The sequence below is a fragment of the Manis javanica genome, chromosome 5 (genome assembly GCF_040802235.1).
Source record: "Manis javanica isolate MJ-LG chromosome 5, MJ_LKY, whole genome shotgun sequence".
Taxonomy (NCBI): domain Eukaryota; kingdom Metazoa; phylum Chordata; class Mammalia; order Pholidota; family Manidae; genus Manis; species Manis javanica.
This window is the reverse complement of record NC_133160.1, coordinates 128,630,984-128,703,072: the sequence shown is the minus strand read 5'-3', so window position 1 is coordinate 128,703,072 and position 72,089 is coordinate 128,630,984. Positions and strand designations below refer to the sequence as shown.

Sequence of the window (72,089 nt, the reverse complement as noted above, 5' to 3'; positions counted from 1 at the left end):
ACGGCAGTAAGTAGCAGGTTAGTGGCTGCCTCTTCAGCAGGACCACCTCGACTTGCCAGGAATCTCAGCATGTGCCGTCAGTCACAGTGCACATTGTGTCATAGGTTCATTGTCAAACAAAAATAAATGCCCATCTTCAGCTGTCCCTGGGGGCTGTTAAAGTGCTTCAAAGACTAAAGTCCTCACCTTGAAGTTAATTAAGTGAACAGAGACTGACTGTGTGTCTACTACAGGACAGTACTAAGTTCAGTTCTGGGGCTGTGGAGAGTGGGAAGACACAGTCTTGCCATCAGTCCCTTTTGGTTTGGAGGGGACCACATAAGTCAGCAGGGCCAGAAAGCCGGGCTCCACACCCCAGGATCTCACTCATGGAGATGGTTTCTAAGCTCCTTGCAGGGTCCTTGCACTTGGGGTATGACCCAGCATCTTAGGAAAGAGGACTGTAAATCCTGGTCTAGAGGAATTAGCACCTCTGTCAAGGAAGCTATCCTGGGACGTAGCAAACTACACCTCGCTGTAAACTTCTAACAGAGCAAGGAGAGAGAGCACAGCCCATATGTGGGCAAGGTAGGTGAAACTTTAATTTCAAAAGCATTAGCCACTGCTAATTTGTCAATGCTGCCTGGAAAATATTTCCATGGAACATTTCTGTCACACTCAAGTTTCATTGGAACATCTTCTAAGTAGAAGTCTATGTACTGATTTGGAATCTTGATATTTTGAGAAATGTGCACCTTGCTGTTCTGTCATAGCTCACATGTGAATCCATGAAGGGAGTGGAGAAAGAAGAGAATGTGAGGAAGAGGGAGGAGAAGGAGGAGCCACTGGAGGAGAAGGTGCCAGAAGGCAGAGTGGACAGGGCCAGCTAGGGTTCTGCTGGGAGATACTCGGGGTGCTGGCCCTGGCCCTGGCCCTGCTTCTGCCTTGACGGCCTCCTGTCCTACCATTCACAGCATGTAAGGGAGAAAATGTTGTCCCCAGTTCTTAGATAAGCAAACTGAGGTGCAGAGTGGCTAAGTGATTTTTCCAGAAGCACATAATAAGCAAGTAGCAGAGCTGGGACTTGGTCCCAGCAGCCTGGCTGCAGAATCTGGGCTCTTGACCGCGTACCACCCTGCCTCGAAGTAAAAACTGCTCTGTATTGTGGTGTGAAATGCTCTGCTCTGTAGAGCCTATTTCTTTTTTCTGTGTAGGCAGTGGATAATGATCTAGTCTACTTTTTCAATGTTTAGCTTCAAGTCAAACAAGTGCCTCGGATGGCCAGCTGCTCGGGAAGCAGGCAGGTGTTCTTGGATCCTAGGTGAGTGGGGCTTGCCTGTGACCAGGGCCATTGTCATCTAGGCTATCTGTTGGGTACAACTCCCTAATTTCAGGCCAGAATAGTCCAGGACAAAAAGGGCTCATGCTCAGATCCTGCCAGGAGTTTATGTCCAGGCAGGAAGTGGGATTCCGAAAGGAAGAGCTCAGAGCTTGTAGTGCTGCCGGTGCTGGACTGAGGAGCTGGGCTCTACAGATGCCACAGGCTGACCAGCATAGAATAGCCAGGAGCTCTTCCTCCTAGCCATCCGGACTTTATTGTACTCCCTGTCCCCAAAGTAAGTGTCACTCTTCTGTGGTATGATAAGGCACTGTAATTTAGGTGTCTGTCTCTATAGCCAGCCTGTGAATTCTAAAGTAGGTGACAGTATTTTATTCACTGTAACATTTCCAGATGGTGTCTGTCTAGTATTAGGGACTTCAAAATGTTTGTTATGTAAATTGATGGTTAAGGAATAGGTTCGTTGGGTAGTCCAAGAAGTGATTATGTAAAGCAAAGCACTTTGTGGATTACAAAGATAATCTTCATATTTTTCAGTAAATACTCTGCCCTGCTGTTCTCAGGAGTGAAGTATGCATTCTGCACATACACAGATGTACTCGTGTCCATTCCTGTGCTGTTTTGGAGTATGTGTACAGCATGCAGGGTACAAGGAGGCTGCAGCTGAATGTCACATCAGGCCGCTGTGGCTTTGGAGTGTTCTCCATTCAAGAGGCCTCTATGCTTACAAACGGTTTGCGTAATGCCTTGTTCCTTAAGACCCATAAATTAGCACTGTTTTAATTGATTCCCTAGAGACATAAAATAAAATGACACAAAGTGACATCAAATTAGGGAAATGTCACTAGGAAGATGTTTTTCTTCTTCCCCTCCCTGAATTTCCTGAGGTGTGACAGCCCTCACACACTCCCTGTGGCACGCCTTTGTTCGAAGCCCACCCAAGAAGAGACCAGGTACCAGTGCTCTGAGAGAGCCCCCTTCCTGGGTATGGCATCACAAGTTGCCAGGACAGGCTGTGCCGGGAAGGAGGAATAAGTTCACTAAGACTTCAACTAGGGGTAGTGATTTTGCTAACTATGGAAACAACTCTAATTGTAAATCAGTCTTGATCCCTTATTAAAGCAATTTCAGCCATTATATGCTGCTGTTACTCGAGTCACCCTAGCCCACTGGTTTCTGGCTATAAATCAGGCTACTTTGGGAATGGAAAGGAAGCTAATGTTTATGAGGCAGGCCTATTCTGTGCCAGATCTTGCTCTGGGGGTTACGCATGTGATCTGGCATCACAGTCATGATACATTGAAATGTATTCCTCTATTTCTGTAGATGAAAGCACAGAGATTCAGAGAGGTTAATTATGTGGCTGAAGAAAACACAGCCTGCAAGTAATGGAGCCAAAATTTAAATCCATGTCTTTAGAACCTCAAAGTATGTGTTCTTTCTACAAAATTGTGTAATCATAATAGCTTTTGTGATTTGATGATAGGAGAGCCAGAAAGGGGCCACAGCTCCTTAAATGGTTTCTCCCTTTCTTCCTACTGATGCATGACTTTCACAGAGAAATTCAATGACATACATGAATAATTCAGTGTATGTAAGCCTATGTGTTACTTCACAGCAATATTTGCATTAAAGGGAGCCTAATTGTGGAATAAAAATATTTGTCCTATATTTTTATGTTTTCTTCATTGTTCTGTCCACAGTGCCTATAATTGTGTTTGTCATATAATAGAGAGTCATTATATCTTTACTGAATAAATGAAAGCAATGTCAGTTATCATAGATAGTTTGGGAGAAATTTTTTGAGGTAGAGGACTGCAGAACTAGGTTGTATTATTCCCCAGAAACCCTGAAATCACATGTTTTAGGTGGCTCACTCTACTTATAGATAAAGCTGAATTTATGTCTTTAAACAATGCTGATAGAAACCCAGGGGTAAGCCCAAGACATAGATGGGTCATGTGAAAACTGAAGTAATGAAAGACAAAAGAGGAATAAGAGGGAGGAAAACATGCAGGAAAGGTATGGGAAAGGATGCAGCACTGCAAAGAGTGGGAGCCTGTCACAGTGTTTCTGGGCCTGTCCATACTCTGCAACGTGGATTATATTCCCTTCTAGTCTTCTTTTGGGTCAGTACAGGGGCTGAGGGTTAATGTGATGCAAGTCTGGAGTCTGTAGGGCTTCCAGGATGGTGTGCTTTTCAGGCCAGTGCTGTATATGACCAGCAGAGGGTAACAGAGGTCCAGCCTCCCAAGTGCCTTCCTTGGTGCAGTAATTCAGGAGAGAAGCCAGAAAGTGAGTGGAGAAAGCTTAGTGGTCATGGTGGGAGGGGAATGCCAGTGTTGAAGGTGGGGAAGGAGGAGAACTGTGGGAGAAAGGGGATACCCATGGTGATTTTGAAGGCCATAGGGGTAATGGGGATTTGTGGTTAAATTCCTTGTATTTCTTACAGAGATCAAGTGACTTGGACAGAGTATAGACAAAAATAACTCATTGATCTATATTCAGTAGACTGTGAGCTCCATGAGGGCAATAACTGCTACCCTAGTTCCCTGTTGTGACTTGTTGCATAGCAACTAGCCATCTACATATAGTAAGTGATTGATAAAAATCTTTTGATCACTTTCAATCTAGTTGTGTATGTGTGTGTGTTTGTGTGTTCTGGGCTTGTGAATTTTTCAGAAAACAGGGACTTCAGCCAGCATAAGATTTTTCAAAGCCAGTAAGTGGACTCTAAACAGTTAAGAGCCACTCTTCTGGCTAAAGCTTGTTCAATTGCTCATCAAAACCTGAATAAAATTTTCCAGGTTCCTCATCAAACAGTTACCTTCCACAGTAGTTAGGATAAACCAGTTGCTGTAACAAATAGACCTTCAAAAGGTATACTGGGTCAAATAAATGTCCTTGCCAATAGAAGTTTATCTCTCATTCATATAACAGTTTAAGTCAGTGACCGTGGTCAGCGGTGGTCACTGAAGGACCGAGACTTCTGTGTCTGCCATCTTCTGGCTTTTGATGTTACTGTAGGGGTCCACATCCCAGTCAGCCAGCAAGGGGAGACTGCCAGCACATGAAGGAAGCTTTAAGAATTGGATCTGAAAATGGTATATATGACCTCTTCCTTCAATCAGTTGAGCTCTGTCTCCCAAAAGCAGTGTTGGTAATGGAAACTGGGAAATGTAGTACAGTTGTACCCAGGCAGAAGAGACAAAGGATTCTGGTGAGCAGCCAGAATCTTCACCAGATATCCCCTGTTTATAACCAAGTACATTAGCAGGAGTACTCTTGGAGTACTAGTACTAGTGCAGAATTCTCAGGATTGATGATCTGATTCTCTCTTTCCTGAGATTCAAGACAATTTTTAAAACCTTGATCATTATGGATAGTGGTATCTCCTGCTTCAAATAACTCTCAGTATCTCAGATTATTTTTACAGGGTTGCTGTCTACTTTGACAAAGTAGATTTCTCCTGGGGACAAGACAAAGTCTCACACATTTCCTCATCCAGAATGGTCACAGGAGTCAGGAGATTGGAGGATATTTTAGGAGAGTATCTCAGATATATAGACTCCAGCCTTCCTAGTTCTCTTATTAGGAGGTAGTAAGCATAGCCAGTAGGAATGTACTTGAATCTGATTGGCATTGCAGTAAATGTTCAATTCAGGTTAGCTGATATCCTTACTGTCTCTCATTGTTTTGAGAAGAAAATGGCTTTTTATCCCCCTTTCTGACAGGGTAGGATTAGGCTGAGATGAAGCCAAATAGAAGCAAGATGTTTTTGTGGAATTTTTATGTGGGATTGGAGGGGCTTTGAGAAAGAATTAAAAAAATGGGTAGTAAAAAGTAGGAGAGACAAAATAAAAAAATGGAAGGAGAGAAAGGACAAAAGATAATGAAAGAGGCGGAAAAAGAAAGGATAAAGAATAGGTACTTTACAAGACATTCCAATGCCCTGGGATGCCATCCTAATAATTCAGGGTCCTATGGCCTTTATTTATGTGCACTATTTCTCCTTGCCTTTATTGATACTTGCTTATGTGTAGTCCTGATTTATTTATATTTTGAGCAGTCTTAAAATATTATTTTTATTTTTATAATTAACCTGAAGTCTAAAGCAAGAGTATTGATATATAAAAAAAGAGACTTGCCTTGGGAACTTAGTTAATTATTATGAGGGATTTTTTAGTATTAGATACTTTTAGCAAATAATTATAATACTAATATATACAGATCACTTGTTTGAAGATCACTCATTTATCTAATCAATCTCCATTCCTTCATGACAAGTAGTTAGAATATGCATTATTATTCCAGTAGGGAATGGGTAGCCAAGGAAAAACAATACAATGATGAAACTTAGCACTTGGCTGTCAGTGGGTATTTTCATTAATGCATGCATCTATCTGTATGTCTTTCTGTCTATTATCTCTCATTCATTCTCTTGATAAATGTTTATGGAGGCCCTAATGTGTGGAAGATACTAGGAGGGGACACAGAGAATAAAAGACAATTCTTTAAAAGGGACCTGACAGTGGAATTTCTGTCGTGTTCCATGGGCCAAGCTAGATGTACCCCATGCATTTAATTCTCATTCCCAGCCTACACTACGGGGCAAGACTGTCATGATTTCTCAGGGAAGCTCAGAGAACTTGTATAACATGCTTAAGGTCACAAAGGAAGTTAAATGGAAGAACTGGGATTTGAACTCATGTTTTATGTGGCCCAAGTCCATTTTTCTTCTACATTATATTGCTTTTTGATTGTAAGGAGCTAATTTTATACCTATAAAAACAGAATTTACCAACCAAGTCTATTGCTCATCTGTTTACACCTACATCTTAGTCAAATTGAGGAATCATTCTCTGATCTTTCCACACTTTCTTGCCTCTCTACCTCTGCTCATGCCTTTTATTTTAGCTTAACTCACCCTCCAGTCAGCTCCACTTATTAAAGCATTGCGCATTTGTTAAGGCCAATTTAAATGCTGTCTCTTTTGTAATGCTGAAATTTTCTCTCATTTTCTAACAAGAGTGATTTCTTCTTCCTTAAAGTTTATACTTCTCACTTAAGATAAATTGTCTAGTTGTTTTTGTACTTGTCTTAGTGTCTTTGATCTATAGCTTCTAACATGGGCCCTCAGTTATCCCCCACTCCTTGTATCCATACCTTTCTGTGGTGCCCTCCCCTTGAACCATGGGCTGGGTGTGGCGGAAGTGATGGGATGTTATAGACATATTTTGGCTTCTGTCTTAAACATTCTCTTTACTCTCTTCTGGATCTTTTGCTGTTGCTGTGGAAGAAGCAAGCTCCCATGTGGAGAAGTCCATGTGGCAAGGAATCAAGGACCATGTGAGTATAGAATTGGATTCCCTTCCACTGAGCTTTCAGATGAGACCAGCCCCAGCTAACAACTTGACTGCAACCTAAGATGAGTCTTGAGGCAGAGGCACTCAGTCAAGCTGCATACAGGGCCTGACCAAAGAAATGGTGGTAGCAGTATTTGTTGTATTATGCCACTGCATTTTAGGACAATTTATTATACATGAATAGAGAATATATATGGTCCTACTGTACTGTAAAAGGCTTGGAGATCAAGTCCCTTTCTTCATGTTTTGCCTGCACTGAGCAGAACATTTTCCATCAGTGGCAGGATGAAATGCCCCCTCTTATGTCTGTGTGTGGTGAGGAGGATTTGGAATCTAAAATGATCTCATTGGCATTGATATCATTCCTCCTGGATTGCAAAAACAGAGCTCAATCCAATTACTGTGGTGGCTTCTGTAGTGGAAGCTTGGCTCAGGAAAGAGCCAAAAACATCTAGTCCTGAAATAGTAGGATTCTTGCTTCACAAAGGGCAGCATCCCAAGTCCTGTTGATAGGAGTGATGTCTTTTCTTCATACATGATTAGATTTGATTGTCCTCAGGGAAGAAGCAGCACTGGCCTTGCACGTGCTTGTTTCTTAGATAAACCAGCGGGAAAGCAGTGGTAGCCTCCCTGAGGGGTGAACAAGCATCATCTGAGCCACAGTCTTGGCTCTTACTCATGGTGCCAGACCTCACCTTTCCTCCCTGCCCCATCCTGAGTTTGCAGCTGAGCACTTCCAAACACGCAGCTAAGGCCTGATAAGAGATATAGGTACTATCAAGAATTTTGCTCTTTCCAGATGGGTAATGGAGTTTCCTGAAGGAGGCATCAGGAACTCCAGGCTGGCTTGATGAAGGGAGGTATCACTTGAGACAAAAAAGAGATTGGGAGATAGTGAACCTCCATGTAGTTGTAGTCTTTTTACAGAAGTAAAAGAGACTATAAGCCCTCTTCTTAGAGGCACAGAGGGAAGATGAAGCTAAGATAAAGGAAAGATGGTCTGTTTCTCCCAGATTCCATTTTTGTAAGGATTCTGTGTATCTCCATTGAGTTGGGTAAACCTGAGCAGGTTAGGTGGAGGTACTCAAGAAGCTGTGACTGCTGTAATGCTTCCCAATAAGTTTATAGGAAGTCAGGAGGAGTAGGGCTGAAGGACAGATTGCATCTACTCTCTCCCGCCTCTCCTTCCATCCCTCCTCACTCCACTGTGCAATATCCTATAGGTAAATGCTCAAGTTCCTTATTTCACTGTACGCTTGAAGAACTTCTGGACTAAGTTCTTACTGTTAGTATAGAAGGGGCCTGTGAGCTGCCAGTGGTCCCAAATATTCCAACGCACAAGGACTAATGTAATTAAATTTCCCTATTCACTCTTTAGGTCAGTGATGCCAAAGTGGAGCCTTACCGCTTTTGGAATGTGCATCTCTAGAGTGAGTGTGTAGCATGAATAATTAAAAAAATTAAATGTTTTATAGGTTTTTGGCTTTGGGTCTGAGTGGACAGGGGCATGCCAAACAGAGGAAGTTAATTTATGTTCAAATGTTAGCCCTGAAAATGTGCTTATGAAAAGCCCTTATTTTGTTTTGCTTTGTGTGTTTGTTATCATAGTTGTAGCTAAAGTCATCATGTAGGAAAAAGAGTTGTTCTGTTTTCTTCAATATGTTCTCATTTGTTTCCTGCCAATTTTTGGCAGTTTGTGAACATATTTGGTGTGTGTGTGCGCATGTGTGCATGTGTGTGTTTTAATTAAATATGCCTTTGTTAGGCTAGCAAGTCTTTCATTATTGGAAAATATAGAAATACTAAAGTAATGTGCTATTTACTAACCATGAAAAGTAAATGATAAGTTGTTCTGTGGGGAAGAAAGCTCAATTTATAATCTAATGCCCTTTCGTGAAAGATCTTGTTGAATATTGCCTTAGAACTGATCATAGAAAGAAGAAATTCCAGAGAAATTAAAAAAGGAAAGAAAGAAAAAGAAAACAGTTACACAACAAACTTCTTTAACCTAATTAAACACAGATTGAAGGAACAATCTACAAGAATTATCTTCTTTATTCCAAGCCCACAGCAAAGGCTTATATCCCATTATGGTAATGAGCAAACCTTTGAACTTGGCGTTGTACACTGGCAGACAGAAGCTCTGAGGCTTAGGAAACAGTGTTTGCAATTGCTGTAGGGAGTTGCTAGGATAATACTCCAGCTTGTATTTCTGAGTAGGCTTGATCCTGCCTTTCCAGTCTGCATTTCCCCAAAGCAGAGTCTGGGAAGGCCTAAAACTGGATGAAAAGGTGGACTATTTGGAATAACACATCAAGTAAGATTTCCTTCTGTGCCTTAGTCCTTCCCTTTGTTGCTAAGTAGTAGTGAGGTATAGAGGGAGGTCATGTGCCTTGTCAATCATGACAGTGCTGTTTAAGTCTGGGCACATCCCTTTGAGTTCATTTTCAGCATATCCTAGTACTTGGGCTGAATCTACATGCAGTTCATCCAAACATTTGAAAGAAGTGACGGGGAAGCAGTGCAGCACCGTGGAAACCATGGGGCTTTGTACTCAAGTGAACCTGGATTTGCCCTCAGCCCTGTAACCTACCTTGAACAAGTTATTAAGCTTTTAGCCTCTACTTTCCTATCTGAAAAATGGGAGACCTAATAGAGAAGGTGGTATCACATCCCACAGGTCAGTGTCTGATGAACAGCAGATGCTCAGTAAATGGAAGCTTCTAAAGAAATGATCAATCCAACCAAACAGGATAATTTCAATGACTAATAGAATATGTTTAGTTTTAAAGCTGAACTAATTGGAAAGTTTGATTAAAAATCTGGCTATATGTGGATATGTGGTTTTAGTGGAAAAATATCAATCAAACCGGTGATTTACCATGATGAGCTATAATGTTCACCATGTATACTTGTTTTTTCTGGCAGGATTTCTTATTTATTAATTTATGGCATTAGCTACATCCTTAATCTTCGGAGTCCTTAATTGGCTTGAAAGATGCAATGTGTTTCTCTAATTTTCCAAACTTATAACCATGGAAGAATTTGGGTATAAGTAAGAATAAGTTAAAGCTGTTATTTACTTATTTAACTGTGGGATATTGTTAATGTAGTTGAGAAACATCACAGGGAACAAAATAAATCCTATATTGCTCAAGAGGCATGTCTCTTTTTTCTGAGAACTTAGCTGGTTTTCATTTCCTAGCCTACCCACCTTGCAGCTAGGTGAGGTTATGGACTAAATTTTAACCAATGGATTGTGAATGAAAGTCTCAGGCTCCACCCTCCTGGTTGGCTCATTAAAACCTCTGATGTGCTCCTATATACTCCTTTTTTCCTTCTGGCTCGCTGGAACGTGGTGGCTCCAGAGACATCAGACATCTTGGAAGCTACTAGTTAAAGACGGCAAATCCTCTGTTGCCTCTGTCAGCCTGAGCTCTGAATAACTAGAAGGTCAGCTTACTAATTTATTCATTGTCTGATACTATTAAGTGAGTAAAAAATAAATAAGTATTATATTTTTTTTTAGGAGACCCATTAAACATTTTGGGGACTATTTGTTCAAATAGCTAGCCTAGCCTAATTATCACACATATGCATTTCCATGGACTGGAATTTCTACTGGAATGCCTCTAAATTTTATCTATCCAAATATTATGCCTTTGTTAGTAACAGGATGCCTGCTGGGTTTCATGAAGAAATCAAAATGAGAACAGGCAGAAGGAGGCATATAGGAATATTTTGTAACCACATTTTCTCAGCCGATACTGTTCATAATGCTGAAATTTCTTTTCAAGGTCACCAAGGTCGCCTCTCTCTGTGCCTGGTACAGCACCGACCAGAATATGTGGGTGAGTGAAAACTGACATTGTGTTGCTTCTGCCTGCTTCTCAGGATGTGAAGAGCAGTTACCAAGGCTGCTGTAGAATTTCTGGCTGTCAGGAAAAGAACAATGCAGAGACAGGGAGAGAGAGAACAAGTGGGAGTTCAGTGGATAGTGACTACATGCTAAAGTAGTGATGACTGAATAAAAGTCCAAGTGTTAAAAAAGTGCTTTCCTGGTGCCTGTGCGCCGGGCACTGTTAGGAGGCAGCTGAGGCCTTGACTTAGATCAGGTATGGACTTTGGCAAATCGCTGAGTTCTTTGGGCTCCAGTTTCTAACCATGAAAGGGGATCTGGTAGATGATTTCTGAGATCTCTTAACTCTTTATATTTAATTCCAAAGCATAGAAGTGAGAATTTAACTTGCTGATAGCTTTACATTGGTGCTGTGGTATAGCAATTGCCAGAATCCCCCTTCTCCCTCTTCCTCCCCAGATACCTCATAGCTCAGTACATACATGCATAATGCCATTTTCCAGGGCTTGGTAGTGATGTTCAGTGACATCTTACGCAGTTACACATGGGCAGGGCCTCTGGGGCAGCTACATTCAGTTTTAATTGAAACAAAGCAAAGTAGCAGCTGTTTGGCATTAAAGGGAGTCTTAAGCCTCTGTTTCATTCCACCAAGGGAAGGAGCAAACAAAAGTCAAAAGCCTTTGAAGCCAGCTAGTCTGAAATATTTAAGGCCATCTGCATTCTCTTTATACATGCCATCACCTGGATTGTGCTCATTTTCCTTTAAAAGTAGAATCGACAGTGACTTAGGATAAGATAAAATGCTTTGACATTTAAAATACTGAATTCACAGTTCATTGTCAGTGCCCCTGACACAGTTAAGAGTTATTTATCTAAGCATGATTTTCCATTATAGCTAAAAATACCTTAACAAGATACTCAGGTTTTGCCTGGTGGGAGCAAAGGTGGATTTTGTTTTCCCATAGCAACATGCTTGGGCTCTGTAGTGAAGTCTGTACCTAAAGGCGCTCATGTCCAAATGCCCAAGCACTGCAAGCCCTCATACTGCAGAAGAGCAGGTATGCTGTGGTATTGTGCTGCATTTGGCCTCCTGACTTCTGCTTTTGGACTGTCAAAGGAGGGGTGTTTAGTTGCCTTATGCTGATGTACTCTTTACAGTTAGGTAATACAATTTAACATCCTCACATCTATCCTGAACTCTAAGGCTGAGTACCATTTGTGCTCTTTGTACTGCTGTGCCCTTACTCCTTTTGTTGCAATTTGCAGATGACAGATCCTTTACTGAGATCTTAATGCTTAAAACATTGCAGACTCTATATATACAGAGGCTGCACAAGTAAAGCAAATGAGTAAAGTTGGCTGGATAGCGACTGGTGACTTAGACAATGAATGATGAGGATTTGCTGTCACAAAGTAATTTGTACACATTCTACCAGGTTGTCTGATTATGTGAAATGTATCAAATCTGAACTAATGGTCATGACTTTAAAAATTAAAACTTTATGTTGCAGCAAATATGCAAATAGGCAAAACACTCTTGTAGTCTGGCCTGAAGTCCCATTAGTTTGCAACTTATGGATTAAAAAATTTCCAAAAACTTACTTCTGGGTACTAGGTATTAAAAACTAACCAATCTATCAGCAAAAGTTTTGGGGTACTTTTGTGTATGTGTATCAGATATTATTCAGGATGCTTAAGGGAACCTATGGAAATTAATGGCATGTTTTGGCCACAATAAGCTTTCAGTCTCGTTGGGAAATATGAAACCATGTGTGAAAACAGAACTAGTATTTTAAGTTACTGGGTAAATGTCAGGTGAGGCAGCCTATAAATTAAATAAGAATCCCTACACCCTACCCCTTCAGCCCAAATTAATGCCCTACCCATGAGTTGCATAGTATGCTCTGGAAACCCATATCTTTCTATAATTAAGTATAATTAATGATTAAGAATTTACTTGATCCTCTTAAAATTTAAAACCTTAAGGTTATAATGTACAATTTATATTTGTACCTCCTACTTTTGTCACAGAGACAACATATGATAGGTGTGAATTAAACGTTTGTTCAATGAATCAATAACAAATTAGAGCCTATAGGAGTAACTGATCATTTCAAAACACAGTAGAAATTCAATACTTACTTGTTCAATGAATGAATACATCCATTAAATGCTAAAGAAATGATGCCAGATAGTCAAGAAAGACTTTGTGGACAAAGTGGCATTTTTAGTTGGACTGTGATGTGAATAGAGTTTCGATACATGGAGAGCCCTATGCAGGGCATTGTGGGTGGGGAATAGTTTGAGGTTATGATGAAACTAAGTAGACTGATTTGGAATATGGAATTCCATTTTTGTATTGCAATTTTATTTGAATATGGTTTTGATGTGGCTTAAATATTGTATCTCAGTGTTCTGTGTCTAGACTTTTTAGGTTGTTCTCATCATGGTATTGAGCACATTTAGGAATAAGCCTGTAATCCTTCAGGGAAATGAGTTTGAAGAGGTGGGCTTATGCCCCATTTTAAGATAAGTCTTTCTTTCATCTACTTGTTTGATCTGAGATGAGTACTGAGCAAGAGGAACACTTCTGAATTACTTGTGTCACACACTGTAGTGTTGATAGGGAATAATTCTTGAAGCTCTTTAATGTGGGAAACCAATAGGTTTTGGGGATTACATTTTATTCTTTCAAGCATTTCCCCCATTTTCTCTGTACTCTAGTTGATTGGACATGGTCAAAGAGCCTGTGGTGGTGGGTGAGGGATCTTTCCTGGAAGATGATGCCTCTTCTGCATAACGTGCCCAATAAGGAATTGGATTATTAAGAGAGCAGGGGCTGAGCTTCCAAGCATTTTCTGGGTGCCTTGGTGACATGTAGGCCTTGCCCATAAAATTTCCTGTCCCTAAAATTTTCTCTGCCCCTTCTTTGATACCATAGCCTTATTCTAGAAGGTTTGTGAAATTCTTTTTAGAACGAAAGGATATTTACATGTCAAAGGCCAGATCATTTTTTGCTGTAGGCTTTTTCTTAAAAACTATGAGAAGAATATTTTACAAGATCCCCAAATAAGTTTAACAGCCAGTCTAAAGGCTTACTTTTTTTCTCTATAATTTTATATATTCATGTGTATTGAAAGTGATCAATCATTCTGCCAAACACCTTGTACTGAATGTGCTAATGAATTAGTGAATCAAATACTTTGAAAGTATGGACATGTATAACATTGATTTTCAGTATTTGGATCACGTCAATGATCTGTTTAAGGAAAACAACTTCATTAGGATGGATTTCCATATACCTTATTAATAGCTGACAGGCAAAACAATACTTCTTACATTCATTGTTGGTTTATTTCCTTTAACTCTGTGTCCCCTCTGCACACTGAGTCCTTAGTGACATTATTAATAATAACAGAATTGTAATATTCATTACCTGTTGGGCATTGGTGAAGCCTTGCTTTTGGCTTACATGGATTTTTCCTTCAGGTAATGCAAATGTTTCTCAGGTTATTTTAGGAAATAGATCATTGATACCAGTTGAATGCAGGTCGGAAACAAACGAACAACAGCAGCAGCCAACAGTTAGGGCAAGAGTTAAGTAGGGAAGAGGGATGAAGCAGTGTGCCCTGGTGTAGAAGATACTGAAAGGACAGAGGGAAGGGGATGGAGCTCTGATATGCTCCAGCTCTGACCCAGGTCAGTCACTTAACCTGAATCTCAGTTTCTTCATCTCCACTTCAGAGATAATGACTATCTCTTCAGGGATTGTGAACAGTTTAGTGGGTACAAATATCTTGAAAGCAACCAGCAGTTTATTTTAGCTCAAGGCACTTTAATTCTCTTTGTCTTCCTGCTTCTCTTCACTCTCTGATCACTTGCTTTCTCTCCTTTTTTTCACTGTCAATTTCTTGTTAAAAAAAATATGAATCCGACTTGTATATGTGGAAATAGATGTGTTTGTTGTGTCAAATGACATAAAGTTTTAAGAGAATGGTAATTTTTACTCAGCACACTGTCAAGCACAGGCAGTTTTGTCTAACACCCAAACTTATTTTCTGGGATAAGTAGAGAGAGAACCAGCATTTTTTTGGAGTATTTATGCTTTATCAGGAATGGGACTCATCTAACGTAATCACATGGTAACCCCAAAAGATACTAAGGAGTTGTAGATGAGGGTCTGAGGTAGAGAAGGGCTATGAATTTGTCTGAGATCACATAGATGGTGGCATTAGTTGTTATTCAGACTATGTTGGCTGATATCATGAAACCACACTGTTTACCTCTGTGGTATTCAACTGGCGAGAGGAGTACTTCTGGATCATCTGGGGGAGCATACTGATGGTTTGAAAAATTTCCCCCAGTAATTCCCATAGGCCCTCCTCTATGTAAGAACCTTCACCTGGGACTCCTGCGGGTCTCAGAGGCAAAGACTCTCACATCCTGCTAGTGCTTCTTCTGACCTGGTGTGTGACACTCACCAGCTCTTACTCAGTGATCTTCAGAGCAACCTGCAAATCTGAAACAATGCTATTTCTTTTTTATTTGTTTTTAAATCTTTTATGGATATTTTCTACACAATGTTTATCAAAATAAATGCATTAGGAATCAGAACTTTAATGTGGTCTCTTTAGGGTCTATTTTAGAACAGCATAAAATTAAAAATAGGAAACAATATTTACATGTTGTTTTAAGGTAAAAGAAGCCCCTTTCTTATAGGTTGGTAGTAGATAAAAAGTAATTTGGGTACTGGCGTGTTAACTATCTGAGGTGCCAAAGACATCCATCTGTTAGGAACATATGTAGGACGTTGATCAAGTCTGGAGTCTCTGACACTGAGCCCCCCACTGGGGACTGAAGATGGTGCTCCAGTGAGATCCAGCCTGATGGTGCACAGCCTCTGTGAGAAGGGATTGCCATCCATCTCTCCATTGGAAAAAAAAGCTTTCATTACAGCTGAAAATAGGGCATGGGGAAGTTGCCTTGATTTTCAGAACAAGAGATGCAACCTGAGTGTTACATACATCAGAAACTTTGAAAGATCATTTCATTTTGGACTTTGACAAACCAAAGTGACTGGTACTTTAAAACAATGGAAACAACTACCCCTCACACCAACCACTACTGAGAGTAGGTCTGAAAAGGAGGATGTTTGGAGGGAGCAGAGATATGGCTTTGGCCTTTCGTGTCCTCTATTTCCTTCTCCATTTTTATCCCTGGTCAATGTTATTTCTCTCTGACATCCTCTATTTTCTCATCTATAAAGAGAGTTACTTGGTGATAAGTATAAGAGAATATGCATTCTTTGTTGACTGATATTGAACATTGGGAAAAACACTTGGAATGTAAGGATCCCAACATCTTGGGGGTTCCTGCATCCACCTGAAACCATTTCTGTGTTCCTGAGCTTGTGCCAGGTGTCATACACCTGTGCAGAGCCTGCCAGTAATACAGTGACGGGGATCTGAACATTGCCTCTGGAGACAAGAATCCTCCATGTGGGATGAAGGTATCATTTTTTTTTTTTTTAGTTCATTCTCTCCCTTACCTGTATAAAAAGCAAAAACACTTTCCTTACTTATTTTGGATATGAATTGTGGTGATAGAGGTAGCAGTGCCAAAAGGGCAGGGATTAAAAAAATATGGGAAAGGGTTTTACTGTCTACAGCTTTGTCAGAATGTACTCTGTGGCTGAACTTAAGACACTGCATTACCCACACTCATGTTGCGAACAGGCATTTTGGGGACAGTCAGGTACTGTTAATCATCGGCAAGCCATACAGTCAGCCTGCGGTTCTAGGGAGGCTGAAGCTGCCAAAGACAGGGGCTGGGCAGCCTCTTGAGAGTAAGGACACAGGTGAGGTAGTTACTTGGTATTTTTGGATCAAACGAGTGGCAATAAATTAAGCACTTTCCTTTTCAACTAATTGCTCTGATATTACAGAGCTGTGTCATTGTTCCTTCCCATGCTCCACTCCTCCCAGACTTTCTGCATTGCTTTTTCCTGGCCCTCTTTTGGAGTGAGGATCATTTGGAAGATGTGCTTCCAGAGTGCATCGAGGCTTCTGTGTAGACTATCCCCTTGTCTTGCCAATGGGTTTCAACTGCCAGCAAGTTCACTGTAGATTCACTGTGACCAAAGAAATGACAGTAGAATGTTCTTGGGGTGAAAGGGTCTATTACCCGCTTGTTCTCCTGGCAATAGGTCGAGCACTAGCATCTCTGCCTCCACGCTGAGCACTGGGCCAAGCTCTCTATATAGGGACTCAGTCAATAATAGCTTATTGCATATGGGTGTGGAAGCAGTAGCCTAGCAACAGGCCAGTTACATCATCAAGTGGTTTAGGTTCAGTGAGGATCCTGGCCATAGGAACCCCAACTTCCCCACACCCCTCTAACTGCTCTCCCTACCTCCCCTTTCACTTAGGCAAGTCTTACTTGTCATTTCAATGTCATTTCAAATGTCATTTCTTCAGGGATGCCTTTTTTGACACCTCTACCCTACCTTGTAGTTTTCCTTCAGAGTACTTATAATTAGTAATGACAATTTATTGGTGAAATACAGTCTGCCTCACAGAAACTCATATTCCATGAGCACAGAGACTGCTCTTGTTTTATGCTCCTGACAACACAGCATGTACAGTGGCGTCGGCCACACTGTAGGCTCCAGACATTTCCACAGAGGGAGTCAATGAAGTGTTGCACTGTTCTTACTAACCAGTATTCACTGAATGCTTAATTCTTACTAACCAGTATTCACTGAAAGCCATGTATTGAGTTCTTGGCCATGTAGGGAATTTCAAAGAAGCAGGGACACATATCATGTTCCCAAAGAGCTTACAATTGGTTTGGAAAAGCTAGATGATCAGGAGGGCTATCTTGTGATTTTTAAAAGTATATTGACTTTCATACCATACTGCTTCAAAAATCCTATGTACTAGCAGAGTAATTTTAATGTTAAGTAATAGAAGTACAATGATTAAGAGCAGAATTTATATCGGATATGCAGATAGATTTCTATAGCCTTTTGTTTTACGTCCATTTTGTCATATCTGTTCCCTTATTTGGACTTAGTGAACACAACTGTGTGATCTTTCTTCTTGTCTTTACCATCACATCTTTGCATTTACTCTGGCCTTATCTGTACATCGTTGTGACAGGTGATTTGAAAAGGAGTTAACAATTTTGGGAAAAGAAAATCCATGTGATACTTAATGCTATAGACCAAGAGAAATTCATAAAGTTTAGGAACACAAATATTTAAAGGTACAGGGAAGTAGAATTGGATATTTATTAAAACCTTAAAAAAAAGAAATAATTTTCTTTGCTTTGAAGTGAGAGCAGAAATGATAAGGAATAGATCTATAGATTTTATCTGATAAAATCCTTGGTTCCCTAATCAGAAAAATGTTAAGAATGGCAAGCACAGAAAATGTATCCTAAAATGTTAATTGTTATTGTTTTGTTGTTGCATTGTAACAATTGAAAAGAACAGAGCCAAAGTAAAAATGAAAAGAACAACCTAGAGACTCTTTTTTTCAACAGAAAATGCCAAGAAATGAAGTTAAGTTTCATTTAAGAGTTGATATTCTTAATAAACAGGCATAATGTACAAAAGAAGAAATTCTAGAAAATATACATTTTCAGCCTCCTTAGATTCACTATTAAGTTTAACAAATAGGAAAAGTTAAAGTAAAACTGATAATGCTATGGTAAAATTGGAAGGAAGTCAGAAATATGTATGAATGATAAATCATGCTAAGAAATCATCATCTATAGCATTGAAAGCCCATATTCCCAGAAAATTTTGATGTAGCATTTTTTCATATTGGTGAAAAACTAGATACCATATAAAATCTAACAGTAGAGAAATGGTTAAATAAAGTATTCTTTATCTATGTGTCCAATATTACACAACTATGGAAAGGCAGAATACATAATTTTAAGCAACATAATTAAAAAAAAAGTTAGTTTTGGGAGGCAGTGTGACACTATTTGTTGTAATCTAAAATATTCCCTGACCCGTTACTGTCACTTCCAGCTAATCTGTTCTCTAAAGCCTGAGCCCCAAAATCTATGTATAACATACATGCTTCTTATTGAAGCATTGATTGATTTTAAAGCAAAAAGTGGAAACAACCTGCATATCTAACAATATTGTGTGCAGTTAAATTAATTTTTGATTTTAGTGTGTTGGAATATTATGTAGCTAATCAAAAGAATGTGTGTCAGCATGGAAAGATTTCCAAAATATGTTGTTAAGTTAAAAAAAAGTCAGGTTGCTAAATGATCTGTATAATATGAACTATTTTAGTAAAAAAAAAGACTCAAGCTGCATATTTATAGTTCAAATACATGACTATGTATAAATCCATAGAATACATTTGAGAATAATACCTACTGAGATGTTTAACAGTTCTAACCACTGGGAAGGGAGGTGATGAAAATGAGGGAGGAAAATTATGGGGACTTTGATTTATTACTTTCTTGGCACTTCTGTATTGTTAACTTTTTAAAAACAATGGGCTTATAATAATGTATTTCTTGCATAATGTTAAATATAATGTAAGAACAAAAGCTAAAACATAAAGAGGTAAAAGAGCAAAATACTCAAAAGCAATTCATGTTATTTTAGGTCATGAGATTATTTTTTTCCCTTTTTTTCCTATAACTACTCTAATATGGTTAGACTCCTTTTATATTTAAAATTCAGAAAGAAATATTTTGTTAGATACAACTTTTCCCCTGGGACAATGGCTTGCAACCTAGGTTTTATATCATGTGTAGGAAGAAAATGAGGAGAAATCCTTGGTTATCCCAGCTGGAATTGTACACAAATCCTCTAAATTAGAATAGTTTTAATTTACATAAAATGAAAGTTTACATAATTTCAAGCTCCCCAATCCTCCTGTCTTTTTTTGGTTGGCGGAGGGTTGGAGAAGGGCAGTTGTCATATAACAAATAATAGGGATTTTTAATTCTCAAAAGGTTAGGGATCACTGCTTCAAAAACTAAACATCTAAGATAGATGACATGTGACACAGACAGTTATAAAAAAAAAGATGTGCAGACAACTGTACAAGTATTGAAAAAATGAAATATTTACATTATGCATGAATAATATATCTTTGTGTATGTCTCATGGGTAAACTTGTCAAGTTTCTTCCTTCTGTCTGCTTTGGTGTTTATTTTCAAACCATTTCTACTCTGGAAAATCGTTTTGTATTGCTTTGGACTCTCTGGAGATGGCTGACTAGGACTTACACTATCCTCCTATCCAAATATATAGGGCTTCCTTTCCCTATAATTTTCACTTTCTGATTTGTTAGTTTAATTTAGGCTAGATGCTGACTGGATAAAGATGATTCTGTCTACCTTAATGTTTTTACTATTGTCTCTACCACATTCTGCATCTAATAATGGTTAAATAATTTACCACCACCACAGGAAATATTTTCTGAATATTTACACATAAACTGGTTTTAAAACCTTGCTTAGTAAAACCCAAATAGTAAAACCCAAATTCACTTCTAACCATATTATTTTCAAAATAACAAGGATAAGAGCTAAAACATGAATAAGTTAAAGTTCAAATACTCAAAAGCAGTAATGGCTATTTTAGGTCATAAGATTAAGGGCGATTCTCTCCTCTTTTTTTCTCATACCTACTGTAATATGGTTAGACTCCTTTAATGCTGAAACTTTGGAAAGAAAGATTATGAAATGAAACAATGAGTAGTTGTTTGCTCTGAAAGTAACAGTTGCATACTAAATCAAACCCAGAGCCTGTCCTCATGCCTCTGTGCTGAAGAAAATGCCTGAGGTTTGTATGCTGTATTTGTTTCTCTGTGTTAATATTTCTCCAACTGCATGGAAATTCCAGCAAGGGTTTTAATAATTCAACATAAAGGAAGAACGATATTATGGTTGAAAATAAGCCCAAGCAAGGAGAATGTAACCATTTTATATAAGAAACATAGGAAGGGTGAGAAGAAGCCAAATTAGCTGAACAAAGAGCTGCCTAATGACCTGATACACAAATATGAATGTCATAGAAATGAGAAACGGGTGCTCACTGAGGATTGTGGAGGCAATGGCTTTAAAGTGTAAAATCAGAAGAGTTGGAGCAAGAGACAGGATGGTACCACTAACACATTAGGAAAGAATAATGTTTCAGAGGCTTCTTCCCTCCATATCTCTTTTAAGCTCAGGTAGAGGAGGGCACGCAAATGTCTGGGCATAATGAGAAAGTTTGAGACCATTTTTCTTCCCTGCCACCACTGGTGCCAATGGAAGTGGATGGCTTATTTTGGGGACCCATGTGCTGGAGACTCAGTCTGTGTCTGAATCCTGTTGTGGTTGCTGAAAACTTTGACCACCAACAGCAGCATCTAGTCAAAGCCAGGCCCGTGGAATGTCTCCTTGGAATCTGGATTCAGTCCTGGGCAGTGCCACTCCTTCCAAACCCCATGTCTGGTTCCTCGCTGAGCAAAAGAAAGAAAGTGGTTAGTGAAAATTCCCATCTATCCCTAAGGCTGGCCTTAACATAAGCTCACCTCCTCCTTGCTCCACCTAGGGCCTCACGGAGACAGTATTACAGGTGAGTTTCATATTTGGAACTTGAGGTTCTGCTGTATTATTTGCACTTTCCCCGATACCTTTCTTACCCTCAGGAGCTGTGGCTTTATCCTCTTTCTCCCTTCTCTCTTTCTAAACGATGTCCATGGAAAAAGATCTGATAAACTCACAAACTCTAAGGTAAATTGCTGGTAAGTTTGAATTGTGCCCCCTTTCTGGTGCATTTGCAATTTGCATGAAAGCAAGGCAGGTGAGGGTGTCCAACTTCAGAATTTTTGCAGCTATTTGCTCAGTGCTTCTAAAACTATTCACCCCAAATCACTGTTTTTATTAAGACTCCCCCACTTATAAACCACATATTTTTAATGAATTTTCTTATCAAAATGAATTTATTAAGTTGTCTCCCCACTAATGCTCTTATGGGTTGATATAATTTTAATCAAAAACAGAAATTTATGTTAGGATTTGTAGTTTTGTATTGACCTGGTTTATTTGTAAGGACCAGTATGGTTGGATGAGAGGAAATGTCATTAGGAGAAAAAAAATGTCTCAGTGGAAGATGTTTCCTTGTAATCTACATCTAATCACCAAGTCCTGTTAAGTTCTACTTCTAATATATATCCTGCATTTTACCATTCCCCACCAAATCCAGAGTTCAGACATTAGTTGGAAACAGTGTAATTTCTCACCTGGAATGCTACAGAAGTCTCCTAATTATTCTCCCTGCTTCCCATTGTATCCCAAGCGCTCCACACCATTCTTCATTCAACAGCCAGACTAATGTGCTCAAAGGACAGTTCCTGTCACAACATTCCTTACTTAAAACACTCCAGTGGCTTCCTAAATCCAATTAAGCTGAAACCTGAAGTCCTTTCCAAGACCCACGAGACCCTAAGTGATCTGTCCCAGGTTCCTTGCTGATCTCCCCTCTACCATCCCCTCTCCTCATCTCTTGGATTCTGGCTGCAGCGGCATTTTCCCTTGTATTTAAACAGGAAAAGTTTATTCCTTGCTCAAGGCCTTTGTCCCATCTGGCTGCCCTGATTATATTACCCTTCCCTTGATCTTCATGGACTGCCTTCTCAGGACTTACATTTTAGTTCAGTGTTTCCTTCTCAGAGAGGTTTTATCTGACCTAACCGTCCTGCCATCTGCCACTCACTCTATTTCATTGTCCACTTAATTTTTCAGAGCATTATTCTTGTCTGGAATCATCTCGTTCACCTGTTTATTTGTGTTTATTATTTGTCTCCTCTCACCTGACCAAGATACTTCATGAGAGCAGGGACCTTGGGTCTCTTGGTTATTGCTACAATATCAGACAGAACCTAGAACAATGCCTGCCACTTAGTCAATGCTCAATAAATATTTGTTAAATTTGAAGAAAAGTACCAGAAAACATAACGGCTTAATTTGCATAGCCACAAAGTAATAGAGTAAGTCATCAGATATAATTTATAAGCAACTAGCAAAACACAGAGCAGTATCAGGAAGCAAGATGTTTTGATGAAATAATTGCTCCAAATGAAACATGAGGGATTTATTTTGAATGGTCCAAGAGTGAGTGGGCTTAAATCATGGCTGGTTGGATTGGGCTGGTCATTGAGTAGCAAAATAAACATCAATCAAATTGGAGGTTTTTGGTATGTTGTGTTCTCTTTTATTAAAATGGCAGTATTTTTAAATGACTTGAGGCTTGCAGTTCTGTTACAGTGACTCGTCAACTTGAAAAATGTGTTTCTTCAGGGTGGGGAGGTGAGTTTTAAATTCATAATTCATTTGTTGCAGTGTTCATTTATTAAAACACTGTCATATTTCTTACATTATTTCCTCTTTATTATGCCTTTTTACTCTTGTTTATCACACTTTATTCATGTATATGCATATATATGAATAAATTATGAAATGCAGTTCATTAGTAGAAAGAGTATTTTTAATATGTTCATGTGGAGTGTGGAGCATGCTTTCTTATATTTCATTATAATTTGGCTTGTAATTTTATAATGTAGAGAGACAATGACCACAGAGAACATACACTTTTTTCCCCTCCCTATTTATGGCTCCAAACAAGAATTTCATTGAGTTCATGTTTGTAAATATGACTAAAACAGATCAGGGAATAAAGCTCACAGAGATCTCTGAGTTAATTGAATTATTCACTTTCATACTAAACCAAGGAAACAACAGATTCCCTGTGGGGTAGAGGTATAATGCATTCATCTCTGTATACTACTCTTCTCACTAAGGTTCCGTTAAGCCACTGCAATCATTAAGCTAGTGTGCAGACCATCAAATTAAACAAAGAGGCTGTTTTTACAGAAGGGGATGGGAGGCAAATCAAAACATTTCTTAAAATAAAAAATGACTTTTCCTCAAAGCCCAGAATAGTAGCAGAAGGTTTTAAGAACATAAACATAACCAATCTGTCTATTCCAGGGGATAAAGACTATGTTTCTTAACATAAAAGAACAAAATTTCCAAGTAGCAAGCAAGTTGGAAGCATTTGCATAATGGATTCTATTTACATAAATTACTTTGCTTATATCTGATAAGACTTGGCAAGGTGGAAGGCAGAAGCTGAAGTGTAGTGCAGAGAGGGGTGAATGCATGGTTTTAGGATTCCTTTCAGCACTTTTTGACTTTACCCCATGCTTTGAAGTCTGTGCTTCTTTAGGGGTTAGTATGTACATTTGCCCCAAACTTTATAACCATGAGTGTCAGAGGAATTAGATTTGGTCATTCCCAAACTTTCTGCACTCCCTAACAAAACCCCTGTTTTGTTCTCTTTTATGAAGATAAAAATGATTGCATCTGTCAACTACTGGAGCATGTTAACTTCTGTATGTTGGGATTTGACAGCCACTGGCTGTGAATTTTCTTGCCATAACAACCAAATGAAAATGTCAGCAATGAATCTTGCTGCTAAGTGCTGGATTTTCTCTTTCTCATATGCACCATTTCCCTTTGACTGAATAGAAAGTTTCAGTTGTTTTACATAGCTCCAAAGCAAAGAGCTTATTTCCAGTGCATAACAGGCTGGTTCACAGTGTATAGTCCTTCTAAGAAGGGGTAAATATCGGGAGTGTTTGGTGGAACCTTAGGCCCTTTTTTATTAGGATCTTCAGTTCAAGAAAGGTATTCTGGACTCCCAGGTATGTGAATGTAGAGAACTTGTCAGTCTAAGAGGGCTCTCTGAGAATGTTTTGGCTTTCTGTCTTAGATCTCCAGAACCCCTGATGCTTCAGCTGAGGGAAGGATATGAATGATGGAGGGGGCTAGCTGCTCACATTATGCCCTACCCTCCTAACTTAAGGTCTCTGATCTGATAAGAACTGGGCAGAACAGAACTGATTCTTCAAGTCTCAGACTCCAGAATTTCATATGCATTGACTTAGACTAATTAATCTATAATGAGATTGGTCTTTGCAAATGTGTAAACCTTTGGCCATGTTTATGGGATCACTTAGGAATGTGTTTGGCTGCAGGTAACAGCATACCCAACTAAAGGTGGCTTAAGCAAATAAGCATTTATTTTTATACCATAACAAAAACTCTAGAACTGTAGAGTTTCTGCCGTTGGTTCAGCTGCTCACTGGTGCCACAGGAAACCTAGGTCTTTTCCCAGCTTTCCACTCTAATAGCCGTAGTGTGCTAGCTTTAATCCCTATGCTTGTTGCTCCATGGGTGCAAAATTGTTGGCATAGCTTCACACATAGAAATTTTCTTTGATAGAGGAAGAAAGGGAAATGGGGAAAATGGACCAGGCCGGTAGAATCTGCTCTCTTTTATTAGAAAAGGAACAATTTTACCCCCAAAGTCACCCTCGCCTTCTCTTCCCCCCACCAACCACCTTCCTCTCAGTCTTTCTTTTTCTCTTCTGCTTATATTTTGTTGGGCAGAACTGTGTCTAATGACTGCTCTTGTCTGTTAGGCTGGGGAAGTATTTAGCTTTTATAGGCATCTAATGAAGAGGCAGTCAAGGGAAAATGTACCAAGTGAGCCCGAGCTACAAGGTTGGCCATAATTTCCAAGGAATTATAAACAGGTAAACATTATTCTACATTCAGAGTTAGGAGCTCATGTTCTTTTGAGTATTCAGGGCTAGTTCTAACTTTTCCCTGTCCACTAATTTCTACTTGCCTTTTAGATCAATATGCTCATGACTCCATTCCTCCTCTGTTGCCTTCTCAGAAAGACAGCTGAGGTTTTTGATGGCTACTTTCTCCAGAAAGCTGAAATGTGATTTTAAATATGCTTTAGCTGAAAGGGACACAATTTTGAGTAGATAAAAGGAGATACTGCTTTCAGTACATAAGCAAAATTTTTTGTCACATTTTGGAGTCAGTAGAAACCTGGGAGGAGGAATGTTTGCCTATCTGTAAACTGCTTTAAGTTATTGACTTATGAACACAGTTCCTCATCATATTTTTTCTCTTGCCCAGAAAACATACTCAAAACATTTGGGTACAAACCCTGAAAACACCTACTTGCTTACTATGGAGAATGCATATGAGGAAACCCTTCATCTGAAGTCTCACTCAAGCCAGGGAGCAAAGCCTGTGGGGTGCTGTACCATTCCCAGCAACACCTTCACAGCCAGTGCTGCAAAGACAGAACAGTGAGTCGTGTAGTGAACAAGTACTTCTTGCTCCTCCTTGTTATGAAGCAGGTGGCTGCCAAGTACAGGTAGCTGGCAGGATTCCCAGAGACAGGGCTTGGGCCGTGGGTTGGGCAGAGAAGCAGTTGCCATCTCATTATTTCACTGTCATGTGATTGCTGGGCACACTGACTGACATACAGAATCAAAGTAAAAATTAATACTGTCAGAGAAGTGATACTATTGGCAGTGACTCTGTTCAGTTCTTCAGTGTTTTCCAGGGACAATCACCTCAGTTTAGTAGGCCCACTTCCAGCTGCATTAACCCCCTAGGAAGGTGGCTGGAATGTGCTCCTCAACTGCTGATGGTGGGTAATCTGTTTTAATAATGGTTTGAGGGCCAGATGAATTAGTCACTGTCACTCTAGGGCAGTGGAAGAAAGTGTATTCGAAAACATCACCATATTATGCCTGCAAGGAGAAAACAAAATAAAGCTTAAAGCCAAAAAAACCAAACCCCATATTTAACACTTTTAAAGGAAAAAGCACAGGAAACACTCTTTGGGCGGGTCCTAATGCAGAAACATCAAAGAAGTAAAAAATGCAGTCATCATGAAGTTTATCAACAGGAAGTCAATATTTGGGCAATTGGTGCTCGTATTTATTAGTTTCAGTACCTCCTCCCCATTTCTTGCTGCTTTTCAGTACTTTTCTTTATTAGGAGTACTGATTGGGAAAATCTGAAGTCTCTCAAGGTTGTAGTGATGAAATAAACAGAGATAACCCAACAATGGGCAGCGATTTATGTCCCTGCAGGTTGAATCTGGTGCCGTAGAGAGGTTTGTTATATACTCTTGATGTTATCTGACACAATAACACTACCAGCAGACATGAGAACACGACCTTGTCTTGGTCTATGAGTCTGTCTGTACTCAAGAGCCATTGTATTATAGAGACATTAAGAGTTTCATTATTTTCTGAGCAATTTTTCACGTGATGTATATATATATGTATATATGTTTGTGATTCTGTGTGCATAACTTATTTCATTAAGAAAAATATATTTAAAATGTATGAGTATTTAAGACCACAAGATAAAGAGTGAATAAAAATGAAATCAAAATAAAGGGTAAATATAGGTAGAAAAATAGGGTGAAGCCCTGGAAAAAGAGTATATGCAATAAATGGTATGAAATCTAAAAATCATTCACTTAAGGTTGGTGGCAAAGTTGTCTCTGAGCTTTTTAGCAGCCAAAGAAAAGACAGGACCTTCGCATGATTCTTGGTTCTATACAATAGAGACAAAGCAATGCTGAAAAATAGAAAAAACTGTCCTATGAAATCTGGAATATTTTTTTCCTATTCCAGTAGGTTTCATTTCACTGGTTTAGGTGTTCCCTGTTAAATGTGTTACTTATGTTTAAAGCACTGAGTGGTGGTGGCAGCTAGTGATAGAAACAAACAGAAAGAAACTAGTTTTATCCCTTTCTTTGAAATGTTGGATTGCCATGAACTGGGTACTTGGACTCTGAGCAGGGAAGTAAACACCATTAAAGGAGAGCTTCCTGCTAATGTTTCTAGGAGATTAGGTGGCATAAAAACATTCTGGGTGTTTTTATTTTCAGAGAATCATGATGATAAGGGAACTGAACTGAGTCATGGACAAACTTTAGAGGAGAGACCATATCAGGAGAGCCAAAGAGAATCAGTGACCACCGGAGAATTGCTACAGGGTGCGCTGTGGTTGGTCAGCAGCCAGAGCCCAGGGCTGGGCTGCTCGAGTTCCACGCTGGGTGGCCTTGGTCTGGGGACAGGAGGGTGGCTGTAACGCTTGCTGCAGTAAGCCTTCTGCACTTAGAGTCCAACCACGTCTAGAGCATTCCGTCTAGGAAGGGCAACACTTAATTCCATCACCAGGGTGCAAATGCCCTGCAGGTGGCCCTTTTGGGTGGCTATGCCTGCTCTCTTTGTTGGAGGGGTGGGGTGGTCTTTTAATGTTTCCAAATGTAGAACATATAAGTTAAGTGTTCAGGTTTCCTCCCAGTGTTGAGCATCACCGCATTCTAACAGATAAGCTGAACCTATTGCTCAGTAACTCTGACTTTAGTGTACTAAGGCCTTAAAAAATCTTGGCTTTAATAATTATTTGAAGGAATGTGACATGGAAAAAGCCATCAAATGAGCAGAATTTAACAGAGAGCACAAGTCAAATGGTAGTCTTTAGAAATTACTAGAATGTCACCTCAAAGCAAGTCAAATGGATGAAATCAGGTGTGCATGTATGTGTATCTATGACAAGCAGTTTTAGGCTAGGGCTATTGTATATTATAAAATTAATTGGCAAATAAAATAATTAAATAAAGAAGCTGTTATAGAAGACAAATACTTTAATTCTACACCCAAGCAGTAGTAAAGGCAAATATTTCAGGTACAAACTACGAAAAGAAAAGTATTAGGAACACCAATGGCCCATTGGTGTTTTACATTATCTCTTTTACTGCTGATGGAATAAACACAAATATACCTGTATGGCACTTTGGAGACAACTTGGGTACCCTTACAGGTAGAGTATTTTCTTTTTGGGTGTGAAGGTACCTATGCATGCTTTGTAAACATTGTAAAAGAATGTGTAAAGCCTGGTATGGAGGAAAAGAGATAAAATGGCAAAATGAAATGGTACCAGTATTATAAAACGTCCATTTCTGGATCAGATGCATTTTTCTTTCCATTTCATTTCATTCCCTTGTATCCCAGTTGCTTTTGATTTCATGTGGCATAGTTAAAGATCAATAGATATTGCTTTATAGAACATTCATTTGTTGTGTGAGTAGAAGGCGAGGGGAGTAAGGGAACCAGACCAATTGGAGGGGTCAAGCCAGGTCAGCAGTGGATAGAGCAGGATGGTTTGGCTCTTTAAAGTTGTTGTTCAAGGGGAGTTTAGAAGGTTAATTACTGGGGCATTATACCAAGTTGATGCTTTTTAGGGGAGGATTTTATTATGCACATGTGACGATACTCTAAAATGGATCAGCACTAGCTGCTTGTTAGTTGGTGAACTATTGAAGTTTAGGAGTCATATTTTTGGCTAACAATGTTTATCAAAAGATGTCCAGATTTTATAAAGGAAGGAAGAACACTAGTGCCTGATAGAAAACACCATCTTATTTTTGTAAGCACATCTGAATTTAAAAAAATAAAGCTTTCCTACATATGTTGGTTAGGAAGTTTGGGTGGTTTCAAGGAAAACAGTCACTCAGGTAACTTCTAAGACTAGGAGGGAAGGAGTGGTTATTAAAGGACCCAGTGGGAGTAAGTCTGGCGGGTGTCTCAACGCAGTAGGGGCTCACAGATGCCCAGGAAATCCTCACAGCCTGACCTCACGGGAAAACCAGAACACAGAGACCAGAAAAGCTTGCTGGCTAAGAGCTCTATTGGAAGCTGAACTCCTGCCTGAGGATAAAAATACCCAAAACCAAAAAACAAAACCAACCCTGAAAACAGCATATCACCTTCTGATTGGTTATTTCTGTATTTGAGTTTTTTTCTGTCACAGTTTGTAATCAAAGTAAGGCTAATTGTCTTTCATATTTTAAGGGTTGCAATTTGTACATTACCTAAACTAACAGATGACAAGTACAAGTTTAGTTACAAAAGAGCAGGGCACATTTATTCAACAACAAATCTGTACATGAATGTCTAGTATGTGTCACTGTCCTATATCCCAGGGATGCAGCCAGTACACCTTGAGTGGATGACCTTGGATAGAACTAAAGAAAATCACACAGTTTCAACTAATGCATGACTTCTGTTTCTCTTGGTACAGCCATTTGCAGGGGCTTAAATCCTTCCTTCCTTCCTTGGAAAGTGAAGTCACTCAGTGACAAGCTTTTTTAGTTTACATACATTTTCTTTCTTCTGTTCTTGATGTTTTATTGTTTGTCCAGTATTGCTCTTGAGTGTCCTTACACAGGCACTGTGGATGGTTTCTCAGTTTCCAGGCATCATGTTGTGTCTTTTTATTCTTTACTGGTGTTACTTTAAATTGTGGGCATCTCATAATAGGTTTTCTTCTTTTTGACCCTTAAAGAAAACTGTCATATAATTTGCTGAACTCTGATCCCATTAACTTAAAATTTTAGTTCTGAAAGGTCAGGGTGTTAGTCACTGATTTTCTCAATCTTAGAAGAAATAAATGAGGTGAGCATATTAATCACCTAAAGTACATGTTAGTCAAAGCAGTGTAAAGTTTGATTTTAAACCACTTACATTCGACAACTGGTTTAACTTGAGTATTCATTAAATTGACGGCCATATACTTGCTCATAAGCATTTCCAAAGAGTTCAAAGTTCAGTGATGGGTGATATGGAGGTCAGAATAACTAGAGCTTGCTATATTTCTCAGACACTGCTAGGCACTGGAGGAGTAAAGGTAAAATTAGCACAATTCTAAAAAAATGAGCCCTCAAAGAGTTTTTTGGATATATTTTTTATCTCAAATAGTTTGAAGGACTAAGTGGCTAAGAGTTTGCCTTTTGAGGTATAATACATTATTAAAAGCTTTTGCTAGTGAGGTATGAGAATTTGTGGGATTCAGACTATGGAATAAATAATAAGCAGTTGATGAAGAAAGAGAGCTATAAGGGTGGGTCAAATAATAAAGGCTATGTATTTCTCTTATGAGATTTATTCTCTTCTACCAAACACTGCTATTTAAAAAAAAAAATCCAAACCCAAAAACAACTATCAAAATGAACACTTGAAGTCTCTATAATTTGTAGAAATCCTACATTTACATAATTTCAATTGGAAGCTAACAAGGGAAAAAAAACATTAGGCAACAGAATTATCTTTACAGGTTAATAAGACTGCCAGAAAGCAAGTGAGAAAGTACTTTCAAGAGGCGAATTATTTAACATAATGACATTTCTTTTCATGCAAACCAAATTAATTTCTGGAAGTACATTAGAATATACTCATCCCTCCTCCTTTTATAAGTTCTCAAGCTAAATTGTGTTAGATCTAGAAAAACCACTAAATAGCCCCCCTGCCTCTCTTTAGGAGCCTTTAAAATGAAAATGTGTGTGAAGGAGAGTGGAAAGAACGATGACACAAACCAAGAGGGCTAGAAAGTCAATCCATATCAAGGAGCAAGCATAAGGTCTGCACTGTTAGTAATTAGCATTCATACTGGGAAAGAAATTACATATTAATATACTGTGTGTTCTTTTATTAGGCAGCTCATTTTTTAACAGTGACATGCCTGTGGACAGAAATGTAATTCTTCAGAGAGATTTAAAAGGTTGGGATTACATGCAATTCACCACATTAATTATGTGTTAGATCATATAAACAACCATTGTGGGTTTTTTGTATTCATCAAGAGTTCGGAAGAAGTAACATACTGTGTTCCAAAATTATGAAAAAATAAAATCTAGACTAAAAAATAAGGGAAGAAGTGAAGGACCTGAGGAATCAATGAATATTTCTTAGTTATTTGTAAAATCTATCTTTCTTGACTGTAATTGAGGTAAAACTGCAGACTAATCTTAGAGTCATTCATTTGGCTGATATGAGAGGTTTGTTGTTATTAATTCGTGTATGAGATTGGATAAACCAAAATGTGTAACAATATTCAGAAATGATTTTAAGGATTTGCTACTATTTAACCAGTGTTTGAAAGACATTTTTATGCCAGTTCAACTCTTGCTCCTGTGCTATAATGTCTGGCAGAAGGAGAGAGGGAGAAAGTCTTTGTTTCTGATTACATAACACATTAGAATAGAAGCTTATGGTGCATTGAGTGTATAAAGCTAATCATCTTTAAATGCTGCAGTACATTTTTAGAGAATTAGAACATTTAAGGGCATAGAACTTCTTAGAATTTATCCTTTAAAACATATCAACATTGGAAATAGATTTTAAAGCACTGTTAATTAATCCACATCATGGTATTGTTTAAAATAACATGATGTGAAGCATGAATTGCATTCATACATGAAAATGAAATCGGAATGCGTTCTGCTAACAGAAGCCAAAAGTCAGTTGTCATTTAGGTCACCGTGTGATGGTAGGAAATCATTTTAATGAAGCAAGCCCTGTTCAAAACAGTTTGGATCTCAGTATATAAAAGAATATGAGTTCCCAAACAGGATTTCACTGGAGGCAAATACTATCAAGCGAGCAACTCAAGTGTACAGTAAAAAGCTCCCACTAGCAAAAGGTTGAATAAGCTTGAATCAACAAGATAGATGGTTTTAAGTATTTTATTCTCCACCTTTTTTATGACTTTCAAAGTGGTACCCAGCTGCCTGTACAATGTGAACTTTGGGGGCAGAAAAATACTCATTGCAACCCTTAACAATAGTTAAAGACTATGCCCCATTTAAAAAACAATGGAGAACATGGAATCTTCACTGGAGAAAAGAAAGGCTGAAGTGTATTAATTATGTCATTATGCATCAAGGTTCTCTATCCACTCTCCTTCCCCAATCAGAATCTCTTCATCAATTCCCAATTCTACTTTTCCTTTCTCTTCCTTCAAAATTAGCAACCAGACTATTAAGAAATGAAATCCTCAGCAAGCCTTCCAGTTAAAGGTGCTCTTTGTGGAAGATTTAATGATAATAGGGACTCAGGATCCTTACACCTACAATCTTTTACAAAAGACAGCAGATTTTGGCAAGGAGCTAAGGAAGTACAGCCCTCAGTTCAGTCTGCATTTATTCCAGGTCCTGCTGTATGCCCTTGGGCAATCAGAGAGTTTTGGAATGTGTGCCAGATGTCATGTTGTTGAGCTCACTGTCCCCGTCTTCGTCTCTCACCCAGGAAGGCTGAAGGGGAAGATGACGACTCTAGGGAAATCAGGCCAAGTTTATTCAGCGTTCAGTCTCAGGCTATTGGTTAAGGAGAAAATGGGAGTTCTGGATACAAAGACTCTTCCTGCCACATCTCTTCCTTCTCTCCACTTAGTAGAGAGGGGCAGTTGAATCAGCATGGTCAGATTTATTAATACATGAAAATAAAGAGGGAGAAAATTTGCCCACAGTAAGCCTATGTGTCAAAATTTTGCAATTCTATTACATACATTTTGCAGATATGTTTTTATTTAGGAATAGAGAAAAAATTTTACCCAAAATGTAGAAGAATGTAATATGTAAATCTGTTTGGGCATTGCTGGCAATCCTGACCCCTAGTGCTCCTGTGGCATTTTGGAGTTAAAAATATCTATGTTAGCAAAGGAGTAAAAGAACTATCAGAAAAAGAGACAATTAAAACAGGTAGTATAATGGAGTGATTCAGGCACCAAATAGTGATTTGGTGTCAGGAAGAGTTGTCTGACCTTGCCAAGGATCTTATTTTCAGTTTCCTCATCTGTAAAATGGAGGTAGTAAAATTAATGGATTTGATTGGATGGAGTGAAATGATGTATCTAAAGAGCTTAGAATATTGTCCAGAAAAAATTTAATGTTGGCTATTAATAGTGGTTAATTATAATAAAAATATAAATGATGTCATTTTAAACTTTGAACTAGGTATTTTGTTGGAGTTATTCATTATTTTGCAATAAAACCTTTAGGGTTCTTTCTCTTTTTCTATAGAAGGGTATTTGCTTTTGTCTAATAATTTTGTCTAATAATTTTCCTGGGCCCATAGATGAAAATAACAAGTATTAAGTATTTCACATTAAAAAAACCAAACTGCCATATTTGGAGCTAGCCTTGTGTCTACAGGGTTTATAGAAAGGGGTGTAGAATTACCATGAGCCACCATTCTATTCACCCCTTTCTCAGCCCATGTAAAAAGTTTGGAGAAGGGAGAAAGAGCCTTCAGCGTTGTCCTTAGAACAGTGTTTGCAGTGTGGGAGCTGACAGGGGTGCTTACCTGTGCCCAGAGCCACGCAGAGGGAGCACACAAGAGAGTCACTTGTGAAATTTGAGGACGCCTATATTAAGGGACTTGGCAGAGCTCTCACAGGCCCTTTGAGGAGGACTGCATTCTCCGGGTTTGGTGGTGCAGTGATACTCATGTAAATGTAAATGATACTCATACATCACATGAATAGCATGGGAGATAGCTGAGCTTGAACCACTTGAACCATATTTAAGGGAGCCCAGCAGCAAGTGAAGTTGGGCTGTACAATAAATGGAGGATGCTGAGGCCAAGTGGAAGAAATTGAGCTGGATACTGGTCTCTCACGCTAGGGAGCTGTGTGGAGAGGCAGCCTTGTATGACTCTCTGAAGAATGCATACATGTGTCTCACCAGTGAACAGCATCTTGATGCCTACCACATGGACATGTTGACTCGAGGGAACTGCAACACCAAAGAAAGAACTCTAATTCTGGGGAGTTAAGTAAGGGAGCATTTGCTTTTATATTCATCCTTCTCCCTGCCTCCAGGTACTTGAGAGATTAGATTTAGGAGAAAGAGGAGGAATTTTAGAAGTTGTCATGTTTCCATCTGTCCTCCAAGGTATGCTAGAGTTAACAGAAGCAAGACAGCAGACAACGCTTTCTTTCCCACTTCAGGTACTTCATATCAGGTGTCTGGTCTGCATGAGGGAATGCCAAGAACTGGAGTTTTTAACTGGACTCTTTTCTGTATCTCAGTACACAATTAGTACCCAGAAGTTTGCTTTTACGTGGTAGGGCTAACTATGTTCCCTCGTCGCATTTGCTTAGAGTTATGTCAGTTCTCCAGTTCTGTGCCACTGTTCAGTTTGCAGGGACTTTCATTGTCCCAGTAGCCACAGGGCATCATTTTGGTGTACTGTGTTGATGGCATCGTGTTGGTTCTGCCTGTAGAGCTGATGCCTTGAGAAGATACATACTTACTGGAGGGTGGGAGATAAATCAAGTACAGGGTCCTATAACTTCAGTGACGTTCTTGAAGCTCTAGTGGTCTGAGAAATGTCTGGAAATACTTTCACATTGGAAAGTCAAGTTGCTGCCTCTCCATCAATAAGGCAGGGGTAATGCTTGAAGGACTTCTTTGCATTTTGGAATCAATATATGCCACTTATGACTCAGTTATAAAAGCTGCTAGGTTTTTTGTGGTGTCTAGAGCAAAAGATGCTTCTCTAGCTTTTCTAAGCTGCAGTATAAGCAACTCTTTGGACTCTTAGGAGTTGGTAAATCAAATCAGTAGTGGTCAGAGTGTCTGAAACAATTTGAAAATGGTCAGTGGAGCCTGTGGTAGATAGGATAATCAGAGTGGAAAGACCTAGGGTTTTGGAGCAAAGCCATATTCTTTTCAGTAAGTATTCTTCGAAAGACAGATCTTGCCTTGTTAATAGGCCCTGACAGAGACTAAACTCTGACCAAAAACACAAGGTGGCCAGCCATGCCAGCTGCCCAGTCTGAACTATGTGTTATTTGAATCACAAGCCAGGACATGAACTTGATATGATTCCAAAACCAAGGTGACCCTTTAACTAGAGCTTGTTACTAACAAACAGAAAGTAAGTCACTTCACCACCTACTTACTGGCTTTGTGATCCTGGACAAGTTGCTTAACCTGTCTGAGCCTTAGCTTCTTGTCTGGAAATTGAGGATAATGAGAGTATAGAACCCTTGTGAAGCATAAATGTGATAATGCATTCAAAATATATTAAATGAGACAATGTGTAAAGCAAGGATTCAATAATAGGGAGCTCGGTCATATGGACAATCAGGGACTATGGCGCATGCTCTTTGGGAGCGCTGGTGAGAGCAAGCCTGAGTTCCCAGGGCACCTGGCAGTTCAGGCCAGCTCCGGTGTTAGCTGTTTCCTCACTGAATGAATTCTGTGGTATGATGAGAAACTGCCCCTGTCTGGGAAACTCTGGGTGTGGTTCTGCCGACCTCCTAGTGGTTCTGTGTACTGTCCAATAGTCTAGTAAATTCCTGGTCTTCCTTTTGCCAGTCTAGTTTTTGTTGCTTGGACTAAGAACTGTTGCTGTTTTGACAGGCCTGGTTTTATTCCTGATGGTCAGAAATGCATGAATTTTAGATATCAGACAAATCTGGTTTAAATTCTATGGTGCCATTTACCAGCCTGAATAACTTGTTCAAAGTTCTTGAACTCCTTAAGCTTTTAGCTTCCTATTTTTTAAAAAACTTTTTAATTGAAATATAGTTTATATACATTATTACATTGGTTTCAGATGAACAATTTAGTGATTCATCGTTATATGCATTATTAAGCTCTTGCCATGATAAGTTTAGTTACCATCTGTCACCATTCAAGGGTTTTACAGTATTACAAGCTGTATTGCCTATGCTATACTTCCATCTCTGTGACTAAATTATTTGATAATTTGAAATTTGTACTTCTTTATCCCCTTCATGTATTTTATGCATCTACCCACCTCCTTCCCCAGCTTACGTGGTAACCAACTGTCTGTTCTGTTTATGAATCTATTTCTGTGTTTTTTTCCCTTCAGATTCCACATATAAATGAAACCATATGGTATTCCTCTTTTTTTGACTAGTTTTACTTAGCGTAATACCGTTTAGGCCCATCCGTATTGTGCAAGTGGCCAGACTTCTTTCTTTTTTATGGCTGAATAATATTCCATTGTATATATGTACCATATCCATTATCCATTCATCTACTAATGGATCCTTCAGTTGCATCCCTATCTTGGTTGTTGTAAATAATATTGCAGTAAACATAGGGGTACATATATCTTTTTGACTTAATGATTTTTTCTTTGGGTCTATTCCTGGATGTAGAATTGCTGGGTTGTATGGTAGTCCTATTTTCAGTTGTTTGAGAAATCCCCATACTGCTTCCCATAGTGGTTACATCACTTTGCAATCCCACCAGCAGTACATGAGGGGTCCCTTTTCTCCACATCCTCATCAACATTTGTTATTTCTTGTCTTGCTTATACTAGCCACCATTCTGGACTGGTGTGAGGTGATAGCTCATTGCAGTCTTGATTTGCATTTCCCTGGTGCTTAGTAATGTTGAGCATCTTTTCATGTGTCTGTTGGTTATCTTCTTAGGAGAAATGTCTGTGCAGGTCCTCTGCCCATTTCTTAAGTGGATAATTTGATTTTTGGTGTTGAGTTGTGTGAGTTTTTTAATATATTTTGGATATTAGCACCTTATCAGTTATATCATTTGCAAATATTCTCCCATACAATGGGTTGCCTTTTCATTTTGTTGATGGTGCTCTTTGGTGTGCAGAAGCTTTTTAGCTCAATGTAGTGCCACTTGTTTATGTTTGCTTTTGTTTCCCTTGCCTGGAGAAACATCTAGAAAAAATGTCTAATGTTGATGTTCAAGAGTGTTCTGCCTGTGTTTCTTCTAGAGTTTTTATGGTTTCAGATCTTATATTTAGGTCTTCAATCCATTTTGAGTTTATTTTTGTGTGTTGTATAAGACAGTGATCCAGTTTCATTCTTTTGCACATAGCTGTCCAGTTTTCCCAATAACATTTGCTGAAGAGACTGTCTTTTCCCCATGGAATTTCTTGCCTCCTTTCTCATAAATTAATTGGCCATAGAGGTGTGAGTTTATTTCTGAGCTGTGTATGTATTTTGTTCCAGTGGTTTATATATATTTGTTCTTGTGCTAGTACCATACTGTTTTGATTACTGTAGCTTTATAGTACTGTTTGAAATGAGGGAATATGATACCTCCAGCTTTGTTCTTTTTTCTCAAGATTGCTTTGGCTATATGGGGTCTTTTGTGGTTCCAAATAAGTCTTAGGATTATTTGCTCTAAGTCAGTGAAAAATGCCATTGGTATTTTGATAGGATTGCATTGAGTCTGTAGATTGCTTTGGCAGTATGGCCATTATAACAATATTCTTCCTATCCATGTGCATGGAATAGCTTTCCATTTATATGTGTTATCTTAAGTTTCTTTCATCAGTGTTTTATAGTTTTCAGAGTACAGGTCTTTCACCTCTTTGGTTAGGTTTATTCCTAAGTGTTCTGTCCTTTTTGATGCAGTTGTAAACAGGATTGTTTTCTTAATTTCTTTTTCTGCCAGTTCATTATTTGCATATAGAAATATAACAGCTTTCTGTATATTGATGTTATATCCTGCATCTTCACTGGATTTGTTTATTTTAATAGATTTTTTCGTGGTGTCTTTTGATTCTTCTGTATACAGTATAATATCATTTGCAAATAGTGACAGACTTCTTTCTTATGAGTTTGGATGCCTTTTATTTATTTTTTGTCTTATTGCTATGGCTAGGTCTTCTATGACTATGTTGAATAATAGTGGTGAGAGTAGACATCCTTGTTTTAGTCCTGATCTTAGAGGAAAAGCTTTCAACTTTTTGCCATTTGAGTATGATGTTGACTGTGGGTTTGTCTTATATGGTCTTTATTATGTTGAGGTACTTGCCCTCTATACCCACTTTGTTGAGAGTCTTTATCATGAATGGATGTTGACTTTTGTCAAATGCTTTTCAGCATCTATTGAGATGATCATATGTTTTTTATCTTTCCTTCTGTTAATGTGGTATACTACACTGATTGATTTGTGGATATTGTACCATCCTTACATCCCTGGAATTAATCCTGCTGATTGTGGTGATCTATCCATTGATGTAAGTGGAGTGTTAATGTTCCTACTATTATTGTTGTTCTGTCAATCTCTCCCTTCATGTCTGTTAATATTTGCTTTATATATTTATATATTCTTCTATTGGACTTGTAGATACTTACAATAGTTGTATCTTTTCCTGGATTGTGCCCTTAATTATTATATTGTGTGGTTCTTTTGTCTTTTGTTACAGTCTTTGTTTTAAAGTTTATTTTGTCTGATATAAGTATTGCTACTCCTCCCTTCCCGTCTTTTCCGTTTGTTTTTGCATGGACTATATTTTTTCATCCCTTCACTTTAAATTTATGTGTGCCTTTAGGTCTCAAATGAGTCTCAGGTAGGCAGCAAATTGATGGGTCTTGTTTTTTTTATTCATTCAGTTGCCCTGTATCTTTTGATTGGAGCATTTAGTCCATTTACATTTTGAGTAATTATTGATAGGTGTAGTTATTGTCATTTTGTTAAATATTTCATAGTTGTTTTTGTTGTTCTCTGATCCTTTCTTCTTCTCTTTCTCTCCCCTCATGCATTATGACTTCATTTAGTATTATGTTTGGATTCCCTGCTCTTTGCTTTTTCTGTATCCATTATAGGATCGTGGCTTATGGTTAACTTGGGGTTTTTATATGATATCCACATTTAGCAATCCAGGAAAAATTGATGGACACTTAAGTCTGTACACATTCTAGCAACACTACATTTTTTTCCTCTCCTTCCTCCACATTTTATGTGTAAGATGCTTTCTTTTATACCTTTTTATTTAGTGATTCCCTTAACAAAAATTTTTATTTGTAACTGATTATACTATTTTTGTCTTTTTGACCTTCATGCTATCTTTAAGTAATTGGTCTACTACCTGTGGAATATTCACTTTCATATTTTTCTTGCTTCTAGTTAAGGTCTTTCTTTTCTTCTTGAAGATGACCCTTTAACATTTCTAGTAAGGCTGGTTTAGTGGTGATGAACTCTTTTATGTTTATTTGTGCAGCTCTTTATCCCTTCTTCCATTCTGAATGATAATCACACTGGGTAGGGTATTCTTGCTTGGAGGCTTTTCTCTTTCAGATTTTAAAGCTATCATGCCACTCCCTTTTAGCCTATAGAAGTTCCTAATGAAAAATCAACTGACAGCCTTATGGAGTTTCCCTTACATGTAGTTTGTTGCTTTTCTCTTGCTGTTTTTAAGATTCTCTCTTTGTCTTTGATCTTTGCCATTTTAATTATGATGTGTCTCGGTGTGAATCTCCCTGGGTTTATCTTGATTGGGGTTTTCTCTGCTTCCTGGACTTGGATATCTGTTTCCTTCCCTAGGTTAGGGAAATTTTCAGCCGTTATTCCTTCAAATAAATTTTATACTTCTTTTTCTCTCTCTTCTGGGACTCCTATAGTGCAAATGTTTGGATATTTGATATTGTTCCATAGCTCTCTTATCCTGTCCTCATTTCTTTTTAATTATTTTTTCTGCTTTTCAGCTTAAGTACTTTCTATTACACTGTCTTCCTAGTTGCTGATCTGTTCTGCATCCTCTGGTCTGCTGTTGAGTCCTTCTAGTGTGTTTTTCATTTAATTAATTGTGTTCTTCATCTCTGATTGGTTCTGTTTTATATTTTCTACCTCTTTGTAGAGGTTCTTGCTGAGTTCACTCTCTTCTCAAGTCTAGTGAGCATCTTTATAATCATTAATTTGAACTCTTTATCTAGTAGGTTGCTTAACTATTTCATTTCATTTAGTTCTTTTTCTTTAGTTTAGTTGTGGTCTTTTGTTTCACGTATATTCCTCTCCCCATTTTGTTTGACTTTCTGTGCTTGATTCTATGAATTAGTAGGAAAGGCTACCTCTCCCAGTCTTGAAGGGTTGGCTTTGTGTTGGGAAGATCCCCTGGGTAGACTGTGTGTGCCTGGTGGTTTTGGCTGACTGGCTGGAGGCCTACTGAGCATGAGCCAAGGGTGTTCTGGTGTCAGGGCTCTCAAGGACCTGGTTGGAGGAGGGCACATTCAAAGGGACCATCCTAGGCATTCCTCAGTGGATAACAATGGAGTCCACATTGATGAGGAGGCAGTAGGCCCAGCACCTCCTCCACAGCTACTGCCTCTGCACTCATGATCCAGCAGTAGCTCAGATGTGCTCTCTCAGAGTGGGCAGTGACCAGCTCTGCAACCATGGTCCAGTCCCAGGCCCGAGCGCGGCCTCAGGGAAGCCTCGCCTCCATGGCTGCTGGGTTGGCACCTGCAGTGTAGCTGTTGCCAGAATGCGCTCTCCAGGGGGTCAGCAGTGACTGACTCTACCCTCAGGGCAGCTACAGCCCACGTGCACTGTTTGGCTGGCACATCTGGGGTGGGAAGGGGCTGGAAAGCTGCCTAGACCAAATCCAGAATTGGTGTGTGCACCCCTACCTTGCTTGCCACATCACTGTCAATGTGGGGAAGGATTGCAAACAGTGGTGCTCAGAGGACCTCCAATCTGGAGAGTTCTAACCATTGCCTTGCCAAATGGCAGCTGCTTTAGTTCTATAAAGTGTGTTTTTTTCACTTACAGTCTTGATGCAGTTTAAAGCTAGATTTTTTTCTAAGTCCCAGAGCAGAGAATCTGTACTCAAGTCCCTCAGTGGTATCTCTCCTGTCTGCAGGTCATTGTGCTGGTGGTGAGGTTCCCTCTGTTACTGTTTCTTCATCTCTCCTGCCATTTGTATGTGATCTTTCTATTTCTCATTGTGCTGAAGGTACTTGCCAGTCCTCAGTTCTTCCTCAATATATATTGCTGTGTGTGTACTTGTAAATTCCCTGTGAAGTTGGGAGGCAGTGGGTTCAAGCTCTCTCTATGCTACCATCTTTGCAGAACCAGCTTCCTATTCTTCAATGGAAATAGCAGTACTTGCTTTATAGGGTAATCATAAAGAGAAACTGAAGTAATATGTATAAAAAATGCCTATCACTGATTCTCATTTTTAACAAGCATGCAGGACAGGTAATTTCCTCCCCCAACACCAGCATGGCTGTCTTTGTGTCCTTCATGATAGGGATGGGGCTATATAAAAATTATACAAATAACTATCGGCCCTGATGTTAGGATGAGTCAAAGAACCAGGGAAGAGAGATGCTTTTGAAAGGACATAGAAAATAATTGGAAAAAGGTCTCTCTTAACTAAGTGGAAGGAATGGGGGTAACATAGAATGAAGTGTGTTACATTTTCGATTGCCTTTTCCTGTGTCCATTGGTAATTGAGTTGCCATTATTTGTAATTTTCTGCATAATTTGTGTGAAGCCTATTAGGCAACTACATCATTAGTATCATATTCACAAGTGTTATCATGCAGTTACAGCCAGCAGTCACCTGATAGAAAAACCCACTTTGAATCATGTGCGTGGTTTCTTTCTTCCTTCTCTATTTCCTTCTTCCATCTTGCTGATAAAACACACACACACACACACACACAGACACACACACACACACACACACACACACACACACACACACACACTAAGGCATATTGTATATTCTGAGCTCCTCTATTTTTGATAAAAGATCTAGCTATTAAGTATACCCAGGATAATGATTCAGTAAAGGTGCATTAACTCACTTACTTTGGGTATTAGAAATATTTTATTTGCTGTTTTATTGCTGTTCTTAAAAGAATACTTTAAAAGTGTCCATCACTAGATGAATGGATAAAGAAGATGTGGTACATACACACTATGGAATACTATTTAGCTATAAGAAAGAAACAAATCCTTCCATTTGCAACAACATAGATGGAGCTGGAGGATGTTATGCTCAGTGAAATAAGCCAGGCAGAGAAAGACAAATGCCAAATGATTCCCCTCATTTGTGGAGTATAACAACGAAGCAAAACTGAAGGAACAAAACAGCAGCAGACTCACAGACTCCAAGAAGGGGCTACTGGTTACCAAAGGGGACGGACGGGAGAGGGCAGGTCGGGGGAGAGGGGGAGAGGGAGAAGGAGATTGAGGGGTATTATGGTTAGTACCCATGGTGTGAGGGGTCATGGGGAAAACAGTGTAGCACAGAGAAGGCAAATAGTGAATCTGTGGCATCTTATTACACTGATGGACAGTGACTGCAATGGGGTCTGGTTGGGGATTTGATAATATGGGTAAATGTAGTAACTACATTGTCTTTTCATGTGAAACCTTCATAAGAGTGTATATCAATAATACCTTAATAAAAAAAAAGCGTACTTTAGAGCAGTGGTTTTTTGAACTTCAGGGTGCATAAAAGTTGTCAAAGAGATCACTAAACATGTAGATTTCATGGCCCACTCAAATGAGGTTGTAGCTTTGCTTCCACAATGTGGAAACTGAGGTACAGAAAGGTTAAGTTACTTGGCTTCAGTCATTGATGGAGTCAGAATTCAATCTCAGGTATTTCTTATCCTGACTTCACAATACATGGAGCAAAAAAGCAAAGTACTGTGCCCTTTGACAGGAAAATCAGAGGTTAGTTTTAGTAACTTTTTCTCAGTCCAATGATCCAGGTAAAATTTGTTATGTTTTTGATGTCAATTAGATTTTTCCCAGTTTTCAGTAGGAAATGACAACCCACACTCTCTCATTTCTATTCTTTCTATCTCTATGCCTTTTCCTAATTGAATGAAAATAGACATTAAGTAACTATACACCAAAGCAGACACTTAAAAGAATAATAACTTGAAAGCACCTGCTTATTTTTCCAGATCTGTCAAAACTTTCCATGCATTTAGGAATTAGGACTGAGAAATAGATCCTTTGGGAGTGTTAGGGGTTTATGGCCTTGGGAAATTAATCCATGGTAAAAGTGTGTTTACAGTGCTTGGACTTTCTTAAACCTTCCTCTAGAGGAAATTCGTGACTCTTCTCCCCCTTATTGTCCCATTTCCAATTTTTTCATTACCATTTGTTGAATACTTTCTTTACACAATTAGTTTCTATATACGATCCTGTTCAGTCCTTATAGCAACCCACAAGGTAGGTTTTATTCTTCCATTTTATAGATAAGCAAAAAACCAAGAGAGACTAACTTCTCTAATATCACACAGCTAAAAATTAGCAGAACTAATTTATTATTGATTTCAGTTGCATCTCACTCTAAAATCTGTGTCCTTAACTACCACCACTGCTTGTTTATATAAGAGAATTCATGTTCTCAGGACAAGTTGGTAAATAAATTCAACAAGAACAAACACAACAGAAAACTAAACCAACAGATTTACATTCTCATTCTGCAGCATGTTATGGAATTGCTCTAAAGTAGAGTTGAACTTCAGTGGAATGAGAGGCTTGGGATCTCTTTATGACACAGTAACTGTTCTCATATCAATGACAAAATGGCAGAAGAGCCACACGTAAGTGACAGGAGCCCTAGCATAGCACTCTGTGCAACCTTTATTAAATGGAGCTGTTGGCTACCACCTGCGGTTTTGTAGTTGTGCCACCCACCGAGCATGCATTTGATCTTCCTATTAATTAGGTGCACCTTGGCTAGAAGCCCACGATCAAGCATACATATTTCAGCGCTTAAACTGGGTTCCTCCTAAGATGAAAGCAGAATGTTTCAAAGTGCAGCATAAATTCTCATGTCATCTTCTTGGAAAATGAATGACATTAACAATATTAATTTATTTGATAGAATAAAAAACATTATAAGGAAATGATGCACTTCAACTTTTACTTCTAATTTGTATTTTTATGACAAGTTTTTTATTGGAGTAAAGTGGCAGAGATCTTTTTGAGGAGATCTTTAATTAGAACAGATTAATTCCATCCCTTTGGCATTTAGAAGGCAAAAAATTGGACTCCCAAAGGTATTGTCTCTGAAATGCTTAAAAGTCTGCCCACATGCTTTCTGAGATGGAGACATTGCATTGCTTTTAATTTTTCTTAAAATGATTCAGTATTCTATGGGACAAATAACATTTCCCTATTTAATTGCTATTTTATCTAAGAGCATTGTCAGCAAGCTCCTTCTTTTTTCAGAGGTTCCCACTGTCTGAGTTGCCTGTTTATTTTCCCTTTCTTTGACTTTCTTCCAAACATGTGTCTTTCATCTCTGCAGTGAGCAACAAATAACCAGCCAAGACCATCTCCCCCATCTTACCCCATTTTTCTGTACTAAGGTAATCTCAGTGTGTTGTGTTTCCTTTCTCTGCAGTGGCTAGGGTACTGCCAGCATGGGAGACACCAACAACTCATTTCCAATCTTCAGCCACATAATTAACAGCAAAGATGGATAGATAGAACAGGATTCATTTGCACAGCCTTGGTGCCTCGCTCTGTGTATTATCGAGGATGGATGATCTATATTTTTATTTTCTTGCTCATTTGCTTACCTTAATAGGGTGCCCTGATGAATGTATAGTAGCAAGCGGACATTTGCTCGTCAGTTCTGGGGGACAGATCATTCTTCGTTTAAACTAGTCTGTGTGAGGTGGTTAGATTCAGTGGGGGCTGGCAAAAAAGATCCATGAAGAATACAGTTTGAAGTGTTCTTTCTATGTCATCTCTTATCAGTTGTCTTTAATAAACCTACTAGACTTTTTCCCTTTAGAGTTTTTGTCATTAGAAAAAACTTGCTAATGTAGGTGCACTCTTGTTATAATAAGAGGAAAAAAATAAAAGTTTTTGTAAAGGGAAAGCTAATAATTCTCTCTGCTTCTCATCTCCTTAAATAGAATACCAATGCTAATGGCCAAGTATGTATGTTTGTATTTCCATTTTCATGATTCGTACGTACACATGCTACAAATACATATTTTGATATTTGAGTATGCATATCCATATTTTAATATTTTTACAAAACTGAAAGAATATATGTCCTTCACAGTTATTTTTTGTTGAAAAATATATCTACTTGAAAGTCGTCATTATGTATCTTCATGCACCAGGCAGTGTTCTAGGCCCTGGGAATATGATGGGCAGCAAGATGGATAACTTATTCCCCTCGTAAAGTTTCCATGATAGTGAAGCATGGTAATCCCTCATGTTAATAGACAGAACCAGATGATTTAACAAATGACTTCATAATCTTGTAAATTTTCTTTCCTATGGATGGACATTTGGGTGTTTTCCCTTTTATTCTTATTTCCAGCAATGCTCTATTAAGCATCCTTTTATAGATATTCTGTGTACCAGTGCTTATTTCTTTAAAAGGATTGATTTCTAAAAACTGGAATATCTGGAGAAAGTAAACACATATTTCTCATTTTAATAAACATTGTAGATAACTTTTGAAAAGGTTGTAGCATCCTTAGGTGTGATGTTTCCACCATTCACACATCCACCAAAAATATAGAAGACCATTTGTTTCCTTTTATTCTGGATAATAGCTACTTTTTACCATTTAGATTGCCATTTGTGAAAAAAGTAGTGCTATGTGGGATGTAATTTATATTTTCCTAGTTACTAGTGAGATGGAATATGTTTTTGTATTTATTAGCAATTTGCATTTCTCTAGATTCTTGTAGAATTTTTTTTCCTTTCAGATTCTTTCTTTTTTCTTTGTTCCCTTGTATATGAGAGAGGCTAGCCCTGTGTATCTTCTGTGTGTTGCAGATATCCTCACCCCCTGCCTCCCCAAGTGTATTTATTGAGCTGGTATCTTACAGAACATACTTTGGGAATACTGCTCAAACTTACTCTCAGTGGTCATCATAGCTTTCATCTTCCCCAGTGAGAAAAAATGCAAATGTGAAAAAAGAAGAATAACACAATTATCTGAACTGGATTAGCTTGGTATTGTTGATGGGAAAAATTGCTGATAAAAATTTCTGATGCATTACTGGCTGACATCTCAGTCAAAACTTCACGCTTTCCTGGGCCTTACCATCACACTCATTCTACCTCCTTGGCTGTCACTAAATAGCCTTACATTGTTGCTAACCTCCCCAAACTCAAAAGGCAGAAACCCATTTGCTTCTAACATTTTGTATTCCTTTCAGTATTTTTTCTTCTCTAAGGCATCTTTCTAGAGACATTATGAGCACTGAGTGGAGCAATTGCTTATTAAGGCTTATATTATGTTATTTGGAGCCTATTTGTGTTCTAGTAGGGAAAACTACTCTAGGAACTTGAACATAAAGGGTTGGTTTTGCTTCTTTATTCTCTTAAATCAATATTAAGAGATTTCTGTTATCAATCTGATATCAATCTGATATCAAACAGAGTTATCAATTCTGTTATCTTTTGAACTTTCTCTAATGCAATTCTGTCCTACTGGCAGTCAATTGGTTAGAAGTCAGTGCTTTTCTTGGGCTGGGGGTCTATTACTGGTTCTGTAATTCAACACTTTTTATATTTTCTCTAGGGAGATTTGAGAAGAATGCTCAAATAAATAGTTTGCCATCTTGGTTACTTATGTGATGGCAACAGCAAATTCATAAGGGGAAGTTCTGCTGACTCTGGATTCTCCCATCAAAAATATATGAAGAATAAGTATTTTTAGTATTTCTATAAAGATAAGTGTCAGTCTGGGGAAAGGAAATCCCGGGGCAAAATATCTCTAAAAACCAAAATCAGTTAAAAGGAGAAATAAAGTTTGAAACTCGTTTATTTCTCACAAACTGCAGTCCCAGTCCATCTTTCTTCTCTTGCTCAAGCAGCAACCACCCTGGCCTCCCCCTCACCTCTCAGGTACAGATAAGCCCTCTGTTGCCCAGGTAATTACCCACTGATATGGAGATGAACTTCTCCAACCCTGAGGAAAGATGCAAATGCACTAAAGCCATACTTCTTTCCACCTCTGAACGCCTATTGACATGCAGATACCCTAAAGCCAGGAGAGATATTCTGGAAATGTTTCAATTTTACCTACAATAAGTATTGAACTCTAGAAAACCAATAAACTGTTTTCTCCTTTGTCTCCTCCTTCTTTATTTCTTCCCTCCAGTCTTCTTTTCTTCCCTGAACTATACTTCATTGATGGAAGACTAGCCCTGTAGCTTCAATAGAGAAGCTGGGAGAGGGGGAGCACAGCATAGGGAAGCAGTAGGTATGCGTATAAAATTTAAGACACAGGTGCTGGTCCCTCATTTCATTTTGTAAGAAAGTGATAAAAACATTATTTCATATCTATTCTCACTAGAGTTACGTAGGAAGGGAAAGATTCCACACTATTTTCTCTTTATATACTACTTGGAAGAAAATTTTCCAGCTTCACTGGCAGCATCTCATTGTTGGCTTTGACAAGCCTCTCATTGTTCCTAACTCCTTTCATTTTTCTTGTCCTTAGGTATTGTCTGTTAGACTACTTTCCTCCCCCTTTTAGTAGTCTTTTTTATTTGCTCCTGTGAGGAATTTTTTTTTAAGCACAGAAGTCTATTTATATTTCAAACAATTTTCTCTGTGACTTGTTTTTTTTCTTTAGGGTTGGCAAAATATAGGTATGATGGCATCTGTGAATGAAAGGGATGCTTTTTAATATCTTATTAATTCATAGTGATAGGCCCAGGATCAGGAATCATGGTTTTTTTTTTCTGGCTCTACTTGGTACTTGCTTTTTTTTAAGTCATTGGTAATAATAATTTTTGGCCTATACTGTAGGATCTGAAGAATCAAAAGTTAGCATAAGTACAGCCATCTTAAGGCCTAAATACCACCCCCTAACCCAGAAGAAGCAAAATCATTAGAATCTTGAAAAACAAGTTAGTTAGCCTGTGTCAATTGTAGTGACCTTTCTGTGTCAATTGTAGTGACCTTTAGTTAGCTAACCGTAAATCAGTTAATCATATATGCCTAGCTTATCTTACTAGAACCACCCTAGACATTCCGTAGGTGATCTCATCTAATCAGACCCCAGGATGTGGCGCCAGCAAAAGATTTATGAGCCTATAGAAAAAACTCTGTATTGTGATTATGGAAAATTTTACCCCTTTTGAAAATACTATAAAACCTTCTGCCTTAGTGTGCTCGGGGTCCTCGTTGAGACCTGCTGCGACAGGCTGACTTGGACCCCAACTAGTTGGCTTCCGAATAAATTCCTCTTGCTTGTTGCATCAAGAAACGTCTTTGGTGAGTGATTTGGGGCGGCGCCTTCCTCAGGGGAATCCAACATTTGGGGGCTCGTCCGGGATCGGTTGTCCACCCCGCTTCACTCCCGAAGTCGCTCTTGGAGGAAGAGGTAAGATTAGTGGCGCCTTGAGTTGTTGTTTGTGTTCTGTTTTCTGTTTCAGTGAGACCGGTCAGAGTTCTGAAGGGTACCCGTTGTCTGGCAGCCGTCTCAATCCCGTACAGGGGCTGTGACTGCGGTCGGTAGACGTACTAGAGCACCGCAGGCTGCAACCCTGGGGGACGCCTCAGGGAGGTTGGGGGGCCAGGGACGCCTGGTAGCCTCCCGTCTGTTTTTCCGGCAAACTGAACCTGATGAGATAGGGTTGATTTTTGGGCGCCGAGAATTTCAACCCTCTGATTCCTTTCGGTTTCTGTTCGAGGCTCTGAAAAGAACCAAAAGCGGCCGCTGTGTGTCTAATCTGTGTGTGTCTTTGTTTTTTGTGTCCTTTACGTGTCTGATTATTGTTATACTGACAATGGGACACACAGTGACGACCCCCCTTAGCCTGACACTAGATCATTGGACGGAAGTTAGAGCGAGGGCACGTAACTTGTCAGTAGAGGTGAAAAAGGGACCATGGCAGACTTTCTGTTCCTCCGAATGGCCCACCTTCAATGTTGGGTGGCCCTCGGAGGGGACTTTTGATCTCCCCACTTTACTAGCAGTAAAAGCTATTGTTTTTCAGGATTCGTCTCAAGGACACCCAGATCAGCAACCCTACATTGTAGTCTGGCAAGAGTTGGTGGAGAACCCACCACCCTGGGTAAAGCCCTGGGTGCAAAAGAAAATGGGCCCTCGAGTTTTAGCTGCCCAGACTCAACCTCAGAAAAAAGAAAAAGAAACTACCAAAGTTTACCCTTATACTCAAGATTCGCTTATAATTGATGATCCCCCTCCCCCTCCTTACCCTCCTGCCCCCACGGCACCCCCGGTGCCCCCGGCCCCAGTACCCCCAGCACCCCCAGCTCCGGCACCCTCAGTCCCTGATGCTGAGGCAGTAGGGCCGGCTCCGGGACCTGCCCAGGGCACCCGGCGCCGCCGAGGGGCCATCTTGGACCCACCGGGTATTTTTCCTCTCCGGTCTTATGGAGTTCCCATCCTTGGAGAAGAAGGGGAACCGCCTTTCCAACCTCTGCAATATTGGCCCTTCTCCTCTGCTGATTTGTATAATTGGAAAGCTAACCACCCGCCCTTTTCAGAGGAACCGCAGAAACTAACTGGTTTAGTAGAGTCTCTGATGTTTTCCCACCAGCCCACCTGGGATGACTGTCAGCAGCTTTTACAGGTGCTCTTCACCACGGAAGAGAGAGAGAGGATTCTCCTGGAGGCACGGAAGAATGTGCCTGGAACCGACGGACGGCCTTCGCAACTCCCTCATGACATAGAGAGGGGGTTCCCGTTGACTAGACCCAACTGGAACTTTAATTCTCCAGAAGGTAGGGAGCGACTAACCATCTATCGCCAGGCTCTGGTGGCGGGTCTCCGTGGGGCCGCCAGACGCCCCACCAATTTGGCCAAGGTAAGAGAGGTCAGCCAGGGAGCCACTGAAGCACCTGCAGTATTCTTAGAACGCCTGATAGAAGCCTTCAGGCGGTATACTCCCTTTGATCCCACTTCTGAGGGGCATAGTGCTTCAGTGGCCCTTGCTTTTATCGGGCAATCGGCACCCGACATTAGGAAAAAACTTCAGAGATTGGAAGGCTTACAGGATTTGTCGCTGAAAGATTTAGTGAAAGAAGCAGAGAAAGTTTATCATAAGAGAGAGACTGAGGAAGAGAAAGAGTTAAGGAAAGAGAAGGAGAGGGAAAGTAAAGAAGAAAAGAGAGATAGAAAGCATGAGAGAAATTTAACAAAGATCTTGGCCGCAATAGTAGAAAGTAAGGGACGACCGCCCTCTAGTGGTAAAACTAGTAAGGCAGGGTCCCTGGGCAACCGACCTCCTTTAGATAAAGATCAGTGTGCGTACTGCAAGGAAAAGGGGCATTGGGTGAAAGAATGCCCTAAGAAACCACCACGGGGACCTCCGAAGAAAGTGTTGTCCCTGCTAGAAGATGAAGATTAGGGAAGACGGGGCTCGGAGCCCCTCCCCGAGCCTAGGGTAACTCTGAAAGTGGAGGGGCAACCCGTTGAGTTTCTGGTAGATACCGGTGCTCAACATTCAGTACTGACCCAAGCTAGAGGCCCCCTTTCTAGTAAAAAGTCTTGGGTGTTCGGGGCCACGGGTCAGAAACAATATGCATGGACTACCCAAAGAACAGTGGACTTAGGAGTGGGACAAGTAAACCACTCATTCCTTGTTATACCAGAATGCCCTACACCCTTGTTGGGAAGAGACATCTTGACCAAAGTCGGGGCCCAAATATCCTTTCAGACTGAAGATACCCAAGTGACTGATAGCAAAAAGAGACCTTTGGGCCTAAGCATCCTGTCCATAAAGTTAGAAGACGAGTACCGCCTTTTTAAAGAACCAGAACCCTCCCGAGTTAATCAGAGGTGGCTCAACCAGTTTCCAGGGGCCTGGGCAGAAACGGCAGGTATGGGACTTGCTGTAAACCAGCCCCCGGTAGTCATAGAATTGAAAGCCTCAGCCTCACCAGTAACTGTGAGACAATATCCGATGAGTAAAGAGGCCAGAGATGGGATTAGGCCCCATATCCAGAGGCTCATAGAGCAGGGGATATTAGTAAAATGTAAATCCCCATGGAACACTCCCTTGCTGCCCGTAAAGAAGGCGGGAACAGGAGATTATCGACCAGTGCAAGATTTAAGAGAAGTTAATAAGAGAACACAGGACATTCATCCCACTGTGCCGAATCCTTACAACCTGCTAAGCTCTCTGGCCCCAGAAAACACTTGGTACACAGTCTTAGATTTAAAAGACGCCTTCTTTTGTTTGCGCCTGCATCAGAGTAGTCAACCGCTGTTTGCCTTTGAGTGGAAAGACCCCTCCACAGGAACTACTGGACAATTGACCTGGACTCGCTTGCCACAAGGATTCAAGAACTCACCTACCCTCTTCGACGAGGCTTTACACCAGGACTTGGCCTTTTACCGAGCCTCCAACCCGCAGGTAACCTTGTTACAATATGTTGATGACTTACTGATAGCCGCTCCTACACAGGAAGTCTGCCAAGCGGCTACTGAAGCCCTTTTGACTGAACTTGCTAGGCTGGGGTATAGAGCATCTGCCAAAAAAGCACAGATCTGCCAACAACAAGTGACTTATTTAGGGTATTCCCTGAGAGAAGGGAAAAGGTGGCTTACTGAAGCCCGGAAGCAGACTGTGACGCAGATCCCGGTCCCTACTACTCCGCGCCAAGTCCGCGAGTTTCTGGGAACAGCAGGGTTCTGCAGATTATGGATACCCGGATATGCCACCTTAGCTGCCCCCCTGTACCCCCTGACCAAAGGGGCAGCCCCGTTTGTTTGGGGACCCCAACAGCAACAGGCCTTTGATGAGATCAAGAAGGCCCTCCTGTCGGCACCTGCTCTGGCCCTCCCAGACGTATCTAAGCCGTTCGTCCTTTTTGTGGATGAACGGAGTGGAGTAGCTCGGGGAGTGTTGACCCAACAATGGGGACCTTGGAAGAGACCTGTCGCCTATTTGTCAAAAAAATTAGACCCAGTAAGTAGTGGATGGCCTGCCTGTTTGAGAGTAGTGGCAGCTGTGGCCCTCCTAGTTAAAGATTCTGACAAACTGACACTGGGACAGAAACTTACTGTGGTTGCTCCACATGCGTTGGAGAGTGTGATTCGGCAGCCACCCGAGAGATGGATGTCAAATGCCAGAATGACTCACTACCAAACCTTACTCCTGAATCGTGATCGAGTAGAGTTTGCCCCCCCTGCCATCCTAAACCCGGCCACTCTGCTCCCCGAGTTGGGGAAAGAAGTGCTTCATACCTGCCAGGAAATCCTGGCTGAAGAGACAGGAACCCGCCAGGACTTGCAAGACCAGCCCTTAAGGGGAACAGGACTCCTGACTTGGTACACGGACGGGAGCAGTTACATCATGGATAGTAAAAGAATGGCTGGAGCTGCAGTAGTGGATGATGACCGAGTTGTATGGGCCAGTGGACTCCCAACGGGCACCTCTGCACAGCGAGCAGAACTCATCGCTCTGACTCAGGCCCTAAGGATGGCAGAAGGTAAGAGACTTAACGTCTACACTGACAGCAGATACGCCTTTGCCACTGCTCATATACACGGGGCTATTTATAGACAGAGAGGGCTGTTAACTTCTGCCGGGAGAGATGTTAAAAACAAACAAGAAATTTTAGATTTGCTAGAAGCCATCCATAGGCCTAAAGAAGTAGCAATAATACATTGCCCTGGACACCAGAAAGATGACTCTCCAATAGCTCGAGGAAACCGGAGAGCAGACCAAGCCGCAAAGCAAGCGGCTCAGGGAATGAACATTTTGCCCCTCCAAGTGTGTCCGGAAGCCACTCACATCAAGAGCTTCCAGTACACACCTGAAGATCTCATTTGTATAGACAAATTAGGGTTCAAAAATTCTTTGCCCCAAGAGATATACAAGTCTGAAAAAGGGAAAGTTGTCCTGCCCCAGAGAGAGGCAGCAGAATACTTAAGGCAATTACATCAACTGACACATTTGGGAGCAAAAAACCTAAAGACCTTAGTTCGAGACTCCCCTTATCATGTTATTAAATTAGGAAAATTAGCTGATGAGATTGTAAAAAATTGTGTTCCCTGTCAATTAGTAAACGTAAGCAAAAATCAAGCAATATCCGGGAAAAGACTTCGAGGAGATCGCCCAGGAGCTTATTGGGAAGTTGACTTCACTGAAATTAAGCCTGCCAAGTATAGATATAAGTACCTTCTAGTTTTTCTAGACACATTTTCAGGATGGACAGAGGCGTTCCCCACCAAAACTGAGACAGCTCAGACGGTGTCTAAAAAGATCCTTGAAGAAATATTTCCCAGGTTTGGAATCCCAAAGGTAATCGGCTCCGACAACGGCCCTGCTTTTGTTGCCCAGGTAAGTCAGGGATTGGCCAAGATCCTGGGGACGGACTGGAAATTGCATTGTGCATACAGGCCCCAGAGCTCAGGACAGGTAGAAAGGATGAACAGAACTCTAAAAGAGACTTTGACTAAATTGTCCATAGAGACTGGCTTATGTGATTGGTTAGTCCTCCTTCCCTTCGCCCTATTTAGAGTCAGGAACACTCCCGGCCGCTTTGGACTAACGCCTTTTGAAATAATGTTTGGGGCCCCAGCTCCGCTTCAGTCAGCACATCTTCATGTATTCCCTGAGTGTGCAACTAATAAGTTTTTGCTTGAAAGGTTACGAGCCTTGGAAGCTGTGCAGAAAGAGGTGTGGGCCTCCATCAAGGAAGCCTATCGGCCAGAGGAACTCTCAGTGCCTCACCAGTTCCAGGTGGGAGACCCTGTCTATGTAAGAAGGCACCGGACAGGAAACCTCGAGCCACGGTGGAAGGGGCCTTTCGTCGTCCTCCTGACTACTCCCACAGCTGTAAAAGTGGACGGCGTCTCTTCCTGGATACACGCTTCACATCTAAAGAAGGCACCCCCGGACCCAGACTGGCGAGTAACTCGGACTGATAACCCCCTTAAGCTTCGCTTGTGTAAAAAGAATTATGCTGTTAGTAATTCTGATGTTTCTGCTACCTCCAACCCACCAGAACCCTAACCCTCATGAGCCCAGGTTACTGACATGGCAAATCATTACCCCAGCTTCCCGCCAAATAGTAGTCCAGATAACAGGACAACACCCTAAGGGAACCTGGTGGCCTACCCTCACTGTAGACGTATGCACTCTTTTCAAGCAAGACCCTAGGTATGAGGACACAGTTGGAGTACCCGGATGTAGCACTCGGGATTATATAGTGCATTGGGGCTCTGGGACTATGAAAGAAATTCAAAGTGCCTGCTTTTATGTATGCCCGGCCCCCTCAACTGATGCCGAGGTCTCACAATGTGGAGGGCAGACAGATTTTTTCTGTAAGAATTGGGGTTGTGAACAGACAGGGACATGCCATTGGCTGACAGGAAGCGCAGGGAGACCCCCTCCAGGCCTTATAAAAATCCAACGAGGTGCCACTCATGCCCAGTGCAAGACTCATCCCACCTGCAATCTCATTGATATCTCCTTCACAGATGCAGGAAAAAGGGCAGCAAACTGGGAAAAGGGGCTTACTTGGGGACTAAGACTGTACCAGAGTGGGTATGACAATGGAGTCTTATTTATGCTCAGGCTAAAAGTAGAAACTCTCCCGGCTATCCCAGTGGGACCCAACACTGTCCTGCAGGACCGGCCGCGTCTCCCAGCCCCGGCCCCCGAGCAGACCCCAGCCCCCCCTGTAGTCTCTACCGCCGCTCCCTCTGTTTCCACTCCTGGTCAAGTTGCCCCTTTCCCTAGCACAGGACGACGCCTCCTTAACCTCCTTGAAGGAGCTTTTCAGGCCTTAAACACCACCAATCCTAAAACTACTGAATCCTGTTGGTTGTGTTTCTCTTCTGGGCCGCCTTATTATGAAGGATTAGGATTGTTAGGCAATTTTAATAAAACAACCCGTCACGAGATCTGTAGCTGGGGAAGCCACCGGAAACTAACTCTAACTGAAGTAACTGGAAAAGGAAAATGTTTAGGTACAGTCCCCCCCACCCATAAAGCCTTGTGTAATGAAACCGTAGCTATAACCCCCTCAGGTAAAAATGAGTATCTAGTCCCTCCCCCCGAGGGATGGTGGGCTTGTAATACTGGAGTGACCCCATGTGTCTCTACTTCTGCCTTCAATTCCTCTCGCGATTTCTGTATTATGGTTCAGCTAGTACCCAGGTTAATGTATCATGATGATCTCTCATTCGTAACTGAATTTGAACCTAGGCATAGATACAAAAGAGAGCCGGTCTCGCTGACCTTAGCCGTGTTGTTAGGGATAGGAGTTGCAGCCGGAGTGGGAACGGGGGCAGCCGCTATTGTTCAAGGGAACCAGCATTATGAAGGACTAAGGACTGCTATTGATGAAGACCTAAAAACAATAGAGCAATCCATTACAAAACTTGAAGAATCTCTAACTTCCCTCTCTGAGGTAGTCTTACAGAATAGACGAGGGCTGGATCTACTGTTCCTAAAAGAAGGAGGACTGTGTGCAGCTTTAAGAGAAGAATGCTGCTTTTATGCAGATCATTCCGGGATAGTAAGAGATTCAATGTCAAAACTTAGAGAGAGGCTAGATCAGAGGAAGAGAGAGCGAGAAGCAGGCCAAGGACTGTTTGAATCTTGGTTCACCAGGTCCCCGTGGTTTACAACCCTGATATCCACTCTGGCTGGGCCCCTACTCATCCTTGTGTTGCTTCTAACTTTAGGACCCTGCATGTTAAACCGGTTAATAACTTTTGTTAGAGAAAGAGTGAGTGCCGTTCATGTACTAATGTTGAAGCAACAATACCACTCACTCAACTCATAAGAAGATACAAACATTCCATGATTGGAATGCCCCAAAAAGAGAAATGGGGAAATGTAGGATCTGAAGAATCAAAAGTTAGCATAAGTACAGCCATCTTAAGGCCTAAATACCACCCCCTAACCCAGAAGAAGCAAAATCATTAGAATCTTGAAAAACAAGTTAGTTAGCCTGTGTCAATTGTAGTGACCTTTCTGTGTCAATTGTAGTGACCTTTAGTTAGCTAACCGTAAATCAGTTAATCATATATGCCTAGCTTATCTTACTAGAACCACCCTAGACATTCCGTAGGTGATCTCATCTAATCAGACCCCAGGATGTGGCGCCAGCAAAAGATTTATGAGCCTATAGAAAAAACTCTGTATTGTGATTATGGAAAATTTTACCCCTTTTGAAAATACTATAAAACCTTCTGCCTTAGTGTGCTCGGGGTCCTCGTTGAGACCTGCTGCGACAGGCTGACTTGGACCCCAACTAGTTGGCTTCCGAATAAATTCCTCTTGCTTGTTGCATCAAGAAACGTCTTTGGTGAGTGATTTGGGGCGGCGCCTTCCTCAGGGGAATCCAACAATACCACTTATATGTAAAACATAAGATATTGAATATAAGAGAAAAGACAAAATATAAAAGTTATAAGAAGATACTAATAAAAATCTTGTATGCATTACTGCTTTCTGGAATCATATTATTTATTCATCACTTATTCATTCAAGTGAATTCAGCACCTAGAACGTGTCAGGTATTTGTTACATGATGCAGATATAATGATAAGTAATCAAATTCTTGTCTCAAGATGACATTTACCTCGCCAGGATTTGCTGAACCGTCCTTGTGATTGTTAGGAGAGTTTTCCTGATCTGATTTTGTAAGTTCACCTACATTTTAATAGTTTCCTAATTGTGCAAGTCCATTTGCTTATTTTTTTGGTGGGGGAATAGTAGAGGTTGTGTAATTTAAATAATGGGCTCAATGCCAGATAGTGGCTGGATTTCTATGACTTGTCCTACTCTACCTCATTGCTAATAATACCTGCTTTATTATTCATTGAACACTAGTCCTTTTTCTCTTTAGTATCTATGCTTGTCTGTTTTGTGTTTGGGACATACTCTTTAATTTCTTTTGAAAGACTTTGATACATTGATTCAGACTGTTTTGTTACTGTTTTTTCCTCCATATCACAAATTATGTATTTCATTTGTCTTTAGTTTTTGTTTTCAGGGGAGAATTTCAGTTTCTACTCATAATCAAATGTTTCCTTCAGGAAACAATTATATATTGTTTTTCTTTCTTTCTTTCTATTTCTTTTTCGGTCAAGGTATATGATCAAACATTACTTAAATGTTGATGGAGCTGAATGAGACTCTTTCTTCATTTCCCTGTGTGAATGTAGTTTGTGTGTGCAATTTACAACCTCTATTTATCAATATAATCTTGTGATAGATACTTCCCAAAGGTCATGCAGCATATATAAATTAAATACATCCATCATGGTCTTATTTTATTTGAAGATTTCCTTTTAAGATTCTTAAGCGAATGCCCATGAATAGTTTGAAAATTGTTGCTTTAGGAAATATACTCATTGAAGAGTCTACCAGAATTATTTCCTCCTCTGTTCTCAAGAGAACATTGTCTTTGGCTGTGTCTTCCATTAGAATCAGAAGGATTACCATTAGTTTGCTAAGTGTATTTGTGAGGAAATTGCCATATTCAGTGATACAGTAAAAACATAAACTCGTGTGACTGACAATGAAGGAAAAAACTCTCTTCATGGGAGGAACACCTGGACACTAGCATTATCTCATTTACTATTCAGAAATCTTTTTTTGTAGATGGAAACCCAAGTGGAACTAAATTGAGAAAAAGGATGACTATTAAAAAGATACTGGTATCATTCTGAGAATCACTGGAATTGAAGAACAATCAAGGTTTGGAAGGGAAGAATCTGAAAGTCCTTCAGGGATTTTATTAGGATAGCAGTTTAGCTCTTTTAACAGCATGGTTTAAACAAGGCAGAAGATTTATTTATCTCTTATGTAAAATCATGAGTGAATAGACAGTCTGGAGGAGAAGGTCACATGATTTGTGTTATCCAAAGTCCAAAGTTCCTTCTATCTGATTGTTCCACCATAACTAATTGTGTTATTTTCTGCATGATTTATTCTGGATCACTTCCTGTCAGATCTAAGTTCCAGCCCCTAGGATTGGGAAAAAATGGGAGAGAAAAAATGTTTACTTATAAGAATGTGACACTAAAACTGCACACATCATTTCTGCTCACATGTCTTTGTCTGAACTTAGTCATGCTGCTACAGAGTGGCTGGGAAGTATAGTCTGTAGCTGATACATGTTCCTGACTGAAACTTAAGGGTTCTGTTACCAAAAGGAAGATGTGAGGAAAGCTTGCAGGGACAAATTGCCGTCTTCACCACAGGACTAGTAGCCCTTGAACATGGTCAAGCGTCTGTCTTTGCCACTTGTCCCTCCTTCTCTCTATAAGTGCTACTACAGGACACAGATCAGGAATTATGGTTATCAGTGGCTTTGTGTTTAACTTCCTCAGTGTTAAGATCAATATAATCTCCTACCGGCAGGCACCACTCTTTATTTGTCTCTGGTACGTTGCTCAAGGAGGCCATGGCTAGAGAGGAGAGTGAGGCTCTAGGTGAGCATAACATCGTTGTTTTACAGGTATTTATTAGGCACCTATGTATCAGGCAATGTCCTAGACCAGGGATAAATCTAATCTTGCACCTGTTTTGTGAATCAGCTATTGCTGGGACATATTCACTTCGATTAGTTTGCATGTTGTCTGTGGCCGCTTTTGTGCTTCAACAGCAGAGCTAGTAGCTGTGACAGAAATAGTATGTTTTCCATGCCTACGGTATTTATTATGTGGCCCTTCACAGAAAAATTTTGCCAGCCACTGTTCAAGATGTTGGGGATACAGTGGTGATCAAGACATGCAAGATCCCCATCCTTATGTAGCAAATATCATTGTATTTGCCCTCTGAGGTCCAGTTTTCAAGGTGATTCCTATGTCTTACTAGATTGTCTGACACAGCAAATGATCCAATTCTCCATTGTCTGTATGGGCTTCCAGGTCTCTTTAGAATAGCTCTGCATAACATAGTATGCGCCTACAAAGAGAGCTATACACTACTGCATCCCTAGTTCAGGGTCCTTATGAACTTATAAAAGAGATTCCATCAAAATGACCTTGTACTTGCCTCCTGGTCCTTTATGGTCCACGAATAATTCAAGCTATTTTTTGTGTTATGTGTTCACATTGCTATTTTCTTGCTTCTGACCATTTTCCATATGGCTTCTTCCATTTTTCTTGCTCTGTTTTCTCATGACATTTGGATTATTTTGAAAACAGTTATGTCACCTGTGGCTGAAACACTAATATCCTTTTTTTCTCATGTAAATATCTCTATCCTCTTCCTTTTGTTCATTTTTTTTCTTAAAATCTTATAGAGGTGAATTCAGAAGGTAGAAATTCTTTCAGTTAGATTGAGGTTACTCGTTACAGGTCTCACTCAATCTGCAAAGTAATGCAGTGCATTAGTTTAACACTCACATGCCCTCCACTGCAGGATGACATCCCTCCAACATCTGATTATGAATATCAAGATTAGAGCCTCCCTGTTACACAGCCATTGGGAGTTCAGAATGCATCTGCCCAAAAATATGCTCCCATCAGGCTGTGGATAATTAACATAAGGGGAAGGAATGAAGTAGGGGGTAAAGGTGCAAGAGCCTCATGATGGCAGGAGAAATTTATGATGGGGAGAACTTTATAATATGAAAAAAGTGTATATTAGTATTTTATCAAAGGGTTGAAATTGAAAATCGGTTGAGTATGGTGTGTGCTCATCGACTTCACCTTCAGTCCAATCAGGAAGGAAAGGCTTACTGTGGCTTCATTAGTTTATTAGCTGTCAGCAGTTGTTTCTCTCCCTCCCTCCTTCCATACCTCCTTCCTCTCCTGTGTCCCTCCTTTCCTCTTTGCTCTCTTCCTTTCTTCTACAGATCATTACTGTGTGCTTTCTATGTGATAGGTTCTGATCAAGATACTGGACAGTATAACTGAACAGTGGAGGCATAGTCCTTATCCTCATGGACCTTACATCTCAGAAGGGTGACAGACAATAAAAAAGGCAATCATTGGAGGGGACATTGAAAGCACATGGCAAGAATTAATAGTTTTTTTTCCTAGTTAAAATTCTTTGGTAATTATATGATCACTTTTATATTAATATCAATATCATTAATATTAAGTTCAGTTTTCTCTTCTAAATGCCAAGGAACTTAATAAATGACTAGGTAAGCACTTAATAGCACCCAAGAACTGTAAAATGATAACTAGACAGGATACGCTTGGCCTGCCATCATTAGACTGGTGCTTTGACACTACTGACTAATAAAACAGAATCTTCTTTTAAGGTAACTCTCCAATTAGCTTTACATTATTTTGTATAGTAAACTTGCATTTCTCTAAAAAGTTCTTTTAACTCAAAATTTTCATTAGGATTCCCTAAGATTCTGTTTTTGTTTTGTTTGTTTTGCAGTTACATTTGAGGGACATCTTACTCCCCTTACTAAAGAGGTGGGAGGCTGCTGAATGTTACATAGAGTGGGACAGGTTTCTAGGAAATGTTATCTCTATAACTTATACCAAAGCAAGGGTGATGATCCAGGTTAATGATAATAATAGCAATAGTGAGAGTGATAAATAGCCAACACTCTCATAGTTCTAGGTGTTAAGTGTACTGACTCATTAACTCTTACAAAAACTCTATCATTAGCTCCATTTTATAGATCCAGGTTACTGAGGCCCAGAGCTGGTAAGTGACTGAACTGGGGGATGCAAATGCACGCTATTAGGTACACACTTGTAAACACTATGCTCTACTTTGTTTTATAGCTGCATACCCGCAGCTGTAAAGATAGTTTTTCTGGCATTGAGAGAAGAGGACAGTTTTTGGACTAGCTGATCTGAGCTCTAATACCAGCTCTGCACCAACATGCCTTTTGCCTTGGTTTATATAACTAAACTTTAGGACTGAGTTATAGTGATATTCCATTAAGTATGTCTCTAGACATGTTCTATGAAAAAGGATTTACCAGTTAAATAAGCTTAGGACATGCTGCAAAGTCTATTTCTCTCTTGGAAAGGTGTAGTGTTTCAAAAAATTCTGCAGTAACGATACCTATTCAACTTATTTGAACCAATTCTTCCTAAACTTTTGACCAAGGGATGCCCTTTCAGAGAAGAATGGAGGCCATAATGCATTTAAATACACTAGAGAACTAGTGGTTTATGAAACTATTTCCAGAAGCTCTGAACCATATAGTCTTTAATGTCTCTTTCAACTTTAAAATTCCTGTGATTGTAAATCTCAGTTGCATATATACATGTATTTAACAGTCTATATGTATTGACCTCCAGCGTTGACACCAAACTGATTCAAAGTTTAATGAACCCACATATGCATAATACTGTGGGTTGAAGATATACTTTATATTCTTCACAAACAAACACAGCCCAGTGTTATCAAATTTACAGTTTGAGGCCCTTCCGGCTCACTTTCTGGCATATATAACTTATGTTCCCTATCAAGCTAAAGTAGAACCTGCCTTAACCATATGTTATTAGATTTAATGACAATAATTTTCTGTTGAAGTTAACTGAATTACAGTTTTACTTGCAAATGGGTTTATGTTGTAACATCCCTGAAGTCTTGGTGTTAGTAATAGAAAGTATTGTTCACAATGTTTGTTTCACCTTTCATGGTGTTTCCTGCAAAGATCTGCCACTAACACAATGGTTTTCTTGCTTTTTCCCTAGCTATTTCAGGGTAGGCAGTTTAGAGCTTTAGCCTTAATTCTGAGAATTCTAGTGTGTGTGAACTTATTGTTCTGTGTGACTTTGTGAAGGCACATACAGAGAAACCTTTCCTGATTTCATTGATTGAACTGCACCATAGTTCAAGGTTGTAAACAGTTTACAGAATTGCTTTAGAAAGAGCACATTTAAGCACCTTAAAATATATATTGAGGGACTTAAGAATCTTTTCCAGATTCTACCCATCACCAAGATATAAGAAATTAGAGTTGTAGATGAGTTCTTCATCAGCATTTAAGGTGGTGAAGTTGAATTTATACAACTTATTATCCCCAAGTTTTACTCACAATCAAGAAATAAGAAATTAGCCTTGTTAAGAAAAAAGATGTCTTCCTGCAAAACTGAACAAATGGACAATTGACAAAGTACCACTATAATATAGTACTATTAGCTAAGTTAGCTAAGACCTTCAGAAATGAGACATTCTGTAGTGTGAATGAACTCTATGGGAGAAAAAACACGGAAGAAATATCTTGTGCACAGACATTGAACTGGGGTCTTCTCTCATGTAAGAATCTTTAATAGTTCTAGTAAGCATTGAGAAGAGACTTCCTGGGGTAGTAAGTTTGCCTCTTTAATGGAATTTCCAGCTGGCACAGTCTTCCAGCTTTCAGTCATGAATGTAACTTGCATTGAAATTCTTGACAGATATTTTGCCAAGTGTCTTCTTCCTTTTTGTTAAAGACAAAGTATAGATCTTTAGCTGACCCAGAGACCCCTTTCCGTTCAGGAAGTTCTTTTCATTCATGGTGATGATTATGTATCTGGCCCTATGGAAGGTTGGTATACCAAACTAGTCTCTTATTATCATAATCTGAAAGTAGGAAGGAGCAGAAACATCCCATAAAAAGTTCACTGGCATGGTGGTGTAAAAAATAAGAACTTCATTTGCTAGTCCATCACTTTCTGATTGCATTATCTTGAGCAGGTTGCTTCATTTCTCTCAGCTTTAGCTTTTTTCCTCTGTAAAATGGGGATTGTGAAAGTGCCCCATGGCAGGGTTTGTCAGGATCAGAAACGTCCAGCATGTATGAGGCACCGGGCATATAACTGTCATTCAGAAATATTAGGTGTCATTATTAGTGGCTGCAGAGATTCAAATGGTTTTCATCAAGTTTTTTAATTCAGAAAATTATGTCATGTTGGTTCATCAGCAGAATCTTTGTAGGCTCGTGAGAAGAAAAAATTCTACATTGTTTCCTCAGAGATAAAGCCAGTACGATTGTTGAAATTGTGGCAGCAACAATTCTCTTCATGGTTATAATGTTACATTGCACTAGGTTCTTAAATATATCTTTTAGTTTCAACTTATTATGGTGTAAGAACATCAGGAAGAGGAAGAAGAATCAGCATGAGATTGACGGTTGAGTGGCAACTGTAATTTTCCATATAAGAGAATCTTTGCTAATATAAAAGCTACCTTCTGGTTATGCAAAAGTTTAATGAAATACAGGCACAAACTGGTGTTTTTTATCCAACAAAGAACAAGAGCAGTCACAGAATTTAGCATGTTGAGTTATTCTTTCCAAAATCAACCACCTAAGGACCAACGAATATGATTTAAAACAGAATTTCTATGCATTCCTTTTTGATTGAACAAAACAGCTTGTATAGCTAAACTGGGTAGCTACAGTATAATTTGGTAATGTTTCTATTTGTTGGAGAAATGCTGAATATTTGCAGGAATGGCAAGAAGCAAAACATAGTCCTCATCTGTATGCAACATAGTCATAACACAAATTATGAGCTCAGAGATATGATTTCTGAAAAGATTGCATTAACATTGTGAAAATTGGAGCCCCCCTCATCTGCATAAATCTTGGGAATGTCGTTGCATGATAAAGCTAGTAGTTTATTTGGTGGTAGCAAACAGCGGAAGTTGCATAGGCACTCTATTCCACAGCTCTTGTTCCCTGATGATAGACGCAGGAGTTTGCTCTTTGTAGAAGTGCCTGGGAATCAGTATAGTCCAGATACCATTCTCAATTCAAAACTCAGCTTAAATAAAAAAGAATACCTTAGAAATGCTGCTTGAAAAATAATGAATAAATACTGACATATAGTGACAGTGAAAAATTCTTCTGGGAGAGAAGAGTATAAAATATCACCTCAACATAAGCTTGTAGCCTTTTTAGCTAACTATAGTTACTCCTAGGTAACCTCTGATTCTTTCAGTTTTCAAGGGCAACTGACCTGGAGGGAATGAAAGCTTTTATTTAAAAACCAAAAACCTGCTGCCATGTTCCTGGGGTCATGTGATCTTTTTATGTCTATGAAGTCTTAGCTAGAAAAAAATTCCCTGATAATTCACAAAGCCAGCAAGCTGGTGTCTTCTCAGATGGCTGATATATTGTACTCAGGACCAAGACCTTTTCTGTGTTACAGCTCTTTCGTTTCTTAATTAATGCATATTAATTGCTAAGGGTGCAGGAGTGAAGGGGCAGAGTCACCAGTATGGAATGTAGAAGATGAAATGGCACTCACAATGTTACATTATAAAAATGGAGGGAAAGGAAGAGGGCATAGTGTGAATAAAGGTATATAGGGGAGTCCTCTGTGTTTAAGAGGTCAGCTTTGTGGGGCTGGGATACATACAGATGCGATACATCTGATGTATGGTGAGCAGAATTTGATTTAGGATGATGATGTCTGAAAAGTTCTAAGTGGGAAAAAAAGGCCGGTGGGATAAAACATTGAGGTTGCAAGTGAGTCTATGTCCTGCCGACTGAGATGGTGGCCCCAGCTTTCACTTTAGACAATTGATGCTGGTGCTATAGGGTCTATTCTGCATTGAACCTTCTCACATAATGTGAATTGTGTTTGTGCCACAGATTCTTTTTACTGTCCAGAGTCTGTGCAACATTCATAATAACAAGAGTTAAAAATCAAAGCTAGCAATTAAAGTGGGCCAAGGTTTCTCTTCTTCTAACCAAAACAATCTCCCTTCATTAAATTAACAATAAAGCAACAAACATGAAAACACAGTAACATACAACTTAGAAGGATTCTGAAAACCACAGACTAGAGATGGAAATGGCTGATCTGTTTACTGTATACTAGGTAAAATTGATTCTGAAGCCCTGAATAACTCACAGTCTCACATTTAATGGGGTGTGCAGTTTATAACTAATATAATAAGGCCAAAAGCCCAGAACACAGTATGAGAAAAGAGGGTGGGACAGTTAACTTTAGCTGGAAGAAGGGACAGCAGGGAAAATTCTGTAGAGAAAGGGACACTAGAGCTGGACAGTTAAGAATGAGTATGATTCTGTTTGTTAGAGAAAAAAGAAGTGACGGACATTCTAGCAGAGGGACCAGAATAAGTAGGGACAATGTGAGTGATAGGTGAGCATCCATGGTGTGTCCAGTAGAAGTTAAGAGGTTGATGCGGCTAGAACAGAGACATGCGTAGGGGAGGAGGCTAGTGATACACAGCTGGAAGGTAAGTTGGAATTAATTATGAAAGTGCTTGCAAGTAAGACATGCTGTTGGTTTGGGATTTCATTAAACACTCAAAGGATTTTAAGTAGGGCAGTACTATGATCAGTCTTGGCAGAGTGAAAGATACATCTGAGATGGTGCAATTTGGAGAAAAGGAAATGGATTAACGAGTGATTTACGGCCTAGGTAAGAGAATATGAAGGCACAGTGAAGTGGGAGGAGGGGCTGGATTTGAACCGTATTTCAGTAGGAGAATAAGTCAGGTTTAGTGACTGACTAGACGTGGAGAGTGAGTTGAACAGATCAATCCAAAATAATCTTGAGGTTTCCATCTTGGTTTCTGTCTTTTCTAGCATGTTATTAGTAAATATAGGAAACATAAGTGGAGGAAAACAGGGATTTAGGGAATGCTGAAGTCAGTTTTGGACATTATGAGTTTCTGTGGCTTATGCAATGGTTCAGTGAAAATGTTCAGTAGGCAGTTGGAAGGTGGATTTGGAACCCAGGGGAAATCAGAGGTGGTGAAGCAGATTTGGATGCCACTTATGTAACAGACGGTTTGAGAGAGTGAGAGATAATGAAATCACCTAGAGAGAAGGTGTAGAGAGGTGTAGAGATGAAACAGAAGCAACTCAGGGAGGCACCCTGATGAGTACCCAGCATTTGCCAGACAGTCCAACGAAGAGGAGTCAGAGAAGATTATATTTTTTTATTTTTAATTTTTTTAAAGCAGAGTGAAAGTTTTGTTTAAGGTTACTTAAAGAGAGAAGTGCAGCAGGCAACCTCAGCAAGCAGAGGCGCCTTGAAAGGTTTGGAGAGACAAAGTTTAACATTAAAAGGTTACGCACTTAGAAAGTGTGGGCGACCTCAGAGAGAGGAGCGCCAGAGAAGATTTAAAAAGGGCCTGAAAGGCAACAAGAGAACCAGATTAAAATGGTGTTTTGTAGAGTAATTTAGAGAAGAGTTTCAAGAACAGGGAATGGTCAGTAATGACAGATATTGCAAAGAAATATTATGGTTAAAAGTATCTTTCTATTTTTTTTCCAACTGTGCCTAGCTACCCAGTGGGCCATGGCTAGCTCATACTGTTCATGTTTGTGAAATAGAAAAAGGGCTTAGGGAGTGAAAGGTACCTTTGTGTGCATTAGACAAATGAGTCCCTCCCTCTAGTTGAAGGCATCACTTAGACTGTGGCAAGCGGTGCTGCTTCTCTCTGCTCCTGCCTGAACCATCCTGTGCAAGGCGTATGCTGAAAAGTCATTTGTGGCTTTGGTTAACCAGGGACAGGGGCAGTAACTGAATGATGGTGGATCAGCACAAGGGTCCAGGAGAAGGAGCTGAAGCAATTGAGGTGATGTTGACAACTTATTTAAAATATTGCCTTTGGGTCCAATAAAGATAGGGAATGATGCAAGAAGAAGAAGAGACTGGCTTACTTGAGGAAATGAGGTAGGAAGTCAACAGAGATACTGATGAGACCAAAGAGCAGAGTTTCTAGAGATTGGTAGGGGTAAAAGAATTGATTACAAGATGAGTGGGAATGGATTCTGGAGCAGAAGTAAGGGTTTGACATGGAGAATGTTGGGAACGATGGGGCCAGGGTGTTGTGTAGTTCATCAAAACATATGTTAAAATCACTCAGGATGACAGGAGGCAATTGAATAGAAAAGATAACTGTGATCCTTAAGGAATATGAGAGAATGATGGGGAGGGGGTGTCAGTGAATGATAATGAGGTTAGAAAGAGGGTTGTATAACCTGATGTCATAAACTTCAGCTGGTGGCTGAAGCAGAAAAACAGACGAACTTTTTCCCTGAATGGCTGGTTCAATTTATAATTTAACAACTCTTTTGGTATCAAAAAATTCATATTCTGGATGTTTTGTTTGGTTATAATGACTAAAACACAATAGACTAGAGAAAAGCAGTAGTAGGGGAAACCACGGATTTAAAATGACATCGAAAAGGTGGGTGGTTACAGGACAAAGTAAAAGTTGTACTGCTATAGTAGAAGAGCAACCAGTCCAAGGTACGTAACCTTTTAATGGCATCATCTTAGGGGTGAAACTATGAGTGAGAATCCTGTCATTTCTCTTTGGAGGGTATTCAGCTCAAGTAGACCTCTTGACCTCACTGTCCTGGCTGCAGAAGAACCTGTGACAGCCCTGCACTTTCTTGTCGGGAAGACATGGTATGTTAGGGTATTTCATCAGCATACGCCCGAACCCCCGGCTCTGTGCCAAAGGACTTCAGGTACTAGTGCGCAGTTCTTCCTTGATTATGGTCTTCCATCTGGGTCTTTCATTTATTTGGGGGAGCTGAGAGCCTTGAGCGTACCTTATCTTTCAAGAAGTCACTGTGTTGTGTACTTGAAACCAATATAATATTATATATCAACTATACTTCAATTTAAAATAAGAAGTAAAGAAAGAAGCCACATATCTGAACAATGTACTGATACAAGAGGTATAAAAAGAATAAAAACATAATTTTACAATCAAAGTATTATTTGAAATTCTTGGACCTTTCTGCATCTAAGGTCTTAAGAGTGAAAGTGCCAGTGAAAAAACAATGACAAAGACCTCAATTATTTCTTATTTGTGTTTCATGATACTCAGTGGCATGACTAGTAATGACAGTTCTGATACAAAATTCAGTGTAGAACTCTGTTGTTGCATAGTTCTGTCTTCCACAAAAAGAGCTCTTTCACCTGAATAGACATTTTTCCAAAGAAAATATACAGATGGCCAACAGACATATGAAAAGATGTTTACCATTACTAATTTAGGGAAACTCAAATCAAAACCCCAGTAAGATACCTCCTCACACCAGTCAGACTGGCTAGTATCAAAAAGGCAAGAAATAACAGTGCTGGTGAGGATGTGGAGAAAAGGGAGCCCTCCTACACTGTGGGTGGGAATGTAAATTAGTGCAGCTGCTGTGGAAAACAGTATGCAAGTTGCTCAAAACATTAAAAATAAGAATACCATATGACCCAGTAATTCTGCTTCTGGGAATTTACCCAAAGAAAATAAAATCACTAATTTGAAAGTATATATACACCCAATGTTTGTTGCAACATAATTACAGTAGCCAAAATATGGAAGCAACCTGAATGTGCATGGATAGATGAATGGATAAAGAAGATGTGGTACATGTATACAATGGAATATTAGACATAAGAAAGAATGAAATTTTGCTATTTTGTGACAAAATGGTTGGCCTAGAGGGTATTATGCTAAACAAAATAAGTTAGAGAAAGACGAGTAATGTGATTCCACTTATATGTGAAATCTAAGACATAAAACAAACAAACAAAAAATAGAAATAGACAGAAAACAAACTGATGGTTACCATGGGGGGTGGGTAGGGAATAGGTGACATAGGTGTAGGGGATAAAGTGTTACAAACTTCCAAGTATAAAATAAATTAGTCACAGGGATGAAAAGTACAGCATAGGGAATATAGTCAATAATATTTAATATCTTTTTATGGTGACGGTAACTACACTTAGCATGGTCAGCATTTCAAAATGTTAATAATTGTTGAATCACCATGTTGTACTCATAAGACCACTGTAATATTGTATATCAAGTATACTTCATTAAAAAAAAGAGAGAGCTCTTCTCTTTTGACCTTGGAGTGGAGGAAATGGATGGATTTGGCTAAGTAAGCTGTAGTCCATAGTTGGATCATGGGGAGCCAGCCGTTGGGAGAGGCAAGGGGCCAACTAGGGTTAGAAAGAGAGACCTGGAGGAAAGCCCTTCCAGGAGCACAACCTCCTTCAAAACTGGGCTGATCAGAAAGACCTACTGTGAACTGTACTGCCCTCAATTCATTGACTAATTTACTAAGTAAAACAGAGTAGAGATAGCCTTTCTAAATTACTTATATTTATTAAAGAACTACTTAATACAACACAAGATTTTGTAATACCACCCATCAGATCTAGCTAAGTCAAATCTTCCTCTTCACACACATCCTATAGACTTACAGATGCTTACATATTTCTTTGGGATTAAGACAGTTTAAGGTTAGGGTAGCACCTGTCTAAGTGGGTGTTTGCAGTGGTCCGTTAGTTGCCTTGTATGTATGGTTGCTGTGGCCATCTCAACAGAGGAGTTACCTCTTTAGAGACTCTCGTTTAAGTGAGGTGCAGAGCTTCTGTCTGCACACTTGAGTATTTGGAGAGTAAAGAGACAACTGTAAAAGCTCAGAGTTCTTATTTTTGGTGAACCCTAATGTATTGTTTCTATATTGTGTTAGTGCTTGTGCTGACTCAGTTACCACCACTTGCCTGGCTGCATATTTTGCATGTCTGCTAATCAGACAACCCTGATCTCCTGGTCCTTAGAGTATAACCTTTTCTGTGGCTCCCTGCCTCCTCTCCCCAGCTTCACCACAGCTTATGAGGGGAAGAGAATGGTGGTCATTTTGTATGGCCAAGATGGAGTGGGAAGAGGGTACCTTCAGGTCTGGTTCTTTCAGCCTCTGGGGAGAGACTCCAAGCTTCCAAAAACATACGGCATTTTCCAGGAGCTCTTTGTCCAGGCTGCTGTTCTGCAAAACCTGGAGACCTGGATGTGTGTTTTACTGATTTTGATATTAACATGTGCAGTGGAAATGTTGATTTACTAGACTGAGTGTACCTTGAGAACAGGCATTGAGTCTTCTTTGTCTTTTCATTACCTACTGTTGTGCTTGGTACCAGCAGAGGTTTAACAGTTTTACTGAATTTAACCCTACTTCCTTGAGAAGTTGGAGCTGAGGCCGAGACAGTGCTGCTGATAAACTGTTGTGTGTTTGCTGTGCTCCAGGTGCTCTTCCAAGTGTATACATACTGGCTTATTTGAGCACCAGTCTTATAAAGTAGGTTCCTATTGCCACCATTTTACAGATGAGGAACCGGAGGCTAATTAACCTGTCTAAAGTTATTTATCTAATCAGTGACAGAGCCAGGCTGGCTCTGAAGTCCAAGCTCCAAACTCTATGCTGTATTGTTTCTCAAGGGGTGGAAAAGCTGGTTGGAAAAAGTAGATAAACAACTTCATTTCTTACCACATAGGTTATTTGTTGCATCTCCCTTTCTTTCTCACAAATCTAACTTTTCTCCTTCAGCATGTGACCTTGAGCAAGTCCATTACATCTTAAACAAACAAACTTCTTTTAACCAAACACCTTTGTGTAGTTTCACAGTGCCTATGAGAAAAACACAAATCTGTTGCTTCTGGCCAGCCTCTTTTCCTGAGCTGAGACTTGGAGGAATATGTCTGATCAAGTTTCATAAAGGGATGCTGTGTGAGACAGCAGAGAACTGCTTCAAAGACATGTCCACAGTGACTGCACTGTAGAACTGTTTCTGTAGGGACCTTTATATGGTGTAAAATTATAAAGACAGAGTATTGTTCATTTAAAGCAGTTTTAAGGTAGAATGAAAACTGTGTAATCTGAATTTATAACTCCCTGATGGTAGCTTGAATTGAATGCCTAGTTCTGTGTTACCTATTGGGACCTATGTTATTCTGAATGACTGGAATATTTATTATTTTACCATTTGATGGGCATTACTATGTAAATGTCAATGTAGGCCCTCACATTACTGGTTTCAATTAAGATCAAGATCAACTTGGAGATTGTATTGGCTATGTGGGTATCCTCTATGAAAATGGAATCTAGAAGTGTCTTAACCAGTATAACTCAGAAATAGGACTTCTCTTTCTTTTTTTTTTTGTATCCTCCAATATTAAAATAGCAACCAAAATGTCCTCCCACTAGTTTCCTCTCTGTCCAAACACACTACCAAAGCCACATGCCTGCATGTGCAACAAAGAGGAGATGGGTGGGGGAGACTCATCAGAAAATTTCCTTGCTGCTATGGGCTTCAGAGGCTTGAACAAGTAGAGGGATTTTTTTCATGTTAATAGGAAGGGTAGGTGTAATTGATATGGCAACTAAAAAAAGAATATTTGAAGATAAGAGCTACATGAAGTTGTTAGAGAAAGAGGCTCTGTGATTCAAATTTTAATATATCTTTCCTTTGTAAGAAAATATGTGAAGAGCTAGCATGATATGGATATTCATCTGAATTCTTCTAGACACCCTATTATATAAGTCTGGGAGTTCATGATTTATCATTATTTTTCTCAAATAGATGAGTGTTTAGAATGAAATTTTTATGAACCCTATCCAGAAAGGTTCACTAAACTTCCATTTTGTTTAGTGACACAAAGAGGAAAAATACAGCTTTTCTCTGATTATGATTTCCCCAATTGAAAGATGAATTAAATAAGAAAAATTCCAAGTTGTCATCCCAAATGTGACAAACATGGGAGACTGGAGTCAGTCTACTGGATGTCTTCATTGAACTGCTGCAGGAAGCCTGTATTAATTAATGACTTCTTTGGCAGAATGTTGTATGACAATGGAAAACTTCACGTAATTTGTTTAGTTAAAAGACATAAAGGGTTTATTGCTGCACTATTTACAATAGCTAAGATATGGAAGCAACCTAAATGTCCATCAGTAGATGAATGGATAAAGAAGATGTGGTACATATACACAATGGAATATTACTCAGCCATAAGAAAAAAACAGATCCTATCATTTGCAACAACATGGATGGAGCTAGAGGGTATTATGCTCGGTGAAATAAGCCAGGCGGAGAAAGACAAGTACCAAATGATTTCATTCATATGTGGAGTATAAGAACAAAGGAAAACTGAAGGAACAAAACAGCAGCAGAATCACAGAACACATGAATGGACTAATAGTTACCAAAGGGAAAGGGACTGGGGAGGATGGGTGGGAAGGGAGGGACAAGGGTGGGGAAAAAGAAAGGGGGCATTACTGTTAGCATGTATAATATGTGTAGGGGGACACAGGGAGGGCTGTGCAACACAGAGCAGACAAGTAGTGATTTTACAGCATCTTATTACGCTGATGGACAGTGACTGTGAAGGGGTATGTGGGGGGGACTTGGTGA

At 39.7% G+C, this 72,089-nt stretch overlaps 1 protein-coding gene across 1 annotated transcript; it reads left to right on the top strand.

Annotated features, from left to right (window-relative positions):
- Positions 1-20,957: 20,957 nt before the first annotated feature.
- On the top strand, positions 20,958-53,905 carry LOC140849734 (protein NYNRIN-like). The gene is made up of 4 exons (XM_073238080.1): positions 20,958-21,048; positions 27,344-27,520; positions 51,716-53,307; positions 53,616-53,905. Exons 1-4 carry the CDS (start codon positions 20,958-20,960, stop codon positions 53,892-53,894), a joined length of 2,139 nt encoding a protein of 712 aa, XP_073094181.1. The 3' UTR covers positions 53,895-53,905.
- Positions 53,906-72,089: the final 18,184 nt, after the last annotated feature.

Bases quoted from the DNA above. Each gene is read 5' to 3' on its own strand.
- LOC140849734 (XM_073238080.1), top strand. From the start codon at position 20,958: ATGTCTCCTTGGAATCTGGATTCAGTCCTGGGCAGTGCCACTCCTTCC. The intron at 21,049-27,343 runs GTTAGTGAAAAT...TTTTATTTTCAG, and splicing joins TGAGCAAAAGAAAGAAAGTG to AGAATCATGATGATAAGGGA. The intron at 53,308-53,615 runs GTAAGTCAGGGA...TTTGCTTGAAAG, and splicing joins GCCCTGCTTTTGTTGCCCAG to GTTACGAGCCTTGGAAGCTG.